Source organism: Epinephelus lanceolatus, chromosome 14, assembly GCF_041903045.1.
Source record: "Epinephelus lanceolatus isolate andai-2023 chromosome 14, ASM4190304v1, whole genome shotgun sequence".
NCBI lineage: Eukaryota > Metazoa > Chordata > Actinopteri > Perciformes > Serranidae > Epinephelus > Epinephelus lanceolatus.
The window spans coordinates 16,594,936-16,667,024 of NC_135747.1; the positions used below are offsets into that span (position 1 = coordinate 16,594,936).

General features: G+C 40.9%; 2 protein-coding genes across 4 annotated transcripts; one reads left to right on the plus strand and one right to left on the minus strand.

The window, feature by feature from the left end:
* The first annotated feature begins 8,882 nt into the window (after positions 1-8,882).
* serp2 (stress-associated endoplasmic reticulum protein family member 2) lies at positions 8,883-17,293 on the plus strand. Its single transcript, XM_033617191.2, has 3 exons — positions 8,883-9,060; positions 12,645-12,717; positions 15,342-17,293. The coding sequence occupies exons 1-3, from the start codon at positions 8,977-8,979 to the stop codon at positions 15,380-15,382; spliced, it is 198 nt and encodes a 65-aa protein (XP_033473082.1). The 5' UTR covers positions 8,883-8,976; the 3' UTR covers positions 15,383-17,293.
* Positions 17,294-17,823: 530 nt separating this feature from the next.
* LOC117251205 (TSC22 domain family protein 1-like) lies at positions 17,824-55,782 on the minus strand. Of its 3 annotated transcripts, none has more exons than XM_078174406.1 (3): positions 52,315-55,782; positions 21,499-21,550; positions 17,824-19,565 (listed from the first exon to the last, which is right to left on the minus strand). In XM_078174406.1, exons 1-3 carry the CDS (start codon positions 55,026-55,028, stop codon positions 19,296-19,298), a joined length of 3,036 nt encoding a protein of 1,011 aa, XP_078030532.1. In that variant the 5' UTR covers positions 55,029-55,782; the 3' UTR covers positions 17,824-19,295. The 3 variants fall into 3 exon arrangements, with proteins under 3 accessions (XP_078030532.1, XP_033473155.1, XP_033473154.1); XM_033617264.2 differs by lacking the exon at positions 52,315-55,782 and adding an exon at positions 27,396-27,845; XM_033617263.2 differs by lacking the exon at positions 52,315-55,782 and adding an exon at positions 21,890-22,600.
* Between the last annotated feature and the right edge of the window lie 16,307 nt (positions 55,783-72,089).

Below are 72,089 nucleotides of genomic sequence, written 5' to 3' on the forward strand. Positions count from 1 at the left end.
TGTTAAATCCAGTTTAGCAGCTTCCTTAATTTGGTCCTCCATTAACGGGAGTAGTGGCGAAATACCTCAATAGCATCGTCAATGTGGTCTGTAGGATCTGTAGCGGTTGCCATTGCTGCTATCCTTACCAGTTACCCACCGGCGTACAGCTTGACATCATCGTGGCGCTGATTGGCTAATTGCTAGACCCCCGGCGTTCATTGGTCCGTCCATCGTTTGGACGAGATAAATCGCAAATTCATTGAAGTATGCCAGACCAGAGATGCAAGCCTACTCAGTTGAGTGGGCGGGGTCTATGGTCTGGAACCAGGCTACCAGATCATCTCAGATATTTGCATATGTACAGTACAGGCCAAAAGTTTGGACACACCTTCTCATTCAATGCGTTTTCTTTATTTTCATGACTATTTACATTGTAGATTCTCACTGAAGGCATCAAAACTATGAATGAACACATGTGGAGTTATGTACTTAACAAAAAAAGGTGAAATAACTGAAAACATGTTTTATATTCTAGTTTCTTCAAAATAGCCACCCTTTGCTCTGATTACTGCTTTGCACACTCTTGGCATTCTCTCCATGAGCTTCAAGAGGTAGTCACCTGAAATGGTTTTCCAACAGTCTTGAAGGAGTTCCCAGAGGTGTTTAGCACTTGTTGGCCCCTTTGCCTTCACTCTGCGGTCCAGCTCACCCCAAACCATCTGGATTGGGTTCAGGTCCGGTGACTGTGGAGGCCAGGTCATCTGCCGCAGCACTCCATCACTCTCCTTCTTGGTCAAATAGCCCTTACACAGCCTGGAGGTGTGTTTGGGGTCATTGTCCTGTTGAAAAATAAATGATCGTCCAACTAAACGCAAACTGGATGGGATGGCATGTCGCTGCAGGATGCTGTGGTAGCCATGCTGGTTCAGTGTGCCTTCAATTTTGAATAAATCCCCAACAGTGTCACCAGCAAAACACCCCCACACCATCACACCTCCTCCTCCATGCTTCACAGTGGGAACCAGGCATGTGGAATCCATCCGTTCACCTTTTCTGCGTCTCACAAAGACATTTGAGCTGCTGTTAACTTGCAATTTCTGAGGCTGGTGACTCGGATGAACTTATCCTCAGAAGCAGAGGTGACTCTTGGTCTTCCTTTCCTGGGTTGGTCCTCATGTGTGCCAGTTTGGTTGTAGCGCTTGATGGTTTTTGCGACTCCACTTGGGGACACATTTAAAGTTTTTGCAATTTTCCGGACTGACTGACCTTCATTTCTTAAAGTAATGATGGCCACTCGTTTTTCTTTAGTTAGCTGATTGGTTCTTGCCATAATATGAATTTTAACAGTTGTCCAATAGGGCTGTCGGCTGTGTATTAACCTGACTTCTGCACAACACAACTGATGGTCCCAACCCCATTGATAAAGCAAGAAATTCCACTAATTAACCCTGATAAGGCACACCTGTGAAGTGGAAACCATTTCAGGTGACTACCTCTTGAAGCTCATGGAGAGAATGCCAAGAGTGTGCAAAGCAGTAATCAGAGCAAAGGGTGGCTATTTTGAAGAAACTAGAATATAAAACATGTTTTCAGTTATTTCACCTTTTTTTGTTAAGTACATAACTCCACATGTGTTCATTCATAGTTTTGATGCCTTCAGTGAGAATCTACAATGTAAATAGTCATGAAAATAAAGAAAACGCATTGAATGAGAAGGTGTGTCCAAACTTTTGGCCTGTACTGTATGTAGGCACAGGGACAACATCTTAGAATCAAACACATTTTGGGTTTTTTGTTGTCTGAGTTGTACTGGCCAATCATGTATGAGTGGCAGGTAAACAGTCTGTGTTGAGAGGTGGAACAAACTGGCCGAAATAAATTCTATCACCTGACGATGATTTAGCTTTATGTTAGCTTTTTTTTTTAATTATCTGCATTCCTATGCCATCTGTAGCTATACCTGTATTCTATCTACTATATATGTGTTGGTAGAAATCATTAAAAATGACTGGTGCATAAAAGAGGAAGTCTTGGCCTAGATATCCGCTGGCTACCCCGGATGTCCTGAAATATTGACCACTGCCACAAGAGGCTATGTCATCATCAGATGATGTCCAGTGGGGTCAGAGATCATAGACCACATAATTAATCAATAATCAGAAAAATAATGAACAGTTTGGGGCGACCTCTAGCTCATCTGGTACGATGTGCGACCCATACAGGCTTAGTCCTTTGCAGCAGTCTGGATTCGATTCCAACCTGCATCCCACCTTTCCTGTCTCTCTACAGCTAAGGCAAAAGAAACCCCAAAAGATCATCTTGAAAAAACAATAGCTGGAGTCCTAAAGTAGTGATCAAGGAGCATATGGAAATATTAGAGTTACACTTTGGCTTCGCACAAAGGAATCATTTTATGATTCTGGGCAGACAGCACATCTGTTAGATCACGAGTATACCTTTGAAGATATAGCAGTCTTCTGGATAACAGGTGAAAGGAAACCCTAACATTTGGATTTTCCTCCCTACAGTCATAAAGTGCTGAGATCACAAACGGGGCAGCAACATCGCACAAACGGTAAAGAAATAAGATAAAGCTTTTCCAACACTGACTAATATAAAACAGATTTACTTACTAAACAAATTGGGACCCACAGAGTTAATAGTGATCACAAATCATTAATCTAACACCTGCTATTTTAGTAGGCTACTGTGCTACATTAAACTTTATAGCATGTTTAAATGGATTATTAATTAACAGGAAGTTGCGACACTGCAACGTAAAGACAATTGTAAAATCCAAAAACACTGCCACCATCATCACTGTGGTTTTACTCAGAGGCTAAAGTGTTTTTGTTTGTTCTTTCAGTTGTGAAAAACGACCAGGATGATTTTCAGCATGAAGGTTTGACCCATCTAGGAGATGATAAAATGATGCACGCTGACCGTCTTTGTACTCTGGGATTTCCACGGTATGCTTTGTGTATTTCGGAGCTCACTGGAGAATTCTGGTTGCAGATGGCCTACAAATATTTTTACAGGCAGGTTGACTTCTTTAGGACTTCATGTATTTGGCTGTGTTTTTAAAAAATCATACAGCTGGAAGCAGTTTTAGTTTCCCACTGCTGGACACAGCCTGTGCTTGTGTGGCAGGAAAAGTGTTGTGTTGTGTCCCATTCATGACACCAGCAGCACTGAGGGATTTACACAGCCAGCAGCTCCACTGACGCCGACAGCAATGATACTGAACATCACAGCTTGCTGACATGAAATGAACAGAACGTAACAGAGCTGCTGGTGTGTTGGAGTGTGTGCATGTGTGCATGTGTGTGTTACTGTATATGAACTCACAGATGAAGCTCTGTCTGGCCCGGCAGCATCAAGGCCAGTGGGAGTGGGCGAGCAAATGAGCCTGGCGATCAAAAGAAAAGAGGAGGGCTTGTTTGGGTCGTAATGAGTTCCTACCCGGCAACCCCCCCCAGATGTTCTCATACAGGCCTTTTTTTGTTTGTGTCACACCCTCACACGCAGACATCAAACACTTCCTTCCCTCCTCCACCACTCCACCCTCGTCTCTCTTTACCTGAATTCATCTCTCACGTGCTGGTTTATTTTGTTAGCGTTAACTACTGTTTGCCCTCCTCTCGTGAGGTGGTTCAACTACATGTTTCTGCTCTACAGGGCACGTTTAGACTGTAATTAGGGGAGCAGGATTGAGGTAAACAAGACAGAATTTAGGTCAAGTGTTCCTGACATTACACACTGAAAATAGATCCAAAACAAGGCTGCTGCAGCTGAGGTGCTGTTACAATGGAGATGCTTTGGGGTGATGATTTGCACCACAGGAGAAACTCACTTCACATCATCTCCTGTGTCTTTTCCTGCATTGTGTTTGTGTTCAGATATTGACTTAAATATGCTTCATGATGTATAGAGCTGCAGGATATGAGGACAATATGCAATATGCGATAACACCATTGGATAATGCGATAATGATTTTACTTGCAGCAAATAGACATACATTAAAAGTACACAGCTCTGCTTCTCTGTTGCTTTCTACTGCTAAAATACAACAGATTGCTTACTGAATAAAAAAATGAAATTAAATTCTTTCAAACAGTCTTTTATTGAACAAATTGAACATTTAACTGAACACAAAAGCAAGGTTGTAGCCATGGAGACCAAATTACATCTACTAATACTAGATAATGTCTATAGAGAAGTACCCCTTACAACCCCACCTAAAAAAATCTGAACTATACCTTTAAATTAACACATTCGTCTCTGAATTAAAAATGTTAATGATCAGGTACATATCTTGCAGGTGTAGTTTTGAAGCAGATCTGCGAAAGATTTTTCATTAATACTTAATTGCAGAAATGGCTACACTTTAAGAAGACACAGAGGCAGAATAATAGATACCTTTCAGTAAAGACTAGCATGGGATTTGAACATTTTATCCCAGCTGAATACTGTAAAAAATAAACAAACAAACTTCCTCCCCATAGTACACCTCCAGTCAACACACACACACACACACACACACACACAATGGACAATGGAGACCCCGGGGATGGGAAAGAGAGAAGCTTGAAAAACCAGGTCAAGCATTGATGGTGAATTTGAACACACAAGGACATTTGATCTGCAGCCAGAACCTGTGTTTACGTCCTCACAGCTCTTCTTCTGTCTCTCTTGCACGTGAAGAGAGAAATGAAAGCTATTTATGATCTCAGGGGGAGTTCATGTTGGACTGCTTCTAGAGCCAAAACAAAACCTGCACTCGCTAAAGGAAGTTCTGGGTGGAAGGATACACTGCTGTCAAGAATTAGTTCCAACATAACTCTGGCTAAAAATCACATGTAGTTGTTTATTGATTTCTTCTTCTGTGTTTGTCAAGGAAACAACATACAACATGTTAATTAGAACTTTATGCAAAGCTAAGCTAAAAGCTAAGTTAGACATGTGATAGCGATCCTTTCATCTCACTCCCCAAGAAAGACAGTTGCACACACATTTTCCAAAAATGAACTGTTCTTCATTCACCTTATTTTCAAACACGGAAGTAAATAGTGATCAACTTCCGTGTTTTTGTGTGTGACTTCCGGTCAGCTGCTTTTCCTTACCAGAGCTAAAGGTGCAAGCAAATTTTTTCTCAATTTTATGTTTACGTTAGTCAATCAGTTAGTTAGTTAGTTAGTCTGTGTATTTTGTGCCCACGCTTCTGTTATCCGGTAATTGCCGGTAAAAATAATTCCCCCTAGATGCAAATAAATCGCACGTCAATCAAAAACTATGAACCAAAAAAGCACAGTCTGTCCTAAGTGAGACAAACTGCTTGATCCCCGTCTCCAGCGTACCAGCAGAGAACCTGCAGAATTGAATCAACGAAAAAACACACCGGGCTACACAGCCTCTCTACCTGAGCAGCTGAAGCTGCGCCTCGCACCCTCGACACACAGACACACAGACACACAGATGGTGCTTCTGCATGCCAGCCGAACGTGTGCGCAACTGTGAGAAATAAATATGTGAGGTGTACGCTGCTTTTCTATCTTTTTTTCTTTTCTTTCTTTCTTTCTTTCTGTCAGCGACATACACTCCTAACACAGGACGGGTTGTTTTAATTGACTGAGTTGATCGTTAAGCCATAGTGATGTGCGGATCAGCTCTGATAGCACCTGAATCAGCATGTACGCATCAGCCATCCAGCCGTTACAACATGATTGAGCTAGCAAAGCAGTTTTGTGTTGCTATGTGTGGTATTTATTCAGTTTGGGGAAATCACGATGTCTAGAAAGCATCAGTGGCTGCAGCTGACAGGGACAGCTAACGTTAACACTAGCAGCAAAGCTAACATCAGGACGTCATCTGTTAAAAGCCTCTCGTTGTCAGATATGACATGAAACTACTCCAGTTAGCTCAGTCATGTTGTAACTAAGACATCCGCTGGAAAAAATATTTTTTTCACGGACCGTTTATTGAGTTATTACAGACACCGCTAACGGCTAACGGTTAGCCCAGCTAATCTACGATAACCATGTTATTAATTACAAAACATGCACACAGAGAAATAGTAACGTTTGTTCAATCATTGTGTTTATAGACTTTACAAACATCAGATTAGTCTAAACGGTGATATAGTGACGTGAAAATGTGATATATATATATATATATATATATATATATAGCCAAACTCAACAAGGCGTTTCCCATTTACACAGTGGTCAAGAGTGCTGGACCGTAAGTGTCGCACAAAAAAAACGGAAGCTGGAGGCGTTCTGTTTTGCCTCCGTGTTTCCGTGAAAAATAAGGTGAATAGGTCCCATATTGTGCTCACAACGTTCATACGGGTTTCTACTGGAAGATGTTTATAGGCTTTAATGTTCAAAAAACACAATTTTTCTTATACTGTCTGCCTGAATAGACTTGTTATTACTCTCTGTCTGAAACAACTTGTTTTTCTATCTTTATGGGCCATTTCGCTGAAATGATGTAGCAAGGGAATAGCTTGGGTCCATGTTTACTTCCTGTCAGCTGATGCCATTCATATACACTGCAAATCATTCCAACAAGAAATACAAAGACAGGTCAGTCTATATAGTATGCTTGTGACATCACAAATTCACAGAAATCCTGAGGGCTCATTTAAAGGCACAACTTCTGAATATGGACTGTGTGCACTTCTCTGTGGATGAGTGTTTTCATACTTTCACAGGATTTATGTAGCACCCATACCTGCTTTATTATTATTATTTTTTTTGGCCATTTTTTTGCCTTTATTGGACAGGACAGGTAAGCATGAAAGGGGGAGAGAGAGAGGGGGGATGACATGCAGCAAAGGGCCACAGGCTGGATTCGAACCCGGGCAGCTGCGGCAACAGCCTTATACATGGGGCGCCTGCTCTACCACTAAGCCACCGACGCCCCATACGTGCTTTATTTTTAAAAAGACATGGAAATCTGACTTTTCAAAATATGGGACCTTTAATGAAGCGCTAGCAGACTGTGGATTGCTTTTGGAAAGCTGAGTGTGCTGCAGATTTTAAGGATCCTTTCCATCAAATCTCTTTTCACTTGTATCACTCATCCTCTTCAGGGTTCAGTGAAGTTTAAGCCTATCTGAGCATGTGCCAGGACAGGTATATGATGTCTGGTAAAGAAGATGCACATATCATTTTCATGTAAGTCATCAATAAATCTTCATACAGTAACTATTTGAGACAACCAAGGGAATCCCTCCTTCGACAGCAGTGCAACACAGTTGTCAGTCCACACTTAATCATGAGTCTGCTATTTAGTTGGACCGTCTCCACTTCTCTCCATTGGTGTGTCCCTCCCCAAGCAAACCCTTTGATGCAGTTGCTAGGCAACCCCTGCTCCTTCTCTGTCTCTCTGGCCTCCTTTCTCTTGGAGCAGCCAGCTAGCTCGTCTTGTCAGATGGAGTGAATGATGCAAGTCAGCTGTAACTGATTCAGAAATATGTGCACATACTGAGTAAAGCTGAGTTGTCATTCACCACGTTTGCCCGGAGCCAGAATTTATATGAGTCCTTTTTGTTTGCACTTGTTACAATAAATAGACAGATTAGGCTACTGTTTGCAACCCATATGAGAAAAAGCTGACAGCTTATCACACTGACCTTAAAAAAGATGTTGCCAGCAGGCAGTAATGGCACCCATGTATTCACAGAAACGATGGAAATTATTTAAAGTGCTTTAGAGGCTTGGGTGTCTGGGACTGAAAAGTGCCCCAACTGTGCGTATAATTACTTATAATATGGGTTGGAATAATTCATTAACTCGAATCAGGGCTGCAGTTACCAAAGAAAAACAATCTTCTAGCCCCATTCACTGGCTATGGCAATGTTTCCCAACCTGGGGGTCCTGACCCCCACTATGGGTCACAGAGGGCCACGAGGCCTTCTTGATTTTAAGGAATGTAAATCAACTTTAAAAAAGAAGGCGTAAGTTCGGATTATTATACAAGATATAAACTGTAAAAAACTGCTTGAGAAGAGTATGCAGCTAAAACAACCAGTAACCTAATAAAACACGAAGGAGAAAACACTTAAACTTATTTTGTCAGAAAAAGTACCTTAGTAAGTATTATTTGAAAATACACAATACAGACAGAGAATTACTCAAAATATCAGGAAAAGTCATCTACTTTAATCTGCTCAAAATTCATCCAAATCCATTGTTATACACAAACTGCCTGCAGTTACTGCCTTCATTATTTGGGTTATTTGTACAGTTTATCATTTGCTCTGTACTGTTGTTATGAGGAGAGGAGTGGAGAGGCGAGGCCAGTCAATGAAAAAAAAGACCATAAACTATTTTATCTGCCTTAATTAAATAATAGAATAATAGAATGATAGATAAATAAATAAACAAACAAATACATAAATAAATATATTAAATAAACTGGTTTTGAATGTTATTTATTTATTTAAACATGATATCTTGTACTGCTGTAAAATATTCATTTTTTGACCTCAGGTATTTTTAAAATACTTTTTTTAAGACTTATCATACTTTATGTTTTTCTGAGAATCAATTAAAATCCACTATCGATTCGTGGAGCGCGCCCCTGGCCACGCGCTCATCTCCGCCAGGTGCAGAGGAGCCGCGTCAAGAAAACCAAAGTGAAGCATATAGTTTCCTGTGACACCTTTCAGAATAAAAGTGTAGACGAACAGTTCGCGTTTAAGTTGTTTTGAATATTTGAAAAACACGATGAAATACGACGAGAGATATAAAGTCCCTTGTTAGCAGTGTGTAAAATACAAATTTCTCTCCGTACCGCTTCTTGAAACGCAAACACTGCCCCATTTTTACCACATGCTCTTATTTTGAAAGAAATATCGTCGGGCTTCCGGTGTTATTGTGTCAGAGGTCTCCTAGCTTGATGCAGCGGTGCTGTCGACAGCCTGCAGCTTCAGAAAATAAAGCTACAGACTAATTTACCCCCGGTGTTATATAATTGTTCCGGAAGATGGTGGCTAAACAGAGGATCCGCATGGCCAACGAGAAACACAGCAAGAACATCACGCAGAGAGGAAACGTAGCCAAGACGCTGGTGAGCCGTTCACTGACAGCGAGATGCCAGCATGACATTAGCCCAGATAGGTGACGTTCACTCCGGTATGGATACAGCAGCATGATGATGATGATGATGATGGTGGTGGTGGTGGAGATGGAGATGGTGTCCTGCTATATGTCACACAGCAGCACCTTTAAAGCACCGTGTGGTCCTCAGTGATAGATTCAGTGTACATTATGACCCTGCAGGCTGAGCTGTTTCATTAACATGTCATTTATTCACTGGATTCACTCGTCACCGCCCTCCGCAGTGCTACTTTACCTTATACTTAGTTTAAAATACAATAGTGAGAATAAAAGATGAACAGGTTATAAATAGGCTGGAAAATAACTGAACCCAGTGCTGCTTGGTGTATTGAATAAATGCCTAGTGTGAATGGGGAGGACTTTTAAAAAGTACCCAAGTGAAACCATTAATCAATCAAATACCAATAATGAATAAATTGTTGCAATCAATTTATAAAGCAAAAGTACCAAAAATTCACTCTCAAATGTATATGTGATACAGAGCTGCAGCGAATATTCGATTAGTCATCAACTAATTTGATAGTGAGTAAGTCAGGGTTCCCACGGTCTTGAAATTCCTGGAAAAGTTAAGGTGGCATGGTGGTGCAGTGGTTAGCAGTCACCTCACAGCAAGAAGGTTCCTGGTTCAAACCTTAAGGTGGGGGAGCCCATCTCTCTTGAGGTTGCATGTTCTCCCTGTGTCAGCATGGGTTTTCTCCGGGTACTCCGGCTTCCTCCCACAATCCAAAGACATGCAGGTTAATTGTCCGTAGGTGTGAATGTGAGCGTGAATGGTTGTCTGTTTCTATGTGTCAGCATTGCGATAGTCTGGCGACCTGTACAGGGTGTACCCTGCCTCTCGGCCAATGTCAGCTGGGATAGGCTCCAACACACCTGCAACCCCCAACAGGATAAGCAGTACAGATAATGAATAAATTAATGAGTTTTCCAGGCCTGGAAGTGTTGTGGAATGAACAGAATGTTTTGGGAAAAGACTTAGATATACATTATTTTGCCTATTGCTATACACATATAGATGTCTGGATAGCAATATCCGCCCTTTGTGTTGGGTCATTGATCCACATGATGGTGATCAGCCTTATATTAGGTGTACACTCAGGTTCAGGCAAGATTGCAAAACAATATTAGATATAGAATATTATTGTTCAACAAGCAATAAGTGCATACATTCATTCACTCATTTTCCATAACTTCTTATCCTGTTAGGGGCCACCAGGGGGGCTGGAGCCTATCTCAGCTGACACTGGGTGAGAGGCAGGGTACACCCTGGACAGGTCGCCAGACTATCACACAGCTGACACATAGAGACAGACAACCATTCACACTCACATTCACACCTATGGACAATTTAGAGTCACCAATTAACCTGCATGTCTTTGGACTGTGGGAGGAAGCTGGAGTACCCAGTGAAAACCCACGCTGACACAGGGAGAACATGCAAACTCTGCAAAGAAGGGCTCCCCCACCCCAGGTTCAAACTAGGAACCCTCTTGCTGTGAGGCGACAGTGCTAACCACTGCTCCACCGTGCTGTCTAAATGCATGCAAGCTTGTCAAAATTATAATCCAAACCCAGGTCAAATTGCATTTAAATTGACAGTATCTACAGGATCTTAAGTTTTCTATCCTTGGCTTTGATGTTTTGTGAAGTACCCTATTGTGCTGGTTTGGTCTAGTGGAAGGGGGCATATGCAGCAAGGTGGCAGTGGGAATGTCTAGTGAGTAAAATTAGCAAACACTAGCAGTTTGCTTGTCCGCAAATGCCTGGGCAATGTGTGTGTAATCACGTATGGCTGTATTATTATATAAGCTGACACATTTAACTACTTACATTAAGTCATGGAAATGGGGTTAAATATTCTGGAAACATTCTTGAAAATGTATTGGTAAAAATGTGTGGGGAACCCTGGTAATGAAAAAAAGTCAAACTTCTTTGATTCTAACTTTTTAAATGTGAATATTATCTGGTTTCTTTACTCCTCTATGACAGTAAACTGAATGTCTCTGAGTCATGGAAAAACAAGACAGTTGAGGACGTCCTTGTGGGCTTTGGGAAACACTGATCGACATTTTTTTTTGACTATTTTCTGACATTTTACAGACCAGACAACTAATTGATTTATCAAGAAAATAATCTACAGATTAATCGACAATGAAAATAATTGTTAGTTGCAACCCTAGTGTGATAGTTAGTCTTCTGTAAAAAAAAAAAAAAATTCAAAAATTCAATCACAATCAAATTAAGTACCTTCTTGATTTTAGACTGGTCTGTTGGTTTCACAAAACAGCGTGACCTCAGGCAAATTACAATAATAATTCAACCATTTTTTTTACATGTAATAGAAGAAATTTGGTAATCAAAAAAATAAATACAAAAAAAATAAAAACATAAATAGTCACAAATGAATAATCACAAATAAAAATCATGAATATCATGTCTCAACAAACTCACCAAAGGTCCATTTAGTAGCTGCTGTGGTAGTTTCTAAGGACAGCAGAGGAAATGCTGAGGAGGATCATGGGATACAACCAGCAGCTCCAGGGCAGCGGATATTTTCCATTAATCCCTCTGTGGAACATGAGCTATCTTCCTCCTGAATCTGATATTAACATATGCACTTTTAATGTCGACATCTTGAGTAAAATCTTGCAATTCTTAATACGTGACAGGAAAAGACTTTTCATCCTCTCTGCTGTAATGTCATCATCCCAGAAAAGGGCATGTGTTTCCATACTGTAGCTGATTTTTTCTTCCAAACACTGTCCTATCCGCCCATTATTTAAATGGTTATGTATTCAGTTTGTTGAGATATACCATAATTACCACATACTTAAAGCAACTCACTTAGTAGTGTTTATTGATGAGGATTGACTCAGGGGGAATTTTATAGTCCTGCTCATCCCTTTAAAACCTTTGCTAACAACCCAACAATCCCAATCTGACATTATTATCCTCCCCTTCCTCTGTCATTATATATTGTTTGAACAGTAGCTTAAAGGTCAGGCATCTACGCTGTTCCGGCTCCTCACTGACTGTATCATCACTGACTGTAACAACTTCCCTCACCAAGGGCAGACAAACATGTAGCCCGTCCAAACAGATGATGTCATCTGGTGGAAGCTGGCGGGTTCTCCCTTAATCTGCCCAGACTGACGTCTCGTGCTGTTCCACTCATCTTTTCAACATGAGCCACGATTTCGAAAAAATGAGCTCAGCACCTTTCAGTGTATAATCAGACCCTTGGGTTTGTTCAGCACAGTCACAGTGTTGTTATTGTGCACATTGTGGTGAGAATCACCACAAACAAGATAATGTGTGGTGGCTTTGGGCTTGAGGAGAAAGAGTGACTGAGCAGAAAGCAGCAGCAACAACAACCTGAGAGAGTGGTTGGAATGGGAAACCTCTCTGTAAATCTATCCGCATTCAAGGGGTTTTACTTTTGCTCTGCAGCATCTGTCACATTTCTGTTGTAGCAGTAATGCTAATGTAAGATATGTGTGTGTGTGTGTGTGTGTGTGTGTGTCTTTCCAATAGCGACCACAGGAGGAGAAGTACCCTGTGGGTCCCTGGCTGCTCGCCCTCTTTGTATTTGTAGTGTGTGGATCAGGTATGGATCTTTTGTACCTGCAGAATAAAGCATGTGTTTATGCAGAGTTATTGCCCTATGTTGATTGTAAGCTCATGTAGCTAATATGGTGGTTGATTACAGTAGATTAACGTGATTGTAAGCTAGTGGATCACAGTAAGACATGACAGTGTGACAGTGGTTCATTATGAATAATAACAGGGGCCTCATAACAGGAACAGTATCCTCACTGCTTTCCCTTTAGTTTCAAAGATAGGAAAAATCGTAACCTCTATTACAGAAGCAATTCCTAAACTCATGGCTGTGTCCATGAACAAGCCATAATATCAACTGCGCTCACTTGTCTCTGGCTAGTTCGCTTGCTATCATAAACAAAAAGACAGGCATTTTGTTTGGTGGGAAACATAAATATCATGGCACCAGAGTGCAGATAGCTTGGGTGACCTCTGTGATGTCGCGTGAGATGCAGGGCTGTGATTTTAAGGACAGATCTGCATCCTCAGTCTGAAAGTCACCCTAATGCTGTGTTCACACTACGAGCGACAACGAAACAGGCCATGATTCATTTTCAATGGAGACAGTGGCATGAAGCTACAAACTGACACCAGACACCGCCGACGGGTATGACGCACCACAAGCGAAAGTTGAGCTGGCCTCAACTTTTTTCAGTGCTCCAATGACACGGCCAAGCATCAGCTAATCATGTTTTTGTTTCTAGCTGTGGTGCTGTGTTATTTAGCTTAGTTAGCTGGTGCTATGCTAGCTTTATGTGTATTGTAGTGCACACAGGGATGCAGTGGGATGGCAAAATGTGATGTCAAAATGGAGCTCAGACATTGAACATCAGCACAAATACTTTTATGACCCAATACACACTAAAGATGATGTGAAGTCAGGGACATAAATATAGACAGTGCAGACAGTGCACTTGCACTGGGCCCCTTGAGGTGGGAGGCCCATAGAGAGAGTGGGCCCTCCAACAATGTGTTGGGTGGAGAATGGGCCCTTATGAGTGACTGCCACCTTGAAAATATGGCTATGTTCAAAGAACTGTCATTAAATTAAAAACAGTGCCATTTGCTATATATGCTCTTGAAAAAGGCAAACCCATCTCCATTATTTTACTTATTATTTTTTATTAAATAAACAGTAGCAACAAAATTATATGCTTATCCAGTAACTATAAATCAACTAGGCTATTAAAATTGTTAAATCAATAATTTATGATTTTTTGGTATTTTTTGTTATATACAGATATATGCAATGATGATTGTTGGGTAATATGTTGATGTTATCTAATGTCAAGTCTCTGATCATGTGACGAGGCAACATGTGTATGATTGGGTACACTAGGGCTGTCATAATAGCATGAACTGGGCCCCGTTGTAACTACCTTAAGCCACTGCGTTCAGTCAGGGTGCTTTGTGGCCAGTAGCAGACACACACAAGCTTGTCATAACGCAACTACGTTACAAGTGGTTAAGCAACATTTCAGCGGTGACTCAGTGATAATGTAGCTGATCAAGCTGTTGCTGTGTTGCTCGTAGTGAGAACACAGCAGAAGTGTTGCTCAAGCGTTGATTAACATAGTTACGTCAGGATTGGGCTTGTGTGTGTCTGCTAAAAAAGTACCTCAACTGAACGTCATCTTTAGTTTGTATTTGGTCATGAAAATATCTCTGCTTTTGATAAATGTCTGGGCCCCATTTTAACATCACATTTTGCAGTCCTGTTGCATCGTCATGTGCACCGCAATGCACATAAAGCTAGCATAGCATCAGCTAACTTGGCTTAATACTGCAGTGCCACAGCTAGAAATAGCTGCATCATTGGAGTGCTGAAAAAAGTTGGGGCCAACTCAACTTTGATTTGTAACGTGTCACACCTGTCGGCAGCGACAAGTGTAGCTACAGTTTACCGTCATCTACTGAAAATGTCTTGTTGCCTGTTGCTGTGTCAATCGTAGTGTGAGCACAGCATTAGAAAAAAAGACGAGGTGCATTTGTGATGTGTACAGCCACCGTCAGAGCCCCATGCCTCCTTGCCGGCGTCTTGAGAGCCTGACGTAGCATGTCAATCAAACTCAAACTCATTAGTAAATGGTCTATGAAATTCAAAGCACCATCATATGCTTTGAGCAGCCTTTCAGTCTTTATATTTTGGTGTTCATGTTCTTTTCTGTCTTCATCATCAGTGCTATACAGACTTTACAACAGTGCTGCTGCCATTTTTGGCAGGATGGGGTCTGTGCCAACCCAACCTATTTTCCTAACCTGGGAAATCCCTAAGTTAGGACAGTTCTGTAATAGCTAAATTCCTATCCTACAATATGGGAGAATTTGTCATTGATTGGCATGTTTCTGTAATACCCAAAATATTCACCATCATCCTAAAATGAGATAGGATTTCAGTCTTAGGAAGTTTCTGTAATGAGGCCCGAGGCCCCAGCTAAATTGATTTCATAATTTACACATGCTTTTCCTATTGTGACATGTCAGACATCTTTGAAAAAGGCCCATGTCCCTCACTTGTAGTCACACTGTTAGGTACCATAATGTGTCCATTCACAGCCTCACATCATTTACTGTATGCTCTATGAGAACGTGCCGGGTCCTGACAGCTCTGTTTTGGTTGTGCTCTCTCAGCCATATTTCAGATCATCCAGAGCATCCGTATGGGGATGTGATGCAGAAGGAGCATCCGGACTCCCACACCCCCCTCATGCCCTCACTGAGCCTGGCTAGCCCGCACCTGCATACCCCTGACCCCTTCCAGAGGCCCAGAGACTGACTCCAAAGCTTTGGATCCGGCAGACCTCAGAGAGAGAGAGAGAGAGAGAGAGAGAGAGAGAGATAAGCTTCCCCGACCACCGCCTCCACCAGCCCCTCCTGGGGACACGCCCCCCGCCCTCGATCAGCGTTTACAGTGTTGCAGTCTGTGGTACTGACAGCTTTTCTATGGACAGTCTAAAACCACGCCGGCTGGAGAACTTGTGTGTCTCATTACTCACTTGGCACCTGTGCGTGTGTGAGTTTATGTGTGAAGTTGTGACTGTTGACGTGAGAGTGTGTGTAGCCAGTGATTCCTGCTGACGATGTGCCATATCTGTCTGTTTAAGTGTCTGTGTTATGTGAAAAGAATCTTTTTTCAAATAAATGTCAAACATTTAGGGAGCGCCCAGTTTTACTTCTGTTTTTGTAGACTCCCTGTGTTTATCAGTGCACACACAAACACACACATACACACACTGTACTGTCAGGACACTTTATAGGGTCTTTACATCCTGGATGACATTAATAACTGTGTTATTTATTTTGAAGCATCAGGATGTCTTGTACAGCTCTTAGTAGGGAACACCACCTAAGAATCCCATTATGTTATCTCCATGGCCTGGGAAAGTTCAATCAATATTTGTGAACATGAGCTACTCTCTCTCAAAGCCAGAAACCAGAGAAGGAAGTCTCAAACTTGTGGTGTCACAGGGTATAAAGTCTGGAGCTGCTCCATAGACATGAAATACTCAGAACATTTCCCTGTGTGCTCTCAGTGTCATCTAGAACAGTGGTTCTCAATTGGTCCAGCCACAGGTCCAGATTTCTCCTTAGTCATAGTTAAAGGTCCACACAGCTTAATACAATCAGCGTCACAGTTGTGGTTGGCCACGTCCTCGAGCTAGTTTGCTGTCTCTGTCAAGTAGCTGACTGCTCATCACTCAATCTAGAGCAGGATACGGCACTTTAAAATAAAAGCTCCACATCCGAAATTCACTTTACTTCAAAACAAAGTGTTTTTTTAAATAAACTTGACACGTTTGCAAGTGACTTGTGGTCCTTTAAGAATGGACCACGACTCACTAGTTTGGAACCACTGATCTAGAACATCTGTAACCATTCACTGTGTATGGAGCAGCTCCAGACTTAATAGCATTTAGGCGCTGACACAAAGACAATGGTCGACCGTTTGTTAATGTTAGGCCATTTGTGAGCGTCTGTCACCACAATATTGGCGGTGTGTTAAGACCTTTTTAATGCCACTTGGAATTAAATTTAAAGCCAATCTTACAATTACCACAACTGAAGAAAAAATAAATAAACCAACATCCGTTACTTAGGTTTGGGAGAATTTAGCCCAAACATATATTGTATCATAAAACATGACTTTTTGGTGACATTATTGCGAGAGGTGTTTGTTTTTGTTAAAGTTATCAATCATTCTGAGATTTTACAATGTAATGTGAAATTAAAAAAAAAACCTACTTCCCCATCTTAGCATTTGTAAGACTTTTGAAAGGTTGATTTAATACATTTTAATGCCAATTAAGTCCTTATTTTTAGTTATTTCAATGCCTTCTAAGACTTTAAGGTTCCGTGGGACATCTGGTTTTAAAATGGATGTTTCCTTCTTATCACAGCCATTAAATCTCTCTCCCAGAAAGATACTACAAAAATAAATCCACTCAAGTGTTGCAGTAAGGGGAGACTGTCAAATATTTCCTAATAACTTTAATTAAAGTTGCCTTAAGGAGTGTGTAATTACTTATTACTTATTAAAGCCGTTTACAGACCAAGCTCTGAAACTTATTTTAGCTAGTTTAGCTTGTTGCATTTAGTTTAAAAGCAGTTGTTGGTCTCTGGAGGACTTACTTTAAACACAAGTAAGCAGGTGTTCATCAGTTATTTATTATTAGACATCTTACTCTTTGTATGTTGAATTGCATCCTTGCCCTTTTTTGCAAACAAAATATATATTGTCTGAATTTAAGTGGTGCTAAATTGCAGAGAAACTTTGTAGGAATCTTAACCTTACCAACTGTTTTTGGTTGAACCTTAAATTAATCTTTGAAGGTCATCTAGGAGCAGCTTCAATCCAGACACCACCAGGCTATGACTTTGCCTCTCAGCCAACAACAGGGTTCAACAACATAATGTACAGTCATAAAGCTCCATTTAATAACACCCTGAAGCTGCATACCATGGATGTAAGAAGCAGCATGACTCCACATGTGACAGGAGACAAACTGCCCTTTAGCACCCAAAGGCGTGGTGAACCTTTACATGGTCACATCCGACAGACTGACCGAGCCCAGCAGCCGTGAGACGGAATAAGAAAGAGAAGGTGATCGAGTGGTTATTCTTCCTTAAGCATGTTTATTAAAAGTTGTGAAGTGCAGCTGTCAAGTGCAATTGTGGTATGTATGTTACAATATCTCAACCGGTCCTTGCAGAAACATGCACAGAACATGAGCATACAACTGATACACAGAATGAAAAAGAAAGAAAAAACATCTCTAGAGTTTGTTTTTGTCTTTTTTTAAATGTTGAGTTTTAAGATATTGTTCATCCAAAAGTACTTCACTGTCAAATAAAAAAAAAATGATAAAGGTGCAATACTCCAGAAAGAAAAGGAACCAAGTGAAAATGATTTTACAGTAAGAGTTAATGTAGCAGTAAGGGATATGGACACCGTTGTTGTCTGTGTGTTGTCAGTTAAATAACCTAAACTCCCGTTCCTCCACAGTCTTGAAAATACAGCATTAAAAATAGACGACACAGACTGGGCAAGACCAGCACGTTCCCCGCTCACCCGCTTCAATCTGTGTGGCCAAGATAGCCTCTGTTGTTTTTCTCCTTTCTCCTCACTATTTTACATGGTACTTACACTATACAGAAATATACATCATCATCTTCTGCCCATCAAACTTTTTAGGAAAAAAAAGAAAATGCAGCTTAGCCCAATGTCTCAACCCTGTCAAATAAGGTTTAAATTACATGCCACTGCAGGGTTGAGAGAACAGCAATGATGAGCTTTATCGAGGGCAAAATGAGGAGCTTGAAAGTGAAATACTGAAATAGAATATCATCATCTCCATAAGAAACCACGTTTTGTTCATCCCACCAACCCACAGTTGAAGTAACGTCATCAATGCTGCCAAGTGTTGTTCAAGAATACCCACCCGCCCCCTCCCCAGCCCGCCCCCAACTCCCCCATTCCAGATGGGGACTCTGTCATAATAATTGCTCACATTCTTCATTTGTCACTCTGAGAAGGCTTTTTCCTCTCTCTCAAATCTCTCAGCCTGTAACGCTAGGATCTACCCTTGAGAGAGAACCGCTTTTATTTACATCATTCAGCAAGAAAAGGTAACCACCAATACAATCCTCCACCTCCTGCTCTCCCACCGTCATCATCAGTAAAATCGACATCACTTAAAATCCAGACACAGGCACAGTGATTTTTTTTGTTTTTAATCTATAGCTAAGTATATTGTCGCCACTGATAAGCTGTTTTGTTTCTTCTTGGTAAGACATTCTAGTTGATATGTCCAAGGGTTATTTGGCAAATGTTCGATGATTCAATCCTCCGCTGAAACCAATCCCCCCCTTTACAGCATGTCAAGATTGTCACCCTCCACCACTGTGCTGTAAAGCAGCGCACTGCTCGTCCCGCTAGCTGCATCCTTCTGAGAGATAAATATGTGCAAATTCTTGTCTTAACAGCGTAACCTCCTGCTGTAGAAGGCAAGGTTTAGCTCTGCTGCTGCAGCAGAACCAAAAAGTCAGTCTGTCTGTCTGTCTGTCTGTCTGTCAGTGCAGACCAGGCTACGCCGAGGGGCCAGAGCTGTGCGAGGTGGGTTGGGCGAGGGCAGCGGCGCTCGGGGGTCCCGGTGTGGCAGCTGTTGGAGGGGCAGGTGGGGAGCCGGTCTGAACCTGGGCCTGGAACTGGGCCATCTGCTCTGGGCTGGCCAGCGTCTTCAACAGGGTGTTTTCCTGCTCCAACTGGGAGTTACGGTCAATCAGCTCCTTGATCTGCTCCTTTAGGACCTCCACCTCCTCACGCACGGCGTACATCAGGTGACTCTTCACCAGGTCCTGGGGCAGACAGAGATATGGGTTTATGACTCGGACATATCAACAAATTCCCACAAAAGAAAACTAACGTTGTCTAACCTAGGGCCCAATCTTTACTTCTCAGATTTACTTTGTAATATGTAATCTAATTTCTTCGCCTGGATTCAGACTTTTGAATCTTTGAATCCACCCACTCCACAGAGTTGACTGATTAGTCTGGCATCGAGACATGAAACAGCAGTTTCTCAGCTGAAATAAAAACAACCAATGGGCACCACAGGGAGACTAACAATTAGCCAGTCAGCACTACGGGCAGGAGTAATGCTGTTCAAACAGTGTGCCACAACCAATGAGGAGTGATAACAATGATGGGGAGCACTGCAGGCAAGATAGATGCTGCTATTGAGGCTTTTCTAAATAGACATGTCTTCTCAATTTCCCCCGACATTGTAGTTTGTTTGACTTCGCACCACTCCACTCTTAAAACACTGGCAAAACAGGTAGGTTGGCATGGCTATTCATTGGTGTGGATTTAAAATAAATAAAAAAAATAAATAAATAAGATTCAGGCAGATATGTTGGTTTCTAGTGACTGGACATTATTTTTGACTGAGGATGGAAAGGAGTGTCACAAGCTGACAATTCTGCCTGCTTGCAAATAACTTCTGGCATAATAAAAAGTTAAACTCAAATAACAACTGAATATCAAGCTAACTAACTTAGATGACAACTAATAAAATGCTGTTCAATATTTTGTAAATGTGTAAAATCTTATATATAAATTAAGAAACATAAAAGAACCATTTTCTAAAGTTTGACTAAAAAATATTTTGGGTTTATTCAGTGTGGATATAAAAGATTTTACAAAGTGAAAATTTGTAGTGATATAAAAGTGTTGGCCCTTGTGTAACCTAGCACAATATGAAACAGCTCATTCCTTTTTTCCCCTCACAAAGTTGGATTTAATGAAATGAAAACAATTGTACTGCAACTACTCATCATGCCATACAGCTGGGAATTAGCCATTTATAACAATACAGACAATTTTATATTTCATATGAATGATTAGCGCTACCCATATGTTCACTACTGGAATGCACTATGTAGACATCATTATATGAAATGATGCTGCAACAAAGAACCATAAATATTACGCATAAAATAACTGTTCCCTGACAATAATATAAACTTAATATGGATACTGACATAAGTGGAAACAGACCTTTAAAACTGAATCAATATAAAAAATAATCTGGCAATAATAACATAATAAATAGTTGATAAAGAGAAAAACGTGAGCGAGTATATTCCCAGGATGCCACGTCAATAACCCTGCCCACATTTAACTGCTTAGCCAATCAGAGGGCGAGATATTTATAACGAGGCGTGAGAGCCTTCCAGTTTGCCTAGCAACAAGGCTGACAGCGGGCACAACAACAGAGAAGAGCGAAACAGAAAATAAAAGTGCGTTTTGTTTCCTGTCAGAGAGACTGAATTATAACCAAAAGTAAGACGACACATTTATTATAGTAATAATAAAGAGATTTAAAAATTAGTTTAATGTCTTAAGTTGGATACAGAGGTTGGTTTAAACTCTACGTTTTGTTTTAGCATTAACAGTATTTTGGCACCGTAATAACGTACACAGTTATTTCTGAAGGGACCGTCAATGTACAATATCAAGTATATATTAATTTTAATCCACAATAAGCTTCTTAAAAGTTTTTGTTGCCAGAGATTTGAGGGGAATACTCACTATTGTCCCACATTTATTACGTTAAACGCTATCAGCAGTACTGACGTTAGTGGCTTCACAATAGTCCCTGGATAGTTTGAGGTCCTATCATTAAGAAAAATATATCCATACCGTTTTATTACATGTATTAACAGTCATTATAGTCGTCGACATTTTCCACAGTGTAGTGTTTAAGAAAGAAACGCATAGAAAGCTCACCATTGCTTGTTCAATCTTGTTGTCTATGGCCACAACGCTGGCTCCTGACGAACTGCAAAAGAAGAAAGGATGAATTAATATAACATTTTAAACCTTTATGTGCTGTAACACAAAATATGGAGAGCCTATACGGAGAAGCAGCCTCTCTGCCTTTGTATTAATGAGAGTGGTTACTGGAAGCCTCTGGAAATTTCTATAAAATCAACGTGGTGCCTGGTGTGAACAATCCCTCCTGCCCTGTCCTCAGCGTTTATAGCAGTGTGGCCTCTGGGTGCAGTGATACTGTAGCATCCTCCATCACACAGTGGGGACATTAGTGGTGAAGGGAGCCCTGACTAGCAGCAGCAGTAGCAGGCTGTGTAAAGGACTGTCTCTACCACACAGTATTTACCTATTGTCAAGCTTGACGTGCGAGCTCTCCGCGCTCAGTAACGACGACAGGAACGATATAGAGAAATTTCTCAGCTGGCAGACGCCTAGATCCATGGCCACAGTGTAGCACGGCGTATTCATGCTGGTCATGTTTTTACAGTCCGCTAACAAACAGCCCCGTGTCCCGACTCGACCTCCTCGCGACCAGCTCCGCGAGACACATCCACACTATCCTATAGTCTACCCGTTAGAGCCCGTGCACCGACCGCAGCGGTACGAATACAATCCAAGGTCAGCTCATCTCGGCTCTACACAAAAATCTGCAGCCGAGGACCAGCCCGCATAATTTATCCAGCGACACAGCGCGAGGCCGCCTCCTGATTGGCTGAGAGGGGCCTCATTTGCATAATATATTCAGGAACGCCCCCACCTGCCGCTCAGCTGACGCGTTTTTACATAAAATATTCCAAGAACGGAGAGGAGGTGGATGAAACCGGGGAAAACCGGATGGGAAGGGGAGAAGAAAGAGCTGTGGTGCTGAAAAACAGGCGAGGGAAGGGCTACGGTTTAGGCTGTTGAGTTACAGCGACAATACACATCAATCAGCTCCTGTTTCAAAGTGAATGTGAATGTGCGAGCCTTTAGTGCTGCTAGGAATTTACCCCATCTGAACCTCACAGATGTGATCTTGTTTTTATCTCCACAACAACAAGACTGAGTGTTATTCAGCCCAGTTTCAGGGAATCCCTTTGCTGATAATTTGACTCAAAAATGTGGGGCAGTTGTTATTCTCCAGAATGTCAGAAAAATATAACATTTTAGGTATTTTTTTAGGTTTTGGTCACAAATACATGTTTATCAATGTACTTTTATGCTCATTTTATTTGCCTCAATTTAAGGATGTTAAAATGATTGACAATCTGTGTGTAAATGTGTACTCTGTAAATCTAAAACAGCTTTCACAAATGCAAACAAGATTTCTAAACTTGCAAAAATATGTTGCAAATATAAAACAGATCTGCAAATACACAAATTCCACAAATTAACAAAAAGATTCAGTGCTTAAAATGCAAATCCACAAGCACAAAACTGGGTTTCACAAATAAAAGCTGAATTCACAAATATTTGTTTGAAAGCTGTAAATGTTAGGGGGATATTTACAAATGTTTTTCACTTATTTGTAAATGAATTAAATGTTGTTTTGTGTTTTCTGTGGAATTTATTTATTTGCAAAGCAATTTTTTGAGTTTACTTTTTTTGGTTGGTATTTCTGGAAGGTGTTTTCAATTTACAGATTACACATTTACACACAGATTGTCAATCTGTTCATACAGATATTACTGACACAGATCTATCTCCAAATAGGAACAAGTAGTATACATGTAATGCATGTGTAGAGGCACACTATCCATGGTTGCTCTAACAGAATCAAGGTACTAAAACATTATACCAACATCCATGCCTGTCGGGGGACACCTATGTCCAGAGGACAATAGCAATCAGATGGAAATAAACGATAGGCAGCTGTTCAACCAAAATGCTCTGGATGTCCATGACGTGCTTTCATGTCCATATGTATGTTGCCCCCATGTGGCCCTGTGCAGCACTGCACAGCAGTGGGACTGAGCAACATCGGTAAGAAAGCCTGGTAAAACAGGCCTCTAACATTTACATTACATTTCAAATTCTCAAATCTTACAGAACACAAAGGGGAAAAACTATTGACATTTAAAGACCTTGAGTGCACAGCAGATGAATACAGTCCTGATGGTTTAACTCAAAATAAGAAACAAATGATGAGATTTTGTCAATCAAATGTCATTTGCTACCTTGAATACAGGTTGGCATGACGTCTATCATACACCTGTAGCTATATGTGGTTTTAATTGATACACAAAGACATTTTTAAGAGAATACAAAACCATCAGTAGTGTAACAAGTTACATTCTCAAACCATTTGTCTTGGAGACATGCCTGGACTCTCACCGACTTGATTAAATCATGTCTTGTGCAATTTTACACTCCCCTGTGGGTCCACAGAGACTGCATTGTTTGTAAATTACTACGTGACCTGTCTTACTGGGAGATTACACATCTGTCAAACGTCAAAGACTATGGAGGAGATGGGAGATCAGTGAGGTCAATCTGAAACAAACATGATCACACACACACCTCAAATATCTTTACAGAAGGGAGTATCTTGGTCGACAGATGCACCTAGAACAACTCCTCCACACTGAAAATTCCCACTTCTAAACAAGACCCCCTCCCACACACATACACCTCCTTACACAGTCTAAAAGGCCATTCTCACACATTCCATGTACACCCAAAAACCTGCAAAATCATGTGTACGGACTCTTGACCTTCTTGCCTCTAACCAATTTAGAGATGAAGGAAATCTCTGAAATGTTGACAGGAAGCCAAATGTTAGTGACAGTTCAGCTCTTTTTAAACGGTGTTGTATCAAGTTAGTACTTATCCATAGTTAGTGTATTACCTACAGTAAATGGAGTAGCATGCCCCGAATTCAGAGAAGCAAGCAGGGGTACCGCCACAAAGGATTAGCAATGTACTGCTCCGGACGGGGGCAGCACCAAAATGTATTTTAGCCACCTAAAAAAAACAACATCAGTTTAAGTGTACACTATTTGTAGAATATTTTTACTGCTTTACTTTGCCATTAGCTGTAGCTGTTATAATAATCTATGCTCTCTTTAAAGCCACCAGACTCCTTTGATAACCCCAGTAAATTTACCTCACAGAGCACAGGACTTGCTGTTCTATCACTGCCTCTCTCTGTTAGTTTGTCTCTCTTATTGTGTGACTTTGATGCTTTAAAATGTTAATTCAGTAAAACAAACAAGCTAACAGATCGAGCCAGCAGTAGACAAACAGCTCCTGTGTTTTTCAAGGTAAAAGGAGTCTGGTGGCTTTGAAGAGAGCGATATAACAGCTTTTGTTTCCTGTCAGAAAGGGCTGTCTAATGGAAAGGTAAAGTGGTGAAAATATTTTAAATAAAGCGTACACTTTAACTGATATTGATTATTTTTTTTGAGGGGCTAAAATACACTTTGCTGCTGCCCTCGTCCACAGCAGTACTTTGCCTGGCTTCTAGGGCAGTACGCCTGCCTGCATCTCAAAATTGGGAGTGTCCTGACTGCCAACTTGTGTAGGTAATTCACTGACTCTGAATGAGTACCTCATACAACCCCACCGTGAAAAATCCAAACTATGCCTTATGCTAATAAAATAAAAAAGGCCTGGTGTGGCATTGAGCCAACATGAAGGAAAAATGGAGGAGAAGGTACAGGCATGGTCCATGTTGAAAAAGCAAATCAAGCCCCTGAGGTACTCAGTCAGTATGACTGATGTGTAGCTGTTATATCAAGGGCCTGAACTTCCAACTGTGTGTGTTATGTAGTAGTGAGAGAGGAGAATGGGAGAGGAGGTAGATGAAGAGACATACTCAAATCGTGAAAACACAGAGCACAGGTTGAGTACTGTCAGCAGCCACATTTAAATGGGGGCTTAGGCTAATTTGGGTATCACAGAACAGTCCTGGCGTATTAGGGCCAAGTACCGAGAAGATAGGCTCAAAAATAGCCTCAGAGTACAGGTAGTGATGTCAGCTGCTGCTCACCTCTGATCCCAGTCAAACACCTCAGCACTTAACATGAAGCCAAACAGCTTAATAAGAGGCTCTAATCTCTTCCGGTCTCGTCTTTGACTGGAGGAAGGGTTTAGCTAATTATCCAGACCCAAATAGCCAGTACAGCTGCAGCTCTGGTGGAATAAAACCCAAGTCTAACGTGATCACGCTCTGAAACACACACAAGCACACTGAGGATTGATAGGAGCTATACTTGGTTCAACTGTTAACTAGTCAAGAGAAAAATAAGACAGTGTTCCAAGAAAATTCACTCTGATAGGTCAAGATGATTTTAACGTCAAAGTTAAACCACGAGATGACACTAGAGAAAACAACTGGATCTAGGCTACAGGTTATTCCGCTTAGTACGGGTTGGTAAATGAAGGTTCATATTTTAAGACCCAGATGCAGTGTTGATTTTTTTTTTCTTTATACCGTTTAACATTATTTCAGTTCTGCTGCAATATCACCATGTCTATGTTTCACCAGTGAAGTTCACCTATTAAAATACTCTTGTTATGTTGGCTAAGATGCTAACATCACAAATAGAGCTGCTACAATTAATCCTAATCACCAACTACTGTGATAGTCAATGAATCTGTTTAAATATTTTTTTAAAAAAAAGGTCAACAATCTCTGATTCCAGCTCTTTAAATGTCAATATTTTCTTGTTTCTTCATTTCTCTGTGACAGTCAACTGAATATCTTGTAGTTGTGGACGAAGCATGACATCTGAAGAAGTCATCTTCGGCTTTGACACACATTGGTCAACATTTTGCACCAATTCCTGACATTTTATAGACCAAAAAACAAATTGATTAATCGAGAAAATAACTGACACAATAGTCAGCAATGAAAATGATTGTTAGTTGCCGCCCTAGTCACAGAAATACTGCTTTAATGGTTCATGTACTTGATTTAAGGCCTTTCTGCTTTGCTAAAAAAAAAACAAAAACAATTGCCTAGTGACCTACTAAGGTAACTCAAGAGAAATGCCCAAGGTCACTTACTAGTGTTGGGCATCTTAAATCATATGAGGACACACAACAGAAACAACAAAAAGGAGGATCTGTAACACAGAATGTCATTAGGGGTACCTCTGAATATTATGCAGTCTAACACAAAACTACCAAAAACTGTGGCCTTAAAATGACCATGGCTTTGAATCAACACAACATACTACAAAAACATATATTTCACCAAGATAGGACTAACTGCAGGGCTCAGTCACATAACACTGTACATGTGCACCTATCAAACTAGTAATTCTGTAGCACCTCATGTAAATGTCCAGCTTCAATGCACTTCCTTTTACAAAACTGTGTGACTGTTGCAACACTGTACCTGTTAAGATGAATCACAAAAAAATGAAGCAAGGCTTATCATTACGCACTATTACCGTGGTATTTATGCGTTGCTATACTGTTGCAAAAGAGAGGGTGACTTCATGTGAAGTGATGGAAAGATGGAGCAACATGACGGCAACAGAGCTGCTACAAAACAGGAATATAAGGTAAGCAATTCAGTGAGAAAAAAAGAAACAAGCTGTGGGTTGGATTACTCACAGTCCCCATAGATAGCAATAAATGGCACTAATTTATACCACAGATGTATGTCACCTATGTTTTAACACTTTTCTATAGTTTACTATACATTATAGCACCCTACAATATTTTTACTATACGAGTACACAGCAGACACATTCATAGTATCTGCTTTAAGTATCCCTTAGTGTTAACCCTGATGCCACGCATCACTAAATGGAAAAGACAATATAGCCACGCAGCCCTTTGTGTGCAGCTACTGTAGTGATTGGCCCAAGCAGTGCCACACTGTACCGACTCCCCAGGGATTCCCTGTCTTTAGTTTTTACCTTTTGAGATGCTGCTCCAGCTCCCAGAACAAAAGCTTCATTGCCATCTCGTCATGGCCTCGTACTCCCCACACTCTCATGGAGCCGTCCGTCAGCAGGATCATGTACACTCCAGAGTGACAGAGCAGTGCCTCCCGCGCTTCTTTGTTTAGGGTTTCTTTTTTTCTGACACCCCTCGCTCCTTCTTAAATTTAAGTGAACAGATCTAGGTCGCGCCCTATAGATGCATTCGTGAGTGCAGCTGCATAGGGTATCAAAGGCAGCGTGCCAGGTTGTGATGACTGTGTATATGTGTGCTCCTCATTATTCCTCTCTGTCATCCATGTGTGTTTGAATGGCTGACTAGTGAGTGAATTACTGAGTACAGACAGTAGCTGGGCGGGTAGTGACGTGTGATCATGTGATACTAGGAGTTACATAAACCATCAACAGAGATTAGCATGTGGCCCAGTGATTTCCCTGCTCCTATGCCATAAGTCCTCTGCCCTCTGTAGCCTGAGACATGGATGTACAACACAACACTGGGCCTCAACTCTTTGACATCTCTTCAGCAAACATACAATTACGTCTCTCTTCTACAGAATAATGCAGTTTTATAAGCACATAACTGAGACCACAGGAATGTCGATGTACAGAACATGCAATATAAATATCTATACGTCCCTTGCCATGGTTTGGACCTGATGTATGAGGGACTTGACAGCACAGATTGTCCCTGAAGTCAGGGTGACAAACAACACAAGGGTTTTTGTTCACGTAGTCAAAACTGCAAAAGCAGCCCTGGCTGACACTTTAACTTGTTTAGTTTGCAGGATCAAACTGAATCATGGTTTCTTTCTGTACACCCTGTAGTTTTCTATGCCAGCCCCCTGCGTGATAGACAAGCGACCCTATGCCTCAGGGTCTTATCTTGTCATTTCTCATTGAAAGGCCCCCTTAAGATGGCTTAGTGCCTCAGCAGACAGAAAACACAACATGCACTCGCGGGGCCTCCGCTGGCTTAGGGACAGCCGGCCAAGAAACAACAGGTAGAGCATGAGCATAATGCAGGGGATTTCACTTGTCCTAACAGACTCCATGTGCTGGGATGAGTCAGTATCACATGACTTCTGGGTGACATACAGCAGCCTGCTTACAGCAACTCAATTTAGGTAGCCAACCGGGTAACTTTTGCAATTTCTATTACAAAAAGTAATATTGTCAATCATCAACTAAAAAAACACTCAATATTCCTTGTAGCATGCTAACATGGATGCTACGTACTTTTAAAGGATTTCAGTGGACATAACCACCTCTTGGATGAGGTTGGATGCTGCCATGCCATGTGATGTGAAATACAGCCTTTCACAAGCAGCTGATGTCATGACATTAGATTGTCTGATGGCAAATGTAAAGTCTCACACTGCATCATTTGTCAGGAAAATGATCATGTGATTAATATAGACTTATGTAATTATGTAAGTATTTTACCTGAGACATCTGAGAAAATTACGGGTATCCCCTCAAATACTGAGGAATTTCTACTCTTGCACCGTCGACAACGTTCTGACGGAGAACATCACAGCCTGGTACGAAAACAGCACCGGGCAGGACCACTAGGCCCTGCAAAGAGTGGTTCATTCTGCTAAACACACTACAGGCCCTACTCTACCCTGCATTAACGATGTTCACACCAGATGCTGCAAAAATGGGGCCAGCAGAATCATTAAAGATCCCAACAACCCGAAAAACTGCCTTTTCTGCCTGGAGAGATTGGGAGGAGCTTCTGTCCTTAAGCCACAAGGATACTGAATGATTTATAATGACTAGCTTTGATAATTGTGGCAGTCATCACCTAAACACTATCCACAGTTCACTCACTGGTCCAGTGCCTACCTGACCGGGCTCCAATGATTCTTAGTGAAAGCTTTTCAGACTTCAATCCTGTGCTAAAAACTAGACTCATCTAGCCAGATAATAGACAGTTATATGCATCAGCCAAAGCATGACTACGGTTTATTTCCATGGTGATGTACACTTGCTCTGGTCTCCAAAGCTCTTAAACTGCATGACTGAAATTAACACACTTCATTATAACAGCTATGCAAACACATCCCTTTGATTATGATGAGAGAAGTCCTATATGTAGGTCACTTTTGTTTCTGGTTTAATTCTTGTTTTTTGGCAAACCGTGTCTTACTCACAGGAAGAGGAACTGCACTCACATCTGCTATGCTTCGGGGAAAATGCAAGTTAATAAAAGGGGCCTGGCATGTCCCAGTGATGAAAAAAGAGGCCTATTGAATTGTTGAATTGTAAAGGCTTTTGGCTGAGCTGTAGTTTGATAGTGGAAAGCACACACAGACTTTACCAGTAAGCCCTGGCAGTGGTTTTCCATAGTCACACCCTGAATATGGAGAATGACAGAGAGCTACTGAGTGAGTCAGTCAGAGAGGCAAGGGAGGAATGATGAGTGGCCATTTTGGCCTCCATACGTAAGAGAGAGAGGTGCTATTGGAGCATTTGGGCTGACAGCAGCAAGTCCTTAGTGCTCGCTCTATACCAAGCTCACGCACACACACTGGGGGAGAGGCGGAGTGAGAGAAGGAGGGAGAGAGAGTCGGCCAGAGACACAAGAGCTAGAATGGCCTAGATCCACCGCCTCAGCATTCGTACTGTCTCAAAGAGTCATGGACGCGGGGAGGGAGGAGAACAGAGGCAAAGACAAATAAATGCTCCTAATATGGTTCTTTTTGCACCGTGTTTAGATGGATAGACAATTTATCTGACTCTCAATCCTGATATCATGATATATCTTTCCACTACATTTAGCTAATCATCGGATCAGATCCATGCATTAACTTCAGGAAATGTCACCTTTTCTGCAGTAAAATGCAGAAATGTCAAAATGCGTTGACATGTACAACACAGGTGTGGTCTTCAATCAGCCTTAGAAATAATTCAAGACTAAAGAAATAAACAGTGATATCACAATTACAGCAGGTAGACCTTCTACTCCTGCGTCCATATGCTATCTGTGAGAAGTTACTCAGCAAATAACATCGGCATCATTTCCTGTGGCACTTCAGGACCCACAAGCAGGAAAAGTAACTTGTTTCAGAGTAGGGTTGCACAGCTAATCGAAACCATAAACCCCACCCTCTGTTAGTGGATGGAACATGGCTCAAACTAAAAAATCAAAGAACACGTCTAATTTTTTCCCAAAGATGGTTTCTGTCATTTAACGATAGTGCTGATCACGCTGATGTTAGTTCAAGTGTTTGTGATTTTTTGATAAGTTTTGTTGTAACTAGTTAGCTGATGCTATAAAAAGGGGATTAGGGCCACTCGTGTGCACGCTATCACTGCTTGCGATTAGTTGGACGGTTGTATGGGCGGGAACTCCATACTGCTGAGGTTGCTATTGTGCAAACTCTGGCTCCAAATGATGTCCACAAGATGGCAGCGCACATACCTGGGATACTTTGGCTTCATTTTTGTACAGTGGGAGGAAGTGGCGATACGTCGTTGGCACATTTTTCTACATATCTTTTTTTTGTGTGTGTGAAAATGAAATGCAACAATGACCATTCCCATTAAAATTGTGACTCATATTGCAACTGCAATATCTGTCAAAATGATCGCATTTTTTTGCATTTCGGCAGCCCAGAGTGGGTTCCAACTCCGCTTCTCTCTGTCTCACACACACAAGTTCCAAGTTACATAAGTGTGTGTGAGCAGCAGGTTTGAGTAATGTGGAGTGAAACCTGGCATTAAAAGGATTAGCAGCCAAAGAACACAGCGCGCTCTGAGTCCAGACAACAGAGAATAGAAGTAATGCCAGCCGCAGCGATAAAGACAAGGCGAGAAGGCACATTGTGTGGTTGGAGGGTAAATGTCGTGATGCATATCGTCTTATAGAAATGTCAACACAGAATCGACAATTGGATGTACAGTACAGGCCAAAAGTTTGGACACACCTTCTCATTCAATGCGTTTTCTTTATTTTCATGACTATTTACATTGTAGATTCTCACTGAAGGCATCAAAACTATGAATGAACACATGTGGAGTTATGTACTTAACAAAAAAAGGTGAAATAACTGAAAACATGTTTTATATTCTAGTTTCTTCAAAATAGCCACCCTTTGCTCTGATTACTGCTTTGCACACTCTTAGCATTCTCTCGATGAGCTTCAAGAGGTAGTCACCTGAAATGGTTTTCCAACAGTCTTGAAGGAGTTCCCAGAGGTGTTTAGCACTTGTTGGCCCCTTTGCCTTCACTCTGCGGTCCAGCTCACCCCAAACCATCTCGATTGGGTTCAGGTCCGGTGACTGTGGAGGCCAGGTCATCTGCCGCAGCACTCCATCACTCTCCTTCTTGGTCAAATAGCCCTTACACAGCCTGGAGGTGTGTTTGGGGTCATTGTCCTGTTGAAAAATAAATGATCGTCCAACTAAACGCAAACCGAATGGGATGGCATGTCGCTGCAGGATGCTGTGGTAGCCATGCTGGTTCAGTTTGCCTTCAATTTTGAATAAATCCCCAACAGTGTCACCAGCAAAACACCCCCACACCATCACACCTCCTCCTCCATGCTTCACAGTGGGAACCAGGCATGTGGAATCCATCCGTTCACCTTTTCTGCGTCTCACAAAGACACGGCGGTTGGAACCAAAGATCTCAAATTTGGACTCATCAGACCAAAGCACAGATTTCCACTGGTCTAATGTCCATTCCTTGTGTTTCTTGGCCCAAACAAATCTCTTCTGCTTGTTGCCTCTCCTTAGCAGTGGTTTCCTAGCAGCTATTTGACCATGAAGGCCTGATTGGCGCAGTCTCCTCTTAACAGTTGTTCTAAAGATGGGTCTGCTGCTAGAACTCTGTGTGGCATTCATCTGGTCTCTGATCTGAGCTGCTGTTAACTTGCGATTTCTGAGGCTGGTGACTCGGATGAACTTATCCTCAGAAGCAGAGGTGACTCTTGGTCTTCCTTTCCTGGGTCGGTCCTCATGTGTGCCAGTTTGGTTGTAGCGCTTGATGGTTTTTGCGACTCCACTTGGGGACACATTTAAGGTTTTTGCAATTTTCCGGACTGACTGACCTTCATTTCTTAAAGTAATGATGGCCACTGGTTTTTCTTTAGTTAGCTGATTGGTTCTTGCCATAATATGAATTTTAACAGTTGTCCAATAGGGCTGTCGGCTGTGTATTAACCTGACTTCTGCACAACACAACTGATGGTCCCAACCCCATTGATAAAGCAAGAAATTCCACTAATTAACCCTGATAAGGCACACCTGTGAAGTGGAAACCATTTCAGGTGACTACCTCTTGAAGCTCATGGAGAGAATGCCAAGAGTGTGCAAAGCAGTAATCAGAGCAAAGGGTGGCTATTTTGAAGAAACTAGAATATAAAACATGTTTTCAGTTATTTCACCTTTTTTTGTTAAGTACATAACTCCACATGTGTTCATTCATAGTTTTGATGCCTTCAGTGAGAATCTACAATGTAAATAGTCATGAAAATAAAGAAAACGCATTGAATGAGAAGGTGTGTCCAAACTTTTGGCCTGTACTGTACATGCATTTTAAACCAGTTTAATTCAGACCTGTCTGGTTGTAATATTATGTGCAATACTGCAAAATGTGATTATTCATAGCTTTCATCGTCTAGTTACATCAAGTTACATCTGACTGCACTTTAACTGTACCTCCAGTGTATATGCACAATTACATCGTCCTCAGTTTACAGGCTCTGATGACATCTACTTTGTTATATAACTTAGTTGAAATTCAACATAAATGAACTCAAACTGTATGTTCCCTAGAGGCTACTGTTACACAATAACACCTCACAGCTATGCTCATGTATTCGATGGCATCAGTAATAAATTCTGAAAGTCACATAAAGCACTAAGAAAACTCGTGATACCAACATTACAAGCAGGACAAGATAAGCCTGTCGTGCCTCTGGCTCTTTCGAAAAAACAAGTCAACTGGGGTTTCTTTCGGCATTCAGCTTGAAGTTGTGGGAAATAATAAAACTACATCTTAGAGAAAGTCCTTAAACTTAAATCTGTCCTCACAAGGATAAGAGATCATTTATCTCCTCTTCCAACCTTTCTTTTCAAACATGTCTTATCTTTTTGAAACTGATGGAGGAAAGATTACACATAATGTCTGGGTCATAAAGCTAACAACACACACACACCTGCTACACAGCCTCCACCTTGACGATAACAGTGATATAAGTGTGTTTGTGTTGGCTGGTGGGAGGATGTGTTTCTCTTTACACTCCACTGAACCAAAAGACTCAGTGAGTCATCTCTCTCTCATGCCCCAGTGTGAATCTAAATAAACCTCCCCCCCAACACAACCAGCACGACTAGCAGCTGAATCAGTACAAGCTGTGGATGGATGCACTAGTAACGAATAACCCTAACCCTAACCTGACGAGATTAACAGCGTCAGCAGGAGGCCTGTGTTTCTATGTGTGAGCTGATGAGATTGACCTCTGGTCTCCCCTGTCTATTTTAGATCAAATTATTTTCAGCATGTGTACCTCCTCTAACCCCCAAATTGTCACCAAACTCACTTTTCATGCAAAGCAGGGGGGTTCCTAACCACTAATTTCCCCCCCGTGTTTAAACAGAAGTTAAAATTTAGGCTAATTGACTCATCTAAAAGTGAAAAAAACTGTCAAAATCTTTTTGACTGAGCACAGTTTAATCTATAAAACAATATTGTGTATGTTATAAGAGCCATTTGACCCCCGACCTCACCTGAGAGCAGTCGAGGTACACGTCCATAAACATCCCAAACACAGAAAATAAGAAGAAAATGAGAAAATACAGCAGTCAGAGTCTCTGCAGAAAAACACACCTCCACACACTAAGAGAGGGTCCTAAGTAATAAATGAGAGGGATTATTTCATGAGTCTATATGTTGTTTTTTTTTTTTTGGGAAAATCCTACAGAGTATACCTTTAACATTAGTAGCGAACAATTGCTCTTTTTTGTTTTGTGTTTTTATAAAGCAACATCAAGTAGGAAGACATGACATTTCAGTGCAAATGATGGCAATATCTAATTTAACAGTGTTAATTTAATAACATCCCTAATGCAAAGCTCGTAAAAATAACCCTCAAAGTGTCCCTAGTGACACTGATGTCAACATAAACAACTATTCATGTCCTTCACTGGCCTCATTTGCTGGTTTGCTAATCTTGAAGTTGGACAGTAACGTTTCCTCAACAGCTCAGCTGCTGTAAACAAAAGATGAAGCTACTGATATGCATAACATACTGGTAAAGACATTCAGGTGCAGGTGGCTCAGTAGCAAAGTTCCCTGTATTCTTCACCAACATCCCAAAAGATTTTTTTCTCTTCTGCTATCTCTAAAAAAATACATGTTTTGGAAATTCCACAACCCGTGGAAACCCTCATCTCAGTTCATTTCTGACAATCAGTTTGATTTGCAGTGTTGTACAGTGCTGTTTCCCCCACCCCCACTTCTCTCTATCCAACCTACTGACATTGCAGTTGCTGTGCTCTATTCTAATTTGGGCTGGGTCCCTTGGAACAGACAGCCTGAAGGCCCAGGGTGTGGCACCAGCCAGGAAACTGATGCTACCATCCATATTATTTATTCCAGCCTTTACAGAATCTCTGAATCCCAATGATGCCTCAAAGCAAAACCTACTTTATTAAATATCTCTGGATATTGCAGGCTGCAGGCGATCCGCTACTGAAACAGGTCAGGCAGAGTTCATTAAATCAATAACTGAAACAATTAGGCTACAAGCTCTGACCCATTTCCCTGCCTTCTCATTTGTGCGTGTGCACACTACAGCAAGATTACAAATGAGAAGAAGAGAGGGGGACAGAGCAGTGAGTGGATTAGCCAACGATGACTCAGTCAGGGCCTAAATCTCTGATGACAGCAGAGCTATCAAAAGCGCAGCTTAGCTACAAACAAACAAACTGTTTCCTGCCTGGCTTTACAATCAGGCAGGCTAATACAGACTGTCACACCATCATCATGCCACTTTCACTGAGGGGATGCTTCTCTGGGTATGTCTGCTCTTATATTCAGGATTATATTAAGGCTGGGTGATGAAACAATCTCAACAGGCGATAAAATTTATGTCAGTAATATCATGATAAGCATTACACTGGGCCCCGCTTTCTGAGCTGACTTCAAATTGCAGATTTACCAAGCAGCAGAATGGAGGAAAAGGTCTGCCAACATGTGGCAAGAGTTGCCAAAGTCTGATACAACTTGTCTATCAACACATTTTCTAACAGGATGCAGAGTAATCACAACCCACACCGCCATCTTCTGGTGAGAAATCAGACTTCAATTTGAAAGTCCTCAAAAAAAAAAAAAAAAAAAACACTTCCCGCAAATTTTGTTAATGGGGCTTTCTGTCACATGCATCAAGTAAAAGGAGCAGCTGATTGTCACAGTGGATTTGAACTTTGAACCTCCCTTAAATAGGATGCAAACTCATGCACTTCCTTTACTTCTAATACTACTAATTAGCAATTAATTAGGATTCTCTATTGTCTGATGTTAGTGAACCAAACATTGTGGACACACTTTAAGCAAAATGAAGCATGTTCAGTTGATAATCTGCAACAGACAGACAACTTTATGCTGCCCTCTTATAACCTCAGTCCTCCTGCACTTGTTGAAGTGAAACTTGGATCATAGTGGGCTAAAAAAAAAGAAGATTAAGAAAAAGTCTTACCTGTTACAGGAAAAGGGAAGGGCACATGGAGACATGGAAAAAAGAAAAAAGAAAAACGAAAAACAGATTAATAATAATGTACCAGGAGTCAGAGAGTGCGGACAAACACATTTCACTGCAAGGGAAAAAACACATATGATGGAAACAAACATCCCTAAGCTCTCCTGGTCACTGGTTTAATGAATTCATAAATTTACACTGAACATTAAAATGCAGAGTTTGGTTGGGATTTAACAGCAAAAACAACAAATTTACAATCAAATCATTTGGGATTTTGGGGGGTTCTTGTGCGAATACACAAAACTACTGATGCAATCACAGACCACAGAACACTCTGAGGCAACATGTTCCATTATTACACTGTATTTATATTAAAAATTCAGAGGACAAACACTCACATGGTTTCATATGACTTCTTTGATAATCTATATATTCACACTGCTGCTCTATCTTCAGGCTATAAATGCTTAGTGGCTGTTCAAAGATGCTTTGAGATTTCATAGATCTAGGCTGGTATACACTGCCACCTGGTGGCAAACATTAAGGCCAATGCATGCCTTACTACCGGGGTTGGAAATAAGCACCAGCCACTTGCCAAATTCTGGTAAAATATGTAAGTAGCTGCTAGATTTGCTTCACTCACCAGCCAAAAAACACATGGTAATGAGTTGAATGGCTGATAATAGGAATTCACCAGCCAAAGTTTCCAAGCCTGCTTACTACTGATTAAACTTCCACAAAATACCTGAAAGACTTCCGGTTGTGGGGTTGATTCTTTGTAAAGCTACAGTTGGTACCTTTTATAAAAAACTGTCACTATATTCAGAAAGAAGTACATGAGACAGTCTATCAAAACAATCATGTTCCTATCAACTGTCAAACTAGGCAGTGCTGATCAAATGTGAATCTAGAAGGTATTTTAGTGAACTGTTTAGCTGTAAAATAAGAACACTGGTCCGACTGGTGGGTGGTGCTTGATACTCTGTTTAACTTTATCACAACCTTTCTCATTTTACAGCAAAACAGTACACTACTATAATATTCCTGGAAACATCTGAGGCAAGACATAGACAATGCAGTAAAAGAAACTTGATTCATATTTGATCAGTGCTGACTAATTTGAGCTGAGTTCACAAGCAGTTTCAGCAAATATGAAAAAAAGTATTTTTATACAGAAGTTACCAACTGTGCTTTAAGTGCCAACGTTCTGCCACCAATTAATCCTCAACTCCATAGCCCATGTGTTCTCCTTTGCTGTGCCTTTCTGATCACAGAAATGTCTGACATGTCACAAAAAAATCAGCCTCAACAAGCCAGCTGAGTCACTCATTGCTTTCCTTTGAACACAAAGCCTCGTTAAGTCGGCAAGCTTTTATCTCTGTCTAGTAGAATTTAAATATGAGTTTGATAAGTTTTGCTCTGTCTCACTGAAGCAAAGTTACTTTATAAGTTAATGGAATTCACAATGAGATGATCATGATGTGCATTGCTAATGTCATTCACTGTCATAGCACAAAACGTTTTTTCCACTTTAACTCTGTCATACCAGCATTCTCCTAAAACTACATAAGAAAAATACAAGTGCTCGTCATTTGATTTGGACCTCACAGAACTATAATCACAGTAATTTAGCTTCATTTGCAATCGTAGAAAACTCATGAAGTGCATCTTATAATAATGATTAATTACTTGGAAAATGAACAAAGCCAAAAATAAAGCTCTAAGTTGAACAAAGCCTTTAACACATTTCAGTTCATCTGTCGTGTAGTGTTTCCTATCAGCCACTAGAGGGCAATGTAACATGTTTTTAATCCAAGGCTCCTTCAACTCTACAGTGGCCTCACATTAACTGCACTGCTTCCAATTATGACTTAATGAATATACTTAACAGCTTTCAATCCAGACCTCCGTCCTGTCTGCACATAATAGACTCAAAGTTACTCAGTCCCTGGTCTTTAGAGGTATAACAAGCATCATCACACAGAACTTATTCTTACTACCAACCATCAGACCCCCAGTATAAAGCCCTCTGTCCAAGAAAAATATATTCTTACCATACCAACTCCCATTAACATGATAAAAAAGCTTGCACACACTTGCACTTTACAACCAAACTGCTCTTAACTTTATGTGTAAATGCAGTTGCTACATGTATGTTTTCATTCTACCCATGTAGGCCATGCCTTCACATCGATATCGAAGGTTTAAGATTAAGACACAAGCTTTGTTCTGTGAAACATTGTGGTTGTTTTCTACTGCTTCCTGTGCATACACTGTTAACTCCTTACCCCAGTGGTTTCGCAACAATTCACATCGTCATTTATGTGAGTTTAGCGACTCTTACAGCTGCTTTGTGACCTCAATACCTCTCACATGACTGACTCTCAAGTCTCAGATGTTGAAGCACATGAATGCATGAAGCTTTTCAAAATTCACTTTCAACCGCAGCACTGCTCACTGAAAATGGGATTTTCAGAAAGTAGAGACAATTTAATGATTACAGCAATGAACTACTTTCAACATGCAAGCCTCAAAATCTAAAAAAGGATCTTTATAAGCTCAGTAAAAATAATTTTTAAAAAACCAATGGCTACATGAAAGAACACATAAGAATTCATTATAATAGGACTGGGAAAATGTCCTGTATGGTTAAAAGTTAGTTGGCAATCATTCAAGGTGCAAGCAGGTAAAAAAAAGTAATATATGCAAGTACTGCTGCTTCACTTTCGACTTCCAGCATCAAGGCTACCATGCCTAAAAAGAAGCATTCTCGGCAGTGGTGCTTCAGCACTCTCCCACAGCCACTTGACCAGTCAGCACTGGGACGAGTATGGTGCTTTTAAGCCTAAAAACAGCCTTCACATGACCCACATACATACATGATGAGCCTGGTGTATAGAGGCAGATCAATGCTTGCCAACCAGCAGGGGGGAGTGCAGCACTATTTAGAGCTCAAATTGGTTTGCAGGCAGACTTTTGTTGGCATAAATGCCGCAGCAACTGTGCCAACAGAGACCAAAGGAAATGTATGAGGCATGTAATGCTAACAGCAAATTAATTAATGACATGTTTTGTCTGTTTTTTGTTCACTCCAAAAACACTCAGGGTGAGCTGGACTGCAAACAGAACTGAACACACACACACAGCCTGCTTAAAACAATATTAAATTCAAAAGCAGGGAGTGTATTTGTATGGGCAACCTGAATACATTTAATAAATGGGAAACAAAGAGGATAGTACACAGACATCACAGTTCCCCACACACACATGATGAAGAGCACAAGTGTCTCTGTGCTTTATTCATGCTATTAAGAGAAGCAGCTGGCTAGACTATTGAGGGAAAAAGATTTTAAAAAACAAAAAAAAACTTCACCCCCTCCCTCCAGCAGCCTTTCCTCATTCAGCCACACAGCATAGAGAAGGGGATTAGCTCACACAAAGCGAGAGTGAATGAATATCAACCCCTATGGGAAAAGACACTCAGCGGATAGAGCTCTCACGTCATCACAGCCGAGCAGAAAGGCTGAAACTATCAGACTCCAATAACCTGAGCGGACCACATAGATCAACAGTTACCCCTGTGACACAGCATGATGATCATCAGACTGCTTCTAATATTTCAGCAGGATATTGTGAGGAGTGTTTGTGGACAGAGCCTGGCTGGCTGATTGTCTCCGCTTCCAGTCCTTTTGCTGAGCTAAGCTAACCCTCACCTATCTCCAGCTTCATTAAAATGTCCTCTTTTGAAGATTAATGTCCAAAAATGTCAAATTGTTCCTTTAAATGACTGGAGGCATGTTTTATCTATTCAAAAGGCTTTCGAAAACAATTGCTGTAAGTTGAATTTTAGTATTACAACACTGTTCTTCTGAACTTTATTTCTTTGCAGGTACCAGAATAAGTAAGTGTCTTGTCGAGATTTTTTCTGCCCTTGACATGTAGCTTGTTGACTCTAGAGCTGAAACATTAGTCAGCAATTAATCAATTAGTCAATCAACAACTATTTTGATTATCAGTAATAAATATGTCTTTGGATTTTAACCTTGTGAGACTCATACAGACCCATTTTTGTCTTTTTGGGAGGGAGGGGGCCAAGAAAGCTTAAGGTAGGTAGCAGGTCAACAGTGTATGTCATACAGAAGTGGTACACATCACCTGGAAGCTGGGAACCTGAGGATTGATCTGAGATACAGATCAGCACTGTGTGACAAGTTTGTCTAGCCATAAATCTGCAATAAACGCTGTGTTTTTGGTATAACTCCTATGAAAACTTTTAAAGTGTAGACTGTATAGGGGCTTAGAACATTATAATGCAAGTACATGATGACAGTTTCCACGCTCAATTATGTCTCCTAAGTTGTTGCAACAATTTTTGGGTTTATACGATCTGTTACACAGGTTTGGTGCAAAATGTAAGCATTTTTTACCACTCTAGAATTATAAAAATGGTCAAAATACGACATTAAGACACCATAGAAAAATCCATGCTGTGATATGGTTTCAAAAACTTTCAACATTTGGAGATTTCTGTAAGAATTCAATTTTTCTGTGATTAGATGGCAAGCAGTTCTGCTCTGGAAACTGCTGAGAAATTCCCATATTGTCAATGTATCTATGAAAGCCATTCATCCTTGAGATACTGAGGACGAATGGCTAACGAGGTCTCTAGTTTATGGTTGTGAGGGTTTTTTTATACAGTGATGTCTGTTTCCAAAAAATGGTCTCACTACAATGAAATGGCTACTATGGGGTGTCACATCATCACACATGAATAAAACTGGTCTCATTGAATCCTCAAGAGTCTCAACTTTCCAGTCACACCCAATTTATGCAATTCCAAAACTATCTCCAACTAGACTCCAGTATGCAGAAATATTCAAATACAATAAGCAAAATGACACATTTTTACTGCATGCAAATGGCAGCATGGTTTTGCACTTAACTGCATGGGACTCACATAAAGTGGGCAGGTCTATAAGGGGGACTTGTGGGTACCCAAAGAACTCATTTCAATTTAGATATCTTGAAGTGAGAGGTCAAGGGAAATGTACATGTCCTTTTATCCTTGCCAACATTTTGCCTAAGTTTAAAGTGTTATTTAGCCCTTTCCTGATAAAACTAGCATGACATAGTTGATCTTTTAGTTTCAAATGATACCAGTTTCATCACTCTAGCTTCAAAATTCAGCCTGCTGAAGCCTCTTAAAGACAGGAATGTCATCCAGGATCACCAGCAGCCAGGCAGGTCTCAGAGGTTATGTAATTCTGAATACTTTGGATATCCTTTACTATGCAGTGACACTTCGTAAAACAAGCAATCATGTAAATAATTATGAAATTAATTGATAATGAAAATGATAGTTTGTTGCAGTCCTAGCTGATTCCTCACCCTTTCTCCTGCAGTTAAAACATGGCATGAAAATAATCAAGCATTAAATCCAGGAATTAATATTTAACTCATATTCACAGACGTGTAGACAAATTGTCGCTATGACGCACAGGACACTCGCCTCATTATAGAGATAGCTGTGTTTGATCTCTCACAGGAGCTGGTGACAGTACATGTATTGCCATTTGACAACTAAGGTTAGCTGGTATAGTTTTGTGCACAGCCTGAATTAATTTAGGATGTCATTATCTTTTCAGCAGTGAATTCTCCAATATATCTTGGGATGACCTTGGCAGCTTTGAATCTTGTAAGGTTGAAAAAAAAAACTAATCTCAACAAAATAAAAATCTAATGAAACAAAGTGACAGAGGAAGAGAACAAATGGTATGAAAGACATGGAGGAGAAAAAAGCAGGAATGCTTACGCCGATAGCAAAGTCATGCACTGCATTCTCTCTATTTGCGAGTGCGTGTGTGTGTTGGTGTGTGTGTGTGTGTGTGTGTGTGTTAGAGAGAGATAGAGTGTGTGTGATTCCTGGAGCTGACTGGACAGTGTTCTGGCCACAGGAATGCCAGCCATGATTCAGCACATTGCCTGCATGTTTAGGGGGATGACAGGGGCAGCCCACTAAAGCCTAAAAATAAAAATGACTGGCTGAACATGAAACCTCCATCAGCGCCACTTAATAGTGTCATACATTACATAAATATTATGCCACATAGAGATTAACATGGAGGTCTCGACAGCCACAGAAGGATCAATCCTCTGCCGGCTTCTCTTACAAATGACGAGAACCCTGACTTGACTTTATAGCCACACTATTCGCCAAATATTTTTTTGACGAAAAATTATTTTATGCTCAAAATCAAAAAAATAAAAGGGTGTTACTAAAACAGTAAGATGATGTAAGACTAGACTAGCTCAACACACCGACTAGTACCACAACGCACTACAGAAAGGGCAAACATGTTACCGAAGATCACAATATGAAATGCAGTTTAAAAAGTTGCATCATCCACCAACAATGGCCTCAAACAAGTCCAGACACTAAGGTGCACAACTTTCAGTCAAAAAGTGCTGGCTGGGGTGGTGTTGGTGCTGGGCTGAGGCAAGAGCATCCGATGCACCTCCAAAACATCCTATAACTTTTCAAACAGCGGACCTCGGCAACATATCTACCCTTCCTTCAATGGTCTGTGGCTTGTGTGCGGTGGTGCAGCTCCTTAGTGAGGCAGAAGCCAAATGACGCCTCATCACTACGACAACCGACAGCTACAGCAGGAGAAGATGGTAAAGAAGAGAGAGTCAAATACAGAGAGAGTCGGTGTGTTGTGCTTACTATTGTTTCATTTGTGCTCCGATAAACCGTGAATTCAACAAAATTAGTCCCATATTGCTGTTTTCTGAAGTACTGTAGCTGCAATCTGGTTGCTATGGTAGTGGGTTAAGGGTATATATCTAGCTATGAATCACACCCCCATTCTCTGTTTAAACAGGAAGTAAAACTGACCTGAGGGGACCTTTACTCACAGTGTTATAACAACATAGTAGCTCCATTAAGGCCTAGTCCACGCGAGCATGGGTATTTTTTAAAATGGAACTTTTTTGGCCTCCAGTTTTTAAAAAATATGCGTTCCTACGAGCAGTGTAATAAAAATACCTCCGTCCACATGACACCGCAAATTCCACCATCAAGCAATGTAATACACATGCCAGAGCAGTAGGTGCCGATATAACTCCTAACTGTAAGGCCATTGTAACCAATCAGAAGGCAGTAAAACGTCATTACCGGAAAAACAACAATCTCTGAACACACACACACACACACACACACACGCACACACACACTCAGCAGAAAGAACTCCAGATTCTGATTCCTCAGCAGCTCTGTGAGAATCACTGTGTCATCATGTCACTGAGCAGCGTTAGTTGTATGATACAGCCACAAAGTGCTGATATGCTGCTAAATAGCAGCAGCATTTTGTTTAGGTGCATCCTCAAATCGTCTCTCGCACACACTGGATCGGGTAATAACACAGCTGTTTTCTGTTTACGTCGCACACTGTGACGTCATACAACGGAGACGAGACAAAATAACTGCGGTTATCCTGTCCACACATGACTGCTGACACCGGACTTTTCCAAAAAGTTCACCCTGAACTCCGGTTACAGGGGCCCAAAACTGTGGTTACGTGTGGATGAAAGGCCAAACCGTGAGCAAAGAGTCACGGTTTTATAAATACCCGCGTTGGTGTGGACAACTCCTCAGTGTCTCCTATTTGCATCTACGCAAACTCCATGTTAACATACAGGCACGAGTTTCTCAATTGTCTTGGGTCATTCCTGTTTCAATCCTTGAGTTAAAAGGACGCTTCTCCAATTGTCAACCAGCTCTCTGTCATTACAATGAGGGTAGTATGTGTAAATGAACTGTGGTAAAGCCCATCTTACCAGAGCCCATCTTACCAGTCACGCCAAATGACGTGATTTTAGCCAGCTCTAGGGCTATAGTTGGAACTACAGATTGTACTTCCTCATTTTTGTATGCCCGCCACCATGGACACAAACAGTTTAGAAGTGGATCAAAAGAGATACCCACCCCTGTCTCTCAGACCATTCAGACTATACTGTAAAATTAGGCTACTGTATTGCCTATTTCTCTCCTAAATGTCTTCAGAAACATTTTTAGTGCACGGTTTGGCTGTATTATGAGAATTTGTGAACAGCAAGTAAGCGCCATACTGTTTCCTGTATGTAAAAACGGAGGCTGAAAACACTGACATAAAACTAAGCACTGATCAAATGCGAACCAAGATTCTGTAACTGTGTTGCCTATTTCTGGCCTAAAATGTCTTCAGCAAAGTATTTTAGCTAACTGTTTAACTGTAATACACGATAGTTTACCAGCCAGCCACCATATTGTGTCCTGGCCAAGCTTGCATTATGTCACCCACCAGCAGAAACGTTTATTGACCCTGGTAGTTTTAGGTTTTCTACCTCTTGAGCAAAAGCGAATATTTTCTCTGGTCATACAGCACCAATTTCAAAAGTACTGCATCACTATCTTTCCAGCCATAAAAGAAAATGTCTCTGTTCTCATCAGTACAATTACTTTTGTTGTCAAAGAAATAACTTGGTGGACATCAAGAAAGTAATGTATACACAGAACGCTTAAAATGTCTGTAGAAAGTACTGCACTCTGTGTCGATCCACTGTGATTAAAAACAATAAAACACTTTTTTATAGATCTCAAATGCAGTACTGGCTTATTGCTTTTAGCATAAGGCCAAAACTTGAAAATGAAAAATGCTGTAAAATGTTACCATTGAGCACCAAACCAAACGATCTATCTGGGATTTGAACTAATGAGGAAGTGGATCAGCACAACAACGTATCACAAAAACTCTACATATAATTTCCTAGTAGCCACTAAGGAATTTGTTGAATTGTTAATGCCATTCAAAGAGGCACCTTAATGCTTTTTTTAGGAATATGGTTAGGCCTTCACCTACATATGTATCTTTCCTAAACCAAGTTGACTCCCAAGAGGAAAAATTTGTTTCTCACTACATCCCCAAAATAATAACCAGCCATACACGCCCTATTTCAAAGAGATGTTGTCTCTATTCCATACATAATGGCATGTTGGAATCAGTTTGTAAATGATATATATTGGAAGGTCTGGATGCTTCCTCAAAAATAACAAACCATGAATAAGGTTAAGGAGGTGTCCTTCGACATTATCAGTCATTGGTCACTTCATCTTGTATTATGAGAACGTGTGGTGTTTGGTCGCTTCCCAAAAAAAAAAAAAAAAAAAAAAAAAAAAAAAGGAATTTTTTTTTATAACAAATTTGATAATGACATTTAAAAAAAATATATAAGTGGAAATCTAGCGATAAAAACATATTTTGTTGTTTTTCCTGAAAGAAAAAAAATAGCAATAAGTGAAACTATTTATTTTATTTCCATTTTATTACTTTAATGATCCCTCTGTCTGATGATAATGATAATAATAATAATAATTCTGTAACACAGTGATACTGTGAAACCACAATATTTTTGACACGAATTTAGATTTGTATACTATCCTCTTAATACTGACACTGTATTGTGTTCTGTTGTTTATTGAAAAGGAAATTCTATCACAAAAAATGTATTTTGGTCAACATTTTTCTTTGCAGTGCTACAAACTGTCTTATTCACAGTGGAAACAGAGGCCAATACTGAACCTCTCATGAACCCAACAGGGCAACCCATTTGGGGTGTGATTATATTGCGATGACCAAAGAGACTCAGTCTATTGATTTTGTTGCACTACAGACGCCTTCAATGGAGAGACAATGTACAGGCAAATCAGTTATTGCTGAGTCAGAAATATAACTGCATCCTGTATTGTTCAGGTACAAAAGGAACCAAAATGACAACAGCGGGGTGAGACTGTCACACAACAGTAAGGTTAGACTATCATGAAAGAGTGTGTGAGTGAGACTGTGAGTGTGTATTCACTCTGGGGTGGAAGGGCAATTTTCCCATAGATGAAAGGCAGGCTAAAAACACAATCCATTATCATCCATTACGAGCCATTAGTTTTCCCACCACACTTAAGTGAAACAATCCTGTTTATTGATGGAAAAATAAACCATCTGTAAGACAGGAGCAGAGACAAATGAAATCAATGATGCATCTGTACAAAGCATACAAATTAGCAACAGACAAAAACACAGCGTGATTTATACAGACATATGCAAATGTGAGTGGTATGTACACATTAACCTCTGTTTCATCAAAATACAGTGAACTGCTCAGAAACTCCAAGGTTGTTTTCATTCTGCCATTCATGCTTTCACTGCATGGCTTAGAAAGACAGTAAATATTCAGTAGTGTGTAGTGAGACCTCCCTCCCTCTCTCTCACTCATACACAGCATGTTGCTGCTCTGCTGTGTTCTGGTGCTCTCTGGCTTGGTCTATGTGGTGGGAATGGGGGAGGTGTCAGCAGCATAACAAATAACAAACGCTGTTTACTTTTAGCAAAACATTTGTAGCCCAACTGTGGACAAGCAAGAGCACTATTTAAAAAGCAACAGCCAAACACTGCCACAATATTGGTGCATTTGCTACGGAAAAACAACTTTGTGACTGAGCGCGAGTGTTTCTCAGCACCACGCCTGGCCTTTCTTGGTACCTTTGTCCATACTGAGTCCATGGCTTATTTCCAGTTCTCTTTTGCAAAATGATTCCTTTAGTGTGGCTAAAAAAACATCTCAATTTTTGTAATGCTCGATGAAATGGCTTTACAAAGGTGCGGCTCTGATTTAGATCTAGCAGTCTTCCATAAATGCCTTTTTTTGACTGACCAGTACAAACGTTATTATAGATCATCAAGGGAAGTAGTTGAACATCAGTACATTGAGCGCATCACTGACACCTTCCGTTTTGTTATAAGAAAATGAAAATTGCAAATTTAATCACAGATTTACATGAGAAAATTGACCAAGTGAAGCTTGGGAAGACTAAATCAGCATATTCAAGATATATGAAATGTTACTTTCAGCAAAGGTATACAAAACTTTTATGTTTAATTCAAAGCATTTTCCAAGCATGGTAACTAGTCAACAAGCCATTTTTTTCAAAGTGGTTTAACAGTGGAAGGAAATACAGCTTTCGGGTCAAATACATGACACCATTGGGCCAAAAAGACTTTTTCCCATAGACCTGCATGGATAAAGAGATGTCTGTATATCAGTATTTGTGCATCACAACCAAGACTATCACACTCTGGTTGGTTGGTAAATTGGTTGGTCATTTTGCAAATCGCTGTTGTTACTTTAATAAGGCTGTGTGTCCACCAAAGTGTATCTTTATCCCAACTGAAAATGGCAGTTGCTGTTGTTCAGCACATGAAGATGTCCTATGTGACGGTTGGTCTTTGTGGTGTTTGTCCCGCCCCTTCTGCAATGTGATTAGACGGCTGGTAACACTGAAAAAAGGCCACTATGTATGGGGCCTGACAAAGAAAGCTAATGCCTAAAATGTATCTGCACCTAAATTATGTGCTGATGCACCTAAATGAAAAATTAGGCACCCCAGTGCAACAAATGTAAAAAGTCTGGAGCCCTGGTCAACACTGGAATCTATTATAACCGACTTCAAGATCGAGTTGACTCTATGTAGGACAATGCTCCATACAAAACTTTTTAGAGCGATCTTTTAATACAACAGGTTTGGTACAACAGGTACACAATATCACCTGTTATGATTACAACAGTATTAAACCATAGATGGTGGTGCAAGTCACAATATATGACAAGAAAACAATCTATGATACACCACAATACCTTAAGATACTGAAGAGGAAAATCTAAGTAGGGTTCAGCACAGGGTAGTGTTGCTCTAAATGCATACAGCTGTGGAGTCATTAAAGAAAATCTGGCCTGAAAAGACAAACAAACCAAGATGTGGCCAATGAGTACAACATTTCCTTTATCCAAGACCCACTGTAGAAAGAGGGACTGGAACATCTGGTTATCAGGTTTGTCAGTGTTTGGTATAAACTTCCTTACGCCAATGCTTGCACAAAACCATCTACAGAGCGGGCGCTAATGGAGGGAAGAATGGAGCAACACAATAGCAGGATTTATCAGAGCTGGGACACTGATGCACAACTCAGCTCAGTCTGGTTCCATCTGGTCCGGTCTGCTGTGTCCTCAGCTGTCTCACCGAGCTTCAGCAGACCTGACAAAGTTGGGCTGGGTCAGGTTGGGTCACTTCCTCTGTGTGTTGTGAATTTTGGGGATCTCGTTGATCTCTGCACAATGAGCAACAGGCCCAGCACACACTGGCTCCCTGCACTGCCAGAGAGAAGATTACATTCCAAACAGCCAGCAGCAGAGATAGCCATCGTGCTGCCAGCCAGAGCCACATTCCCCTGAGCCTTTACACATTCACATTCAGACACACACTTAGGCTGTGTTCAGAGCAACAATAGTGCTGGGTTGCAGCATCCTCATTCATTTCCATTGCATTGGCACAGCAGGGGCTTCAGCAAAAAGATGCAGGCTAGTTTGACAAAAAAGTTGTACCTCTCTCAACTTTTGCCACAAGGCACCGTCATTGGCACTGCGTTGGTCAGTCAAATACATGCAAGTCTACATGGTAGCTGAAGGAAGATGTTACCACAACTGTAACCCCTTGAGTTTTTTAACAAAGGGTCATTTTCAGTCAGAACAACTGCACATGCTTCTAATATTCAACACAATATGGAATACATATCTGTTTTTTGGGCACATACATATATGCAATTTGCCCAAAATGAAGTAAAAACAGACAAATTTTATTCCAAAAGGAAGTCTGAGTGAAATAATCTTAAACTGCACCTCTTCAAAGCCAAATAAAGGCTGTCAATGTGTCACTTTACATTCCATGGAAGGCTTGGGAATAATGCATGCAATATCTTTTACCAATATAATAGCGTCATTAGGACAAGTATTAAAACAGAAAACAAAGCTATACCAAGATCACACCACATGCCGATATAAAACATCAAAATTGAGAAACAAAGTGTTTAAACTTGGAACAAAATATCTTCACTCTTAAATTGTATGTTATAACTCAGCTAGCCAAGTTTGCTGACCTTTACACTGCCTCTCGTCAAAACACCATCTTCCGTCTGAAGAAACAAGAACTAAACTGAAGTACACACACACAGCCTAACAGCAAAAAACCAAAACCTCACACAGAGAGTGTCATGCATGTGGAAACCTGCGTATGATCATTTTTGATACCTGCTCTCACATGAGTTACATTTTGCTCATGCTATTTAACATTTGGCAGCATTTTTTAATCACTGTTTTACCATTAACGAGCCTATAAACCCCAGCAGTCAATACACAGTAGCCTCCACACACACACATAAAGACCACCCACTCATCTTGAGCAGATTCCATTAATGACTTGTCAGTGCAGATTGAGCAAATTCACAACTGACATACTTCCTCATTCAAACACACTCTCTCTCTCTCTCTCTCTCTCTCTCTCACACACACACACACACACACACACACACACACACACACACACACACACAATGATACTCTAAAGAGACCCTGGCGTTTTACAGCCGTGCCTTAGGAGGTGATTTACAAGGGCAGGGTCATCCCACACATTAAACCTTAAAATATGTTGACAGGAGCCACACAGCGAACCAGTAGGACGCGTACAACCAGCGATATGGCACACAGACCCCCACCCAGAACACCCTTGTAAATACATTCCTACCAGATGGAGAACAAATCAACTTTTATTAGAGGGGCTGGCTCCTCTGCAATTAGTACACAAAGGAAGAAGGTCCAGAGTCTGAGAAATGCTTCCATTAAAGTGACTTTAAAAAGGTGCGATCACTCAAACTTTACTGCCTCTTTGCACAAAATGGCCATCATTTTTTAGCAGCAAAGTGAAAGTAATCAATACCTGTCGTTCCTAAATTACAACTATCAGATTCAAGGCAAAAAATTCAAAAATAGTGGACTTTTAGTGCAATCATACTGTGATGAAATAGACACATAGCCTCTGACATTAACAAAACCCTGTTGTCCAAATGAATGCAAATTGAAAAAAAAAATGCAAACAGAAGTTGTTGCCCAGCCCCAATTTAATATCATTAAGTTAAAAAAGGTACGTGACAGAGATATCAAGCTTTCTAAGCAGACAGAGGCAGCCTGGCCTTGTGTTTTCAAAGGGAATGCTTCAATGCCCCAGGTTACCCGAACTAAACACTGTGCAATATGCACATGGTTTAGTTTCTCCTGACCACAGGTGAACATTGCTGCCACATTTGCAAGATGCAGACACCTTCAAAACAGCCTCAGAAACCTCCACAGAGTAAAATCAACACATCCATCACAACTTAAATAAAATTCAAATATTACCAGCTTCGCAATATATATAATATGTTGCTTATTTAATGTGCGTAGTGTGCCTTTTGAATCACTGTTATTCCCCCTTTTGGTCCCAAACACTTACCCCAAAAACCAATGCAAAGTTGACCTCCAAATTAGTGTCTCTTTTTCTAACCGTTGTTTTCTAATATTCATACATCAGACATTTTTAAATCGCAATTAACTTCCAAATAAATGCTCATCTTAAATAAATGCTGTTAACAACGACTGAAAACAATACTCATACACTGGCATGATGTTTGTTGTTGTGTGAAACTTTTGACAAGTGTCATCTATTGGCTCTATTTATGCCAACATAAAGGACACGTGGAAGTATGAGGGCAGTGACGTTCACAATCTTTGAAATGGACATATCTATTTTTGTATGTAAAGGGAGTATCAATGAGCCCTAAGGGTGCATGGACAAGCATGTTTGCATCAGCTGATGAGACTGTGCTGTCATCTCTGAGTTTGCACTGTTTTGTGTCAATGGGTGTCACTGGTTAAGAATGGAAGAGAAACAACCAGTTCCAGTTGCAGCCACCCCTTACTGCGCAAACAGACTTCTGTTACCTATTTGCATTCTCGTGACAGCAGGTAAACTACCGAGAAACCAGCCGTGAGCCTAATTCACCAAGACAATCTTCTCGTTTGAAACAAGGGCTTTGGTTTCACCCAAATGCTACTTATCATCAAAGACAATAATCCACCTGATCCCCATAGATTTCACATTCCTCGGAGTTAGACGTCATGTGATAACAGTAGCCATCCTTCAGTTTCCATCTAGCTGGCCCATAAAGACAGACTGAAACAAAACTAGCATGATTACATCCACGTTAATCTCTACAGACCCAGTAATGTAAACCAGTCCAGTAATAAACTCATCTTTATAATTATAACTCGGGTATGCACAGCATCTTAAAGCCAAGGTAATAACATTTAAAGGTGTTGGGAAAATGGGCTTAGGATTGTAAGAGTGACTGAAATGTGGGCAATTTCCTGCTGTTGCTGCTGCTGGGTGATTAAAATTCCCCTGTAACCTCAAAATCAGTTCTTAAAACTTATTACGGGGACATTCCAGGAGACTTTTCAGCTGAGTGACAGAGAGAGATGGAGGAAAAAGAGAGATAGTGAGAGGAGTGAGAGTGAGCTCTTAATAAAATCAATAAGCTCTTAGTGAAGGAAAAGTACTACTGCGCTATACTTTTCACGTCAACAAGGAAACCACCATCTCTTCTTCATGAGTTCATTTAAAGTTAGCTTTGAAAATAGCCTGTAAAACAAAATTAAATATTGCCCGTAATGTTTTGTCTCATCTGTAGAATGAAACTATTTATTTCTATTATATTTGCAGCCTCCCTCTCTCTTCGGTCTCTCATTAAATAATCATACAACCTCTGCCTTGTTTCCTGCTTTTCAACAACAAATGTGCTGAGAGAGTGTGTACGGTGAACTGTGCACCCAGCAGAAATTGTGCCCTGTAAGGCAGACAGACAGTCGGGGTTTAAGCAAGGAGTCAGGCTAGGTAAAATGTCGAATCACTGCAGCCACTTGATGAAGACAAGAGACGTCACATCCAGCTGAGCCCTGCACTGTGTCCCACAGACAGAGGACAGACAGACAGACTGTGGCAGCCTGGCAACTGCCTGCTGGCTAGCTGGGAAAACAATAACACTTTTCTTTCCTCACAGCTGCCACAGCAACCAGTGAAATCATCCAGCTTTAAACAGACTCTGAATGCTGAGTTGGTCTACAAAGACACATGTAACAGATACACATGATTTAACACTAGTAAAATCTGATTACAACCAATCAAATAAACAAAGAAGTGACAAAAGTGAGGAAATTGAATCTCTTACCCATCCTCCTCTCCATCCACAGCCTTGAGACCAGCTGATGCAGTTAAGGCACTGGCGGTAGCGGCGTTGACCTCGGCTTCTTGACCCTGGCCAGTGCTGGATCCAGATCCAGCCTCTCCTCCGGACAGCTTGGGCAGCCCCAACAAAGCCGACTGGTGCTGGAAGAGCAGCCGCTGGGCATCCTGCAGCTGAGTGGTGGTGAAGGTGGGCAGACTAGCGTAGAGGGCACTGGCCTGGGCAGCATGAGCCAGGGCCAGGGTGCTGCTGTGGTCCTGGGACATGCTGACACAAGACAGTTGGCTCTGTGGAACACCCTGCTGGGGCATCCTACCACTGTTCCCAGTGTTGTGGGCTTGGGGCTGGGTCTGGGGAGCACTCTGAGGGTTTGGAGGAGGCACACTTGGTGCAGACACTTGGCTCTGGTGGACTGTTGTGGGCAGCTGGGTGCCCAGGCCGGGGTTTTGGATTTGTGTTGGGAGTGACTGTGGCTTCTGCTGGTGGCAGTCCAGATGGCCTGGGTGGCTCTGAGGCTGCTGGCCAAGACCTGGTGCTCCAGCATGAGGGGGCATACTGGAGGTGGCGGACTGAAGGGAGGAGGGCTGCTGGGCCTGTGAGTGAAGGAGTGCCTGTGACTGCTGCGGGCCTCCCATCATCTGACATGCTCCATTAGCTGACCCCGAGGGAGCTGATCCAGCTTGATTAGGCAGAGGTTGAGAAGCTGCAGCCTGGGGGATACCTTGGTGTGGGTGGGTGTACTCGGGTGGCCTCACCTGCGTTTGGGCAGCTTGGGGGGTAGCAGATGGTTGCTGTGGCATGGTGGCATAGCCGACCTGCTGCTGCTGAACACCCACTAAGCCCTGTGTGGAGCCTGAGGATTGATTAGCAACTGCCTGGGCGTAAGTGAGCTGCTGCTGGGGTACAGCCTGCGTAGGGAGTCCAGTGGCAGTCTGATGACCTGGCATGGGAGCGGGCTGATGAATGCTAGTGGGAGCCGAGGGGGCCACAGTAGTCTTCAAATGTGAATGGGTAATATCCTGGGGGTGCATGTGAGGTTGGGACACTCCCATGCTTAAGCCACTGGGGAGGATTCCTTGAAAGCCCTGAGGAGGGGAGGCGTAATCCTGGGCATGCTGGGGGACTGGGGGTCCCCCAGCCTCTCCACTGCACACACTCTCAGTATAATGGCTCAATGTACTCATAGTGCTACTCACAGAACTACCACTTGTGCTTTCCCTCTCTGAGGCCCCAGCAAAGCTCTCAGAGACAAACTGACGCATGCTGAGAGACCCAGTATCAGATGCAGCAGAGCTGGGAGCAGAAGCCGGGGTCTCCTTGTCATAGAATTCAGTGCATGTCCATCTGCCCTTCTTAAAGGGTTCAGAGCTAGAGTCCAGCTTCACCACCCTGAAGCGGGAACTGGTGGTAGCCACTGCAGGGGCTGGAGTTGGGGCAGGAGCAGATGGGACAGAGGCTGTGGCCACAGCTGTGACAGGGGCACTCACAGGCGGGGGCACAGCAGACCCAACTCTTCCCTGGATCCCACCAGAGAGTCCAATCCCTCCAGAGGTACTGACAACAGCAGCAGTAGTTGTAGTAGTCATAGCGATATTGGAGTTGATGTTTTGGGGTTGCTGGATCATGCTGACATTAGTGGTGGTGATAAGGTTACCCCCAGCTGCAACACCACCACCTCCACCTCCACCTCCACTCCCCCCACCACCGCTTATCACATTGAGAGGAAAGCCACCACTGCTACTGCTAACACTCGTGCTGATCCCCCCTCTCACAGGCACGTTGGCAGAGCTCAACATATTCACATTACTAACAGTGCTGGTCTGGGGATTAACTATGCTAACTGTAGTGCCCGTAGCAGAGCTGTGCATTCCAGGGACAGATCCCGGGGCCACAACCCCCACGGGCTGAGCAACAATACTTGGAGGGGCAGCCTGGGAAACATTCTCTTGAGGGACCCCCATGTTAGAAGGCATTTTCTGGGTGACACAAGGTAAAGCTCCAGAAGTGAGGGCAGATGGGGTGCTCCCAGGCCCAGAGGACAGAGGGTAGACCTGGGCATGGTTAGGATGATTTGGATGGTGATGGTGCACAGTCCCATTCACCATGGTCCCACCATGCTGCTGAGCCTGGTTCAGGGCATGGGGGTGTGAAGGCTGGTTGGGGGAGACAGCTCCAGGGGTCTCTGCGTCATGGAAATTATTCAGCGTCTCCTCCGAGGAGCTCCTCTCTGCTCCCACTATGTCATTAGCCCGGGAGAGGGACACATCCAGGATTTCTGAAGAAGAGAGATCCTCTGTGTGGGACTCATCCAGGTCATCATAGCTCTCTGTGTCTTCTGCAATACTGTTGTTGGTACTCACAGATATTTGTGCTGGAGTCACACTTGTGATCTGGAAGCCACTCTTCTTCTTTATCTGAGCTCCAGTCGACTGTGTGGGCTGGGGCTGCAGATTCAGGCTGTGGGGTGGGATGTGATGGGGACCCGGGGAGGATGAACCAGCAGGAGGTTGGCACTGAATCAACAGGGAGGGCTGATAATCATCGGCGGGGACGTGGCTGTTATTGACCACCGGGTTTGCCGGCGCTGACAGCGCGGAGCCGCTCCCGCTGCCCGTGTTGCTACCCCTTCTGTGAAAGACAGCCGGGTGCGCCATCTTTCTAACACTGCCAGAGTCTCCTGCAGGGTCCGGATGATGCATTTCGAGAGAATCCGGGGGGTAGTTGGTCTCTGACAGTATGTGATAAGCTTGCAGTTCGTTAACGGCGCCGTTTTGACTAAACTACGATCAACAGACAACACGATCAAAAAAAATAAATATCTGAACCGGCTGTTCTGGATTATCAGACAAAGTTGTGCCAATATTTACAGCCTCTCATACACGATCCAGTGTTCTCCAGTGACAGTTAGCGAGGCAAAAGAAGCTAGTGGCTGCTTGCTGAGTAGCTAGCGAGCTAACGTCAGCTGGTGCCAATGTTAATTCGCCGGCTAACTACCAGTGTTGTCCGTTTGTGCCTTTGTTAAACACAAGCTAACATTTTGTGGGCTTTCTGCCGAGAAACTATGTTGTAACAGCCGCTGGTATTAAACGCAGAATAGCTGCTAAGTAAGTTAGCCTTATATTAGATGCTAGCCTGACAGAGGAGTAACGTCAGCTAGCTAGCTGCCAGTCTCCATCACCGGCTAGCTAAACACAGACTATAGCGAGTCGTTTTAGCTGCTGAATCTGTTCAAAGAAAAGAAAATGTAAACAAGCAACCTTTTATCCGGTGCACAGCGATGTAAAACCGACTACGATCACTTAACAGCGGTGTACAAGGGTTTAATCCATTCCACTGAGTCCTCGTTTTGGTCTTGGTTTTGCTGTATCACTGGTCCTCCCCAGCGGTAGCGTTGTTCAGGATGTAGCCTCCTGCACCGCTGCTGTGGCTCTGTGCTGTGACGGGACTGAAGGGGAGGGGTGCTCCGTAATATGGCGACCGCGCATGGTCTCTGCTGCCAGACATAAAGCAGTCTGGGAGAGGCGGTGCCGAGCCCAACATCAACATGGACGGAAAGAGCCGGAAAGTGCCGAGGAGAGGGCGCTCCCTCGTAAACCAGTTTGGGTAGGCTACATCACAATAGGACAGTGGCGTTGTTGGGCCTGGGTGTCCGAGGCTTCAGCCTGTGTTTTATGAATAACCCCAGATCTCAAAAGGCTTTATAGATATTCAAAAAAATAAATAATTAAAAATAGGCCTAAGAAAAACAACAAAAAAGACCCGGATCCAGTAATGTGTAATTTCACTCATGAGTCACCAGAGCACATTCAGCCATAGACAGAGGCCACCCAGGAGCACCACAGAGCTCCACTTGAGATCTTTTCTACCTGTGGCCATCAAACTGTATAACCCCTGCCTCTTCTGTAGGGAGGAGGGCTGAAACAAAGGACACTGACAATAATATTGACCTATATTAGCTGCACTATCACTTTTACACGCTACTTTTTATTATCTTGTGCAATATTACTTTTCTAATATTATGATCACTTGTCAATGTCATATGCAGTATTAGTGTCTCAATGTTATATGCAATACTTCTTCACATTGTTATATATTAATTGCACAATATAACTATTATCACGCACACTCTGCTCTTGTACTAACCTTACTTCTATTGTTACTCTATTAGGCACTGTTTTTTGCTTTTTTAACTCCTTAAACACGTTATATCTGGTATATTTTTTAATATTTTGACTGATGTTTAATACTCTATAATTTAAAAAAAAAAAAAAAAAAACTAGGGCCAGTGTGTGACCATTGTTACAGGTTTGTGAATGTAAATTGTTGTTACTATGATTTGTGTTACTGTAATTTTAAGCATTCTCTGGCACAAGAATTTTCTTCAGGATAAATCAAGTTCTATTGAACTGAACTGCATTTCATTCATGCATTATATCCCTTGAAAATAATATCATATTGTTGATCAAAAATGCAGCCTTTGCGTCCTCTGTGTCATTCAAGCAGTACATTTTGTGTGACTTCAGTGTTGCAGCTGTTAAAGGTGGAGATTTATAATACTGCTGGGTAGTTTAATCTGTAAGTATACATCATCATTTATTAGATGATTATAGTTTGTAATATCAGTCAAAGTTTTCAAAGTAACTAAAGCAGACAAATAAATGTAGTGGAGTAAAAGGTACAATATTTCCCTCTGAGATGTGGTGGAGCAGAAGTATGAAGTAGCATAAAATGGAAATAATCCAGTATAAGCACCCCAAAATTCTCAGAATTTCGGTGAAAGCAGTTGCAATGTATTCTGTTTTTAATCAATACTAATTACTAACAGTTACCAATATTTTCAACATCCCAATTTTATTATTAATCTAGGAAATATCCAGACACCCTAAGAACCACCTACAGAGGTCCAGGCTAAGGCCCCGATGTCCTCAAATCCTTGACACCCCTGAAATAGGAAATTATTTAATTCAAGAGACTGAAAATACTTTTTACTGTAGCAGTATATTTATTCAAGTAGCCCACTGTACTCAAGTAGGAGGTACGTGAGCCATTATTTGAGCGTTGGGTTCAACACACAGCACTCTAGATAGAAATAGTTTTTTTTTACTCTACAACATTTATCCGACAGCAAGCAAATTTCATATTAAAATATTACAAAAGAAAACATCTGACCCTCTTGTTAAAAGGGAACTGCATCCATTAAAAAAATCATACATGTTATTCCTATGGTCTAAGACAGTCCAAACATATTAGCAAAATGAACAACTCTTTCTCAAATCCAAAAACTAGAGTGATAAAACTCAAATTTCAGAACTGGGGACACTAAAATAGAATAAACCCCCTTTTTGGGTTTTAAAAAGGAAAACAAACATTATTTGGGTCTGCAGAATCAGCCTCCCATTGTTTGTCTATGGAGCAGCTCCAGACTTAGACCTTATGACATCACAAGAGTGAGACTCTGAGACTTTTGTTCCTGGCTTTGAGAGAGAGTAGCTCATGTTCACAAATATTGATTAAATCTTCCCAAGCCTTGGAAATACCACTGGAATTCTAAATTTAGGTGGTGTTTCCCTCTAAATATGGTGTTGTTAAATCTGCTATCAATGAGATGCTAAGCTCCTGAGCATTTGCTGTGGATTGAGCAAAACATCAACATCACAACAATGTTTCTGAAACAAAGGTGGACAGAGAGTTGCTAGATCTCTCTGCAGACAGACACAGGTGTTAACTACACTGAAGGATTATTCTACACACAGGTACTGTTAGGGGCCTCTCTCTCTCTCTCTCTCTCTCTCTCTCTCTCTCTCTCTCTCTCTCTCTCTGGTGTGTGTGTGTGTGTGTTAGGGAGTGAGAGGCTGAGAGAAAACATACACATTTGTTCATCTGTAATGTTGCCACTGTAGGTCAATGAACTCCACTGTTTAACTGGTCAAGCATCTCCATTTTCTGTGTTCTGGTTTATTCTGTTCACGTCTGGATACAGAGATACTTTTCTACTTTGAACAATCTTCATTTAACATTTTCTCTTCCTTTCTCTTAATGATCCAAAATAAAATCCTCCATTATATTAACACTGTACAAGATACATGCTTTAAGTGTACACTTATATAAAAGTAAGAGGATATCAAACTTGTTATGTATGTAAACCACATTCAAACAGTAAATTAAGCAGAACTAAACTAAGCTGAGCTGTCTCTCAGTAGCAGAAGGCAGACTGCATCACTCTACTGGTTCATCAGAGATAAGACACTCCCTAATTCTGGGCTCCATAGTCTTTAATGCAGTATATATTTAGGAGTCACATTAATAATTCTGCCCGAGCACACTTTACACTTTTTTTTATCTGTATTCATTTGGTATTTGACCAAATATGTATTCAGAACTATATTTCCATTCGATTATAATCACCTGGAAATAAGAAATGTTGTGTTTTCCTTCCCTCAGCATGAGCTGTTAAATCCACATACGAAGTGGATACTCTCTCACAGAGTCTGCCATGTTGTTTCTACAGTAGCCCAGAACAGACAAATCAAAACACTGGTTCTCAACAGGGCCATTTGGGTTTTGCATTTTCTCATCTGCCACAGTATTTCTCTTACATGCTTGGGACACGGGAGAAGTTTTACTCCTGCAACCTCACCACTAGATGTCACTGAATCCTACACACTGGACCTTTAATGCAAATGACTTTATTTATCACATAAATTCATAAAGTCTCTCATGTGATGCATCTAATTTTGTTGACAGATCTTTCTTTTAGTAGTTACTGTAACATAATGAGGTATTTAGCAGAGATTGGACCAGTCATAGTTTTTAAAGTCACAAGTAAATCTCAAGTCTGTGCACTCATGTGCCAAATTAAGTCCCAGGTCAAGACAGGAAAGTCCTGAGTCAAGTCCCAAAACCAAACTTTTCGAGTCGTCATGTGCTCTTCGCCAAGAGCAATGCCATTTTATGAACAGAGTAATAGTATATTTAATTTACGAAATCAAAAGTTAAAAGTTACTTGGTTGTTAAGCTAACATTAGCTGAGCATTAGCTCTCTAATATGTTAATATCATCCTTGACTTACTGTTCTTTGTGCAACTTCAAATGTCAAATGAAGTTGGAAGTTGTTGCCTCTGTCTGTTTTTTTGGACCCACATGTTTTGGACACTGCAATTCATTTTTTTTTTATCGCTACAATTTCACAAATGAAATTATATTTTTTATCATTTTTTAAAACTGGCGTTCCATAACGTAACATTAGTTCGTCATGGTTCTCTCCTGCAACTTGATTGGATGCTGTCAGATTGGTTCAAACAAAGTGGTTCTAATTATGTGTCGACATGCTGGGAATGAATAGGGTTAATGGTAGTTGATTCAGGAAATGAATTTATTTGTGACACACTTTTTAAATAACATACTTTTAATCTCTGACCTTTAAGTATTTTCAGGTCAAAAGGCTCAAGTCCAAGTGAAATCCAGAGTCACTGGTGTTGAGTTGCAAGTCTTTGTTTGATTTTGTCAAGTCAAATCTAAAGTCAGATCAATCAAATTTGTCACTTGAGTCTGAATTGAGTCCAAGTCATGTGGATCCAGTCCACACCTCTGCTGTTTATTTCAGTTTGCTAGATTTAGCCATTTGGAAAATCTTCTTTTAATCCTTTGAATGTCTGTAAAAGCCTTGAACAGAAGAGAAGCAGAGGAGGATGCTAGAAAAAGGAGAGGAGAAACTGAAGTTAAGTAATAGAGAGGCAGGACAGAGCAGTGGCCTGTGAGGGAGGCAGAGAAGCAAGAAGGGAGAGGAGAGAAGCAGATTGACTGTCAGGCAAGCAGACAGGCTATATCCATCGATACAAATGATAGAGGACGAGAGACAGCAGGAGCCTAGTGCAGTGTAAGCGTCTGGTGCTGTCAGCAGCTTTAAATCACACTGGCACTCCACAACAAAAAAACACACAGCACCATTGTGCCGCCGCCCCAACAATAATGAACAATTTATACTCTGGACTCTGCTTTCATTTTGTAAACACTCTGTTGTGTTCTGAGTGAAAGTAATGATCCATGTTGTAGTCATACAAAGAAAAAAACTTTTTTATGCTCTCTATCTGGCTGATTGAAACATATAAAGCTGTTTGATGTGCCTGACATTGGGTGTTTGTGATTTAATTCAAGAAAATGTGCCCAGATTGATTATCAAATTATTGTTGCTTTGGATGAAAACATCTGTTGAATGAATGCTACTGCAGTTGGACTGTTTGAACAACTAATGTCTATGGAGAACTGAATGAAAAAACCATGAAGTTAAGTGAATCAGTTCTGTCTACTAACACTCTACTATAGTTTAATGTACCCATATATATCATACTGTCACATTGTTTGGGCCTTTGCATATCCTTCTTCACTGAAAAAAATACTTTCAATCCAAAACAATTTGTCACAATTGGCAACAGCAGCAAATCGTTGGGAATCATCGGTTCCTCTATTGAAATTGGTGTCATTTTTTAATGTTAACATTTATCAAACAAATATTTTATGTATAAATGTATGTTTCAAAAACACAGCTTACCAGATGTATTTCACAACTTCCTCCTGATGAACTCTGATGTCCATTCATATCCAACAAGACAAGCAGAGGATATGTATCTTCCCTATCACCACATAACACTCGAACAAGATACTTTGAAATACAGAGCATTACTCTGGAACAACAGTCCTTACTTTATTAAAACCTGTCCATCATTACTAACATTTGAATCTTACATGAAATGAATTGATTGAATGATTATAATATTTTCTTGTTTTGTCTGTTATATTCTCATGTTCAGGAGAGAAATACTATTTGTAATAGAATAGATCTGAATTTCTAGAGGGGAGGTTTGCACCATAAGCCCCTTCAGGTTGCTTACATCTTCTGCACAATCACTTCCATGTTTATTTTCATATACTTGTTTCAATCACTCCTTGTGTGATACTAAAATTCAAAATTTAAATTCAAATCTGGGAAATACAGTGCAAAGCAGTTGTGGACTGAAACGTTTAGGTACTTACACTTTACTTAATTACTTTCATTAATTATAATTTTACTTCATTATAGTAAACTACTGACAGCTGTAGTTGCCAGCATCCTACAGTTATTTAACAGTGTAACTACTGTAATTTATTTCAATGGTATATTACCTTTACATTTATTACAGTATTCTACTGTGGAACATGAGGTTTACAGTGCAATACTGTAGCCAACTGCCAGTAGTATACTGTATTTGTACAGTTACTGTTTTTTTTAACTGTGTGTGTTACAGTTCACTGTACTTAAAAGTTTTCTTCATATTCACACAAACTACTGTAAAGTGCAGACATATGCTGTAAATGACAAAGTCTCTTTATTCATGGTCTAGTATTAAAATTTCTAGCTCAGTTTCATTTCTTAAAATGTATAATCCATTAAACACCTATCATTAAAGAGGATGAAACAAGTAACAGCTTTGTGGAACAGGACATTTATTGAAAGGTAGCAAAAAGTAGACTAAATGTCAAAAAAGTATCATTTTAATGTGAAATGAAATGTGAAATGTGAAACAGTGTAAACTTAAGACAGCCGTAAAATATTGTCAAATGACAAAAAATGACAAACACCATTAAAAATGCTGATATACATATATTTATAACGCCAGCTGTCATTTACACTATGGTGAAGCCACTTTCACTGCACGTTGCTATTGTATGTGGTGAGTTTAGACAGAATGTGTCTATGAGGGTAGCCTTGTTTAGGCTAGCTGTGTGTATTGCTCATAGTCAGTCACTGCCTTCTGAAGCACAAGTAGTTGTTAAGTTTTGAGCATATAAAGACAGGTCTGTCGGAGCAGAGGGGTGATGATGACGGTGGTGAAACCAACCTAAAATTCTTGAAACAACAGAGGCTTTGGCTGTGGAGCGCACAGGGCCATGCCCAGTGATGCGGGGCAGGGTGTCTGTGTCTCTGTCTGGGGCTTGTGTCCACTCAGCCTCCCTGCTCTGAATGGAGGCCAGAATAGATGCTGGCTTTATTTTCACTGGACAGCCCTCCCAGCAGAAAATCACAGTGTGTGTGTGTTACTAGATGTCTAAATACCCAGGCCCACTGCATTCATTCATGAGTTTTTCTTCCCACACATTCTGTAGTCTAAACCCAATCGGCACTGCTGTACGTCACCTTAACAAAGACAGAAGAAATATTGAGAAATATAAAAGCCATTAGATGTAACAGCACTGAACAAAAAAGGCGTTGCAGTTAGAAAACCCAGCCTTTCATTTGCTTCACACAGTCATACCTAAATCATGTGGGTTGCTCATGGGCAGAACAAAAGCATAATGCATCCACTTTCCAAGTTCATACTTGATGATTCAAACACCCAATCACAGGCCTATTTCTGTGTATTGCTGCCACCTGCATACACCATACGGCTTATTTCAGCTGTGATTTACTGAGGCAGTTGAAGCTTTTTATTTTTCTTGCACGTTTTGTAAAAGCAAAAGAAATATCAAACGACAGAGGGTTTTTGTCACAAGTAAAGTCAGACCATCTGTTTACATGAGCCAGGTAAATGTCACATGGACACCCACACAGTAAGATACGTATAGATCTACACATAACCTTTCAGTGTTTGTTTTGTTCTTGTAGCTGAATGAGGGTAAATGCCTGCAGACATGTTCTTTACTTATGTAAAACTGAGGGCGTTGAATTAATTTGAACATTTGTGGGGACACATATGAATCGGAGGGTTAGGGCATCAGAAAATTCAGAGCATCAAACACTTCATTTCTTGCTTTCTGGTAAAAGTTTATGCATTTTATGTATCAAATTATGTTGTAAATGCATACTTTTATTAAAGTAAAATCTTCTGCTTCTTTCATGTTTTTACTCAAGATGATGAATTCACATGCTCTAAATACTGAGGGGAGCATGTCTACAAATGCTAATAGGGATTGATGAGGCTTTACTCGGCAGCTTCACTGGTGTGATTGTAAGTATAAATGTTAGATTGTCTTCAAGATTATTATGTGTGACAGAAATTTGTGTTGTGGCTTTAAAGTTAAAAGGCCATGTCAGTATGAAAATGGTTGCTTATTAATTCATTATTGCAGCGACAGGCAAGCATACAGTCAGCACAATGAATTAATCAAAGCAGTAACCTTAGATCTTCATGGCCGTCTGATGAGTGAAAGGGGAACTTGAGAGCTGCTGGTGGAAATACTGTATTTAATAATGAAGGAGAGAATCTAAGATGGCACAGGCTCACACTGAAGACCACAGAAACGATGTTTGGTGAAATTTCTTTAAAGAGTGGAGACCGGGAGACTGTGAGATATGTCTGTAATAAGTGTTCAGAAGCATGTATAAATTATGTTATGGTTTTTCCTAAAAATCAGCTTGTAGAAGGCAGCATATCTTGCTGATCATATGTTCAAATATGTTCCAGTCTCATGTAGTTGTCAGCCTTCTTTCAGCATTTGACTGCAAGAAAAGTGAAAATAATCACAACCTTGCCTAGAAACATTCTCATTTATTGGCTCATGACCTCATTTTTAGGTCTCAAAAATGCAATAAAACCAGCAATCAGGTAGGTTTCTGGTACTAAATGCCCCAGTAATATAAATTATTCTATTTCCTTTTACGAATCATACAGATACAGATACAGAAAAACTTTATTTATCCCCGAAGGGCAAGTCAGTTCCTACAGTCCACCGACAACACATAAAACATTCACACAACATGATGTAGAGTAGGTGTCAGAGGGAGCATGACATGAAGGAACCCTAACAACTACTGCTTAGAAAGAAGTGCCTCAATATATTTCATCAATGAGTTCCAAGAATCAGAGATAAATAAATAAATAAAAACAGACCCAAATAGGCTTATTGTACATAGCAGATACTGCAATCACAGTGACCCTGCATTCAGCAGCTTGACAGCAGAAGGAATGAACGATTTTGAATATGTTAGTCTTCCTCGGAGGCTGCAGATAACGTCGTCCTGATGGCATTAGGGTGAATTCTCCACCCAAGACATGATCTTGACTTATTATGTTTTTTGCCTTTTGGAGGACACGTTCTTCCCAGAGAGAGTTCAAGTCTGACAATTTTGTGCCAACAATTTTGGAGCAGACTTTTACAGTGTTGTTTAGGTTGTTCCTGTCTTTCACTGTCAGACTGCTGAACCAACAAATGAAAGAAAAAATAAGGAGACTCTCAATATAGGACAGATACACAGTACACAGAATAAGTTTTGAAACACCAAAAGAGGAGATCCTCCGCAGTAAATGAATCCATGTTAGGAAAAAAAAGACCTGTAATTATAGCACCCCCATCAGGTCAATCTGTGTACTTAAATCTGAAAGAGTGGGAAGATGCATCCTCCCTCAGAGTTTCATACACAGCTAAAGAATGCAATCTCATCAACAGTATAAACTGATATTATATAACATAATATTAACTACACTTGTTGACAGCTGCTGCTGTCTCTAAATATAAAGATACAGTGTATGCTACTGATAACAGATGAGAAATGCACAGTAGGACATAACAGTATAGAGTACATCATGCAGGTTGTAGAAATGCATGGCTTGGCATGAAATCTGCCAGGTTACAAAAACTGTTCACATTTATTTCAAAGACACTTAAGTGTACAGGTGTTTACTAAAACAGCAATCACTGAGTTCTCAGCACGTCCACTCATATCTGAACTGCTGCATATACACTGTTTTTTCGATGTAGACTTCCTGCAGGATAATGTATCACATCACAAAGCACTCGTCATCTCAGCATGGCTGCAGGAACATTACTCACATCAGCCCAGAATATCTTAAGGATGAAGTTTCAGAATTAAGGCTCTTCTGACTAAATTCACAGTGCACAGTAAACACGGTGTCACATACTCAGTGTAATCAACAGCTAATGTAGAAACCAGTAGTGGAATGTAACTAACAGCCCAAGGCTAAGGGGGCTGTTAGCCTGGGGCTAAGAAAGCATTCAGACTGGCACAGTCCTGACTCCTGACACATTCCAAGTGGGCTTTAGCCTAAGGCTCACTGGTCCTGCTCTGGTGCAGGGTTAGCCCCAAGTGTGCAGGGTTATCCCCTGAGAGTGGACTTAAGTTTAGGGAAAATAATTGTATGTAGGTGCGAGGCTATAAAATACAATGTACATTGAGGAAAAAAGTTATGCCTACATTCTTACACCACATAAGTTTAATCAAGATGTGTCAGTCTTACTTGCAGCTGGTAGTGTGAATCATATTACCCTTGTCTTAGATTAACCCCAGGTTAAAAATGTGTACAGAGGGCCCAGGGTCAACTCTTGAATGAAGTGTGGAGAGCATGTAAGTACACTTACTCAAGTACTGTACTTAATAAGTGCATGTACCTTACTTGAGTATTCTTGTGCCTCTTTCTACTCTTGCCTCTTTACAACACCTCAGAGGGAAATATTGAACTTTTTACTACATTACATTTACTTGATAACTATGTTGGTAATTAATTTACAAATTCAGATTTTGCACAAACAATTAGTCTAATAATCAACTGACATAAAATTAATTGGCAACCAGTCATTTTTTATGTAAAACATCTTATGGTTCCTCACAAATGTGAAGATTTGCTGCTGTTCCCTGCAAAAAGTTTTAATAATACTGACTGAGTCAATCGATTTGAATTTTCTGCATTGAGGACTTTTACTTTTAATTCTTTATATACAGTTTTCCAGTGCTCTAACTTTTACTTAAGTTATATTCTCAACACAGGATTTTCACTTGTAACAGACTAACAGTGTGGCATTAGTACTCCTACTAAAATAAAGGATCTGAATTCAACTGCAACCACTGGTAAAATCAAAATATGTAAAATGAAATTCGGTAGGGGTCATATTTGTGTGTTGGGACAAAAGAAGAGATTTGTGAATGTGAAATGAGATATTGTGATAACAATCATGAAATCTACTTCCCTTGCTCTCCACTGGTGAATCACCTTCTGTGCATGAAAGTCAAACTGGCTCTATACTGGAAGAGGCTGGGAAAACAAATGAGTGTTAAATCTCCTCCTGGTACATAAAACTAAGTGTAGTCGAGCAGTGCACCTTACACACCAGCTCTTGAAGCCTTTTACAAATGTGCCTCTATGTTTACTGGAAAATGTCCTTTTCTTTTGGTGTCCTATTTTAAAGACTGCCAACTAAGAGCTGCCATGGCAACAGCCTCTCAGTGCACAGTGAGCACTTACTGAAGAAATTACAACAATGGGAATCATGTTTATATTACATTAATGCCAAATCATGTCAGGCTTTAGAGAAATTATCATTTCAGTGAGACAAGTGCTTGATCAGGATATCAAAATAATATGATGCTATTAATGTGAGAATGTTTTTGAGCGTCTGAATGTTGGGGCTTGTCAGTGGACACAGTTCAAGATAAATCAGCGTGCTGGTATTTCATGTTGTGGCTGATTGATCTCTCCAGTCTGGCCCCTGAAATGTACCCAGAATGTGGGCAGAAAAATGCCTACCTCAAAGTGAGGACGACCTTGAGAGGAAAGCCAAAACCCTCAGCCAGTCGGTGCCAAGCTCATTTTATCGCTGATGAAAAGAGGTTTCTGAATCTTTCAACCAGCAGAGGACTGATTGAGGGTTTCTGAAGTTTCAGACTTGGGTAATAAGAGGAAGTTAGGCCTCATTGTCCTACCAAAGCACACACACTTTCAACACGTTCCAATGATTCAGATAAACTGCAGCCAGCAGCTGGGACACTTTGGAGGCTGCGTCTTGATGTCTTGCTTTCTGTGTGTTAAGCTTTATGTGAATGTGCTGACGGCTGGTCAGCTCACAGAGGAGACTCTGAGTTTTCTCTGAGTGAAATCTTTGTGTTGCACAGATATGGCTGGTTTGTTATAGGTCACACTGCTGAGAGATCCATTTGGGGCAGAGGAGGTTACATTGATCCAAATCAATAGACCAGTGCCATACTGCTACAACTCCCTGCGGCCTATTGTTATTAAAATATGCATCTCAATTACCATATCCACTGAGAACATTACAGACAAAGCATTGTCACATGGAAGTCTGGGTAAGGGTCTTCTTTCAGCTAATTGTGTGCTTTGCTGAGAGTGCAGGCTTCATACCAATTAAAAACTAAACCAGCTGAGCACTGATTCTGCAGAGAAAATTACACGTGGGGTAAAAAATGAAAAGGGTTTACCCCCTTGGGAGCATGAATGTGTTTTAGGGCAACCTTCTTATCAACCCCTGAGATATACTGTGTGTTACACTGACACTTTGGCCAAGGAGTGGTGCCAGAGGAGTGGTCAGTGTCAGCGCCTGACTGATTTAAATGCACCAAGATCAATTCTTGGAAGCATGCGCAGTAAACTGAACAGCAAGTCGTCCATCTCTTATGTACAAATGAACAATTTTACCCTGATGGCAGGCCTATAGAGCAAAGGTCATTATGTCCCAAACAGAGCTAGGATTCAGCTTCAGGAGACCATGAATGCACAGTAGCAGTCCAGTCAGGCTTAGTCATGTTGCTGTGGACCAAAGAGCAGGATAAAATACACCAATTCAGAAAACAGCTGAGGAGTGACCTCCAGCCCACCTGGTAGAGTGTGCACCCCATAAAGCCTGAGTCCTTTGCAGCGACCTGGGTGTGATTCAGATCCGCGGCCCTTTGCTACATGTCACCCCCCACCTTTCCTGTCAATCTACAGCCTTGCTATCAATAACTGAAAAGTTGACACTGCCATCCTTAACACCGGTGTGTCACAAATATTTAGCTATACAGTGTTTATCACCATGACTTTAAAAAAGAAGGCCAAAGAGGACAGAAAAAAACTTGGTGACATCATTGGCAGACGGATTTGAAATGACAAAAAGTGGATCCATCCTATCGGAATCCTCTGCTTTACGCATCTTCGAAACAACCCTAGCACTTGAGATCATAAAGTACCAAACTGGGCACAGGGCCAGAGGCCCAAAGTGTCACTGCCCCCCCCCAACCTACACTGGCAAACAGACATAACTGACACATAACTGAGAAAAAGTCACAAAACTTAACAAGATCTTGGGCGCCCAGTGGCACGGTGGGTGGTGCAGGTGCCCCATGTGCAGGGTCGGTGTCCTTGGTGCAGCGGCCATGGGTGTGATCCAACCTGTGGCCCTTTGCTGTGTGTTGTCCCCTCTGTCTCTCCTTTTCACACTATCATTTAAGGGCAAAAAAAAATCAAAATAATCTTTAAAAAACTTTACAAACTCTGCATATATGTTTTACTACAGAAGAATTATAGAACAGCAGTTGCTGGAGGGTCTACAGAGACGCACACGTCTGCATTTCCTGGCTGTAAGGTCTTAATTAGGTCATTATATGACTTCTGCATTGATAATGATGACAGCAGGACCATTTTAAATGTTCCTGCCCGATTGCTGAATGTAGGCATGCTTTAATGAGGTTAAGGTTTGAAAAACTTGAAAAATCTCAGTAGAGGCAACTCACAGTATTAATAACTATAATAGAAAAGTGAGCTTGCACTGCCACTGCGCTGTGTTCACTGGACCAGCAACAGCACAGTTCAAACAGTGTTGTGTGTGAAAGGGCCTGTGAAAATGTATGATTATGATTAATGATGATCACATTGGGCTGTTTTAGTGCCCTCTTCGACGCTGGTGCCCCAAAATGACCTCAAAGAAATGCAAAGAAACTGCAATGAGACACAAAATAACTACAAAATGGGAAAAACATTCACATAGAGGCATAAAACAACCACAGAAAGATTCAATATTACCTCAGTAAGACACAAACGAGTCCATAGAGACACAGAATGACCAAAACAGACACAAAAATAAGCCAGAAGACATACAAACCTTTCACAAGGAGACACAAAATGACCACAAAGAGACAGAAAACCACACCAAAAAAAACCCCATAATGACTACAAAGAGATGCAAAACCACCACAAAGTCTAAATGACTTGCGCCTATGCAGGAGACGTGGTGGGGCACTTTGCATATCTGTGCCCAGGGGCCCACTGTCTCATTATCCACCCATGCTAGACATGGCATGGTGTCTGTGTGAAGACTGCAGCTCACCTATACTTTTTCATATATTTAACCCAATTTAAGAAGCATATTATATCAATGAGAAAAACTGTTGAAGCTATGGAGTATACAGAATTCTTCTTGCTGCTATTTCATTCTTTCATTCCTTTACTGATTCATTCATTTATTCATTCATTCATTCAAACAGGGGAACAATGTCCAGTTCTAGTCTTTGTCCACAAGGTGGCAGTATACACAAATCAGCTGCAGTGGTAAAGAGAGATGCTGAGGTATGTAGTTAGTTCAGATGCTGTCCACCTCTAAATGAAGATGCTGTGTTTAAGATCATCTGTGTTTCTCCCTCCCTGTCAAACTTCTGTCTAACTCTTCACTCTGACACGAACTTCAGAAAAGAGAAAATGTTCGACGTCTCTCCAGAGTTTATCTTGATTTAGACAAAACCACAGTATACAGAGACACTCTATTGTTGACTTTTTCTTAAAAACCAGCCAGCAATATTAAATTTCACCACTTTAAAATGAATGTCATGTTTTAGTAAGATTGCAATAATGAAGAAAAACAGTCCCCACTTTGATTCAATTTAATCTCTATTGCTCCATTTTACAAAAAAGATATAAACTGTAATTTAATACTGGGTAAAACACACAGAATTGTGTTGTCTTTGTATATTAGACATAATATTAATTTTCCTTCTTTGTAATTTATGCTGCCATTTTCAAGTATACTAATCACACACAAGTCACTCTGCAGTGATTCATGTTAATGACCTTGAAAGCTAATCTTGATTCACTCTGGTCCTAATGCATAATTTATTAAGCAGCGTAATTAGTGCTGAGCTGACTCACCTCTTCATATGATCCACAACAGCAGGGCTTTTCAAATAGTATTTGGGAAACCTAGTCTATTAACAAGAAGTATCCCATATTAAAAATTATACAACAAAATAAGGGCAAGTGTGCAAAAACTCTCCTGCTCTGTAACTCCTGCTGCTTTTCACCATAATGGAGCAAACAATGAAGTAGCAGAAGTGGAGATAGAGGTTATGAGACATGTTTATTTGAAATAAAAGAGGAAAAATGTATTACTCAAAATGAGATTCACGCATCATAGTATCAGAAAGATAATCTTTATCATGTTAGTGGGGAGACTGCAGGACCACCTGGACAGTATCACTGTAAAAGATTGCAAGTTGTCTGTTGATCCACATGGTGATGCTACCATTCTCTGTTATAAACCACACCAGGAGACAATGGTTTAAAGGCTTTTCATTAACATACATATGCATTCAAATATACTTTTTAGATAATGATAAATGACAATGGGCAGTGGTGTATAGATGCAAATAGATTGATATATTTTTTTATAGAGAACAAATTTGAGAAAACAGGTGACAAGTGCATTATTTTTCTCTTGTACATATTTTTTCTATTATATTTTTATTGATATATATTTTATTGCTATTTTTGTTTTTGCTATTGTTGTTTCTTGTTGCACTGACTGGAGTGGCACCTTAATTTTGTTGTACACACAATGACAATAAAGGCTATTCTATTCTAATACATCTAAACGTTACATTTTAGTATTGTTGTGCACCAACAAAAGAGTATTAAATGTTTTTTCACCAACATTTTATCATTGCCAGTAACTGTTTATGCCACTAAATCATGTCGTCGTATGTTGCCTCAGTCCAGATCCATTGTGTGGTAAATCATTTTGACAAGTGTGTAAGCACCCTGTTTAAAGATCCTCTTTTATATGTGCTCTGCCCGCTTAGTCATTTAATTTTTTAAAGACGTAAAGACATTTCTATCTGTAATTCCAGTATTGTATTTTATCTTTTAATTAGTATATAATAAAATGCAGGGGATTTCAATATAAAAGCTCAACAATTAGAAAAAGTCTTTTATTTGCAGGCCCTGACAGAGAGAGATGTGATTGGTTTCCTCTTTTAAGCACTTAGTTTGGTGTGTTAAATGTCAATGACTACATGAACTTGTGGGCTACAGTCCATCTAGAGAGCCACCTACAGCGTGGACCAGTTATGCATTCATTGCTGTGCTCGACCCTGGACTTTAGTGGCCCGATGATCAAAGTGAATCACAATTGAGTTTGACTTTGCTGAATAATTCTGAGATGTGGGTGGTGATTCAGAGGTCTGGACCTCAGGGGTGAGAAGTTGTGTTGAGCTCCTGTGGCAGTATGACCTCGGTACGTAGCCCTTTAATCCTAATTATGATTAAGATGTTTTGTTAGAGGCCAGCAGCTGCTCCAGGTGGAGCAACAACACCGTAGCATTATTATTTCCATTATGTCAGTTGATATTGTGCTTAGTGCTGCATATTCTCAAAGTCACTGCCAAATCTGGCCCACTGTACAGTGCGGGGCTGCCTGCTGACATCATACTACTTTACAGTGAAATAAATTAACTCATACTGCGATTTTTTTTGTACTTCGAATGAAATAAGGTGCCAGAGTGCATTAAAAACTCAAGCTCAAAATAGAGCTTGTTTATCCAAAAACAAGTGCCGCTTTAGAAACACCCCTGTGTGTACCTGACCTGTGCAGGGCTGAATTCACCTCTTGGCAAAGATGACGGAGGACAGCACATGTTGAAAAGTTGAGGACACGAAATTAATTTACTGAACACACTGATTAATACCATTAATGTTTTGTTTGCCTCCTGCCATCTTACAAAATTGGCCCCT

Coding starts and splice junctions, on each gene's coding strand:
- serp2 (XM_033617191.2), top strand. CDS start 8,977: ATGGTGGCTAAACAGAGGATCCGCATGGCCAACGAGAAACACAGCAAG. Junction 9,061..12,644: donor GAAACGTAGCCAAGACGCTG/GTGAGCCGTTCA, acceptor TCTTTCCAATAG/CGACCACAGGAGGAGAAGTA. Junction 12,718..15,341: donor ATTTGTAGTGTGTGGATCAG/GTATGGATCTTT, acceptor GTGCTCTCTCAG/CCATATTTCAGATCATCCAG.
- LOC117251205 (XM_078174406.1), bottom strand. CDS start 55,028: ATGCATCATCCGGACCCTGCAGGAGACTCTGGCAGTGTTAGAAAGATG. Junction 21,551..52,314: donor GTGGATGGAGAGGAGGATGG/GTAAGAGATTCA, acceptor CTTCTTTTGCAG/TTCGTCAGGAGCCAGCGTTG. Junction 19,566..21,498: donor ACAAGATTGAACAAGCAATG/GTGAGCTTTCTA, acceptor TGTCTGCCCCAG/GACCTGGTGAAGAGTCACCT.